We start from the raw sequence: 71,630 nt of genomic DNA, 5'->3' as shown, positions 1-71,630 counted from the left end.
TGACCCCCTTGATAGTGGCCACTCGGCATGTCGTTAGGGGAACCTGCCATTCCCACGACGATGGGAACCGAATCGCTGGGGGTCTGGATTCCGTTAGTGTGGCCCGTAAAAATCAAGGCCCATTTTAATCAAAGGATGGAGAGGAGGTCAGTGCCGGGCGTCCAATTACAACACCAGATGTTGAGATGGGGTCACCCTGACCAGCTCATTAGACTGGTTATGGTGCAAAGAAATTGAGAGGCTGCTTCTGTTTGGACTACTTGGAGAACGTTCTGCCAGACGTATGGACGCATGCCTCATTTACTCTGGATTATTTGAATTCTGTTCTGTGATGCGTATTTGATCAATTTTTCGTAGATCTCAATAAACAATATGTAAAATCTTCATAAACAATTCTAAAGAAATAGGTGTGCTTAAAGGGATAGTTCACCCAAAAATGAAAATTCTCTCATTATTTCCTCACCCTCGTGTCATTTCAAACCTATATGACTTTCTTTCTTCCGCAGAACACAAAAGAAGATATTTTGAAGAAAGCTGGTAACCGAACAGCGCCGGGCACCCATTCACTTCTATTGTATGGACACGAAACCAAGAAAAGTGAATGGGTGCCGGTTACCAACATTCTTCAAAATATCTTCTTTTGTGTACACTTCACCATAAAAATGACGTTTTCTTCATATATGAACAAAAGTGGAAATACAATTACAGACAAACCAAAAAACAGAAGCATCTTCTGGAGTACATTGTGTTCACACACATAATAACCAGCTAAATGTGGCATCTGTAGGTTATATAATAGTTTTTTGGCGTTTGATATAAATAAACATCTTTTATCATTTGATAATGTTTTATAATTGTTGTTAATAAATGAAAAACAGCCTATTTGAAGCTATGCTAAATTGCTATAATTACCCAAGGTACGCTTAGAAATCACAAAAACACAAAGTATTGGTCGGATCGCCCATCCCTAACAACTGGCAAAGCTTACCAAACAGATACATCAAAACACAAACACACACACTTGACGTATTAGCTGCTGACAGAATAATACATGTCTATAAAAGTGCCAGTTAGAGCGCACATCCCATCAAACATCTCCGCGTCTAATTTACGCAAATGTCATTTAACCTTTTCTTGGGCGCACGGGCACAAAGAAATTAATGTTACGCAACCATTTTTCTCATGGAATCTTGCCAAAATCCCTTGAAAAGAAACAATGCGCTTCATTCGGCATGGGCCTTTCCTCACCGCTGGCAGGAGGATCTTACACATCCTCATTCCTTCTGTCACTGTCTCCTGCAGGATCTTCTCCTGTCTGTTTGCACTTGGGCTGGACTGTTGGGCTTAACGCTGAATCATCCTAAATGCTGTGGGCGGAGGCGGGAAAAGAACCAAGTTTCGGTGAAAGATCATAGATATTTACAAAAAATAAAATCAGGACAAACGCTCTTCCCAAGTATAGCACTTATATAAGAATGCTAGATAGAGGGCTATGAGGGAAAAATGGAAGAATAGAAATGTTCAAAATCAATGTTGTGTGTTTGGTTGATATTAGACATCAATAAAGAAATACTTGGCCACTTGTCTGTATACCGTAAAGACATGTAACATCAGCATGATGCCAAGAGACTGTCTAGAAACAAAAAGGAAAACCGGAAATTTTGCTCATGACATGTTGTAGCAGTGCTGAACTCGCAAGTCGTATCGAGGCATTTTACAAATTCATGAATACATGTCCCTGAACCAATTTGTTTACTCTGTAAATTTTTACTACATAGTGTATGTCACAATTTGCTACAAGGAAAAAACAGAAAAGTGTTTCTGGAGAGAGCTCTAGACAATACTGAGCAGTGAGCACTTTGCGAGATGTATACACATCCTGTCCCAAATGGCCAAAAACATTCTTGAAAACTGATCATACTGAGAAACATAAAAAAACAAGTCTGTCTAGGTTTGCAAACACTGGATTGCATGCGTTATTGTGCCGTTTGGACTACAAACATCTAAATTGATTTCACTTGAATACGCCTGTCGAAGCGAAGCCTTAGGCTTTTCAATCATCCTCTAGAGAGGTCTTTAAAGAAAAAACCTCGGCGACTGAGGCATGCGTTCGTTTACCAACACTTGACTTAACATCTGTGCTCACGGCTCATGTAAATGATGCACCTGAGGATTTTAGCATCAAGCTTCTCCTGAACATCCCCTGGAGGAAATGATCCCCATTACTGACACAGCTAAAGGAACCTGTGTCTGCTTTCATGAAGTCAACTTTGATCTGCGCATCCCAGAGGAATCTTACAACTACACGATGTCAATCACTTTGAAAATCCCTTCAATCATTTCACACAATGTTTATGTTGAGTCGAGCTACTTTGTTCCCTTAAGGAATTCCTAATTTGGTTTATCCGGCTCTAAAAAGTTTCTCGTTATTTTCTGACAAGATTTTAACATCTTTATGTGCCGAGGGATGTAGACATACATGCACACACAAACATGTCTGCGGCTTGTTCAAACCTACAGTACTCAAATGCTCGCATTAACTTTTGACCTTGACAATGAAAAAAATGAACAGTGATTTGTAAATGTGAATGAGGTGCAATGCAACTATTCCCTAATAACAGTCCACACGTTTTATACGTCATATCCCATTCAAACTCTGTGCCTGCATACTGTCGCTGATGGTTTGTATTTAAAGACATAGTTCACCCAAAAATAAAAATTCTGTCATCATTTACTCACCTTCGAGTACCAAATCTGTATACATTTCTTTGTTCTGATGAACACAGAGAAAGATATTAGGAAGAATGCTTGTAACCAAACAGTTCTTGGACCCCATTGACTACCATAGTACATTTACATTTACGCATTTGGCAGACGCTTTTATCCAAAGCGACTTGCATTGCATGATACTATACATTCGTATTTGAGTATGTGCAATCCCTGGGATCGAACCCATGGCGTTGCTGTTGCTAGCACCATGCTCTAACCACTGAGCTACAGGAAAAACAGTAGGAAAAATTACTTTATAGTTTTTGCTCTGTTGTACACAAAAGAAGATGTTATGAAGAATGTAGAACAGAAAACCGTTCTGGGGCACTTTCGACTACCATTATTTTTCCTACTATAGTAGTCAATGGGGTCCAAGAACTGTTTGTTTGCAAGCATTCATCCAAATATCTCTCTCTGTGTTCAACCAAAGAAGTTCATACAGGTTTGGAACATCTAGAGAGTGAGTAATTCATGACAGAATTTTCATTTTTGGGTGAACTATCCCTTAAATGCAATAAAATTACAAAACAGCAATAACTTAAACATTAAATAACTTTGAGCCATTTACATTTATTTCTTTAACAGATGCTTTTATCCAAATCGACTAAAAACAAGGAAGCATTCAACAGCTCATAGACTGAATTTAGACCCTACTACGGGGAAAAAAAATCAGATTTCTCCATTACCACATAATTGGAGTTTCTATCATTCTAACAATTCTGTCTAACGAGTATGAAATATAAAAATGAAATGTAGCATCTCCAACATAGAGAATCACCTGACCCATCATTGAGAATCACCTGACCCTCTCCTGAACTATCACAGCCTTGACCCTTTAACCCATTGCAGCCACTCTGATGGCATGTTCACCTAATGTTCAGTTACCTAATGATTACCAAGGAAACCATGTGCACCGACTGACCCTTCCAACCATAAAAGTGTAAAACAGAGGGGAGTGAGGGAGAATCAAAGAGAAAGACAGATAAGACAGTGAGACCTACTTACCATGCAGCCCTAAATTTAGCCACCCCTGACCATTTTTGATATATGTTAGCTTTCCCATAGAGATTACATGTTGGATGTATGCGTGTGTTCGAAAGTGTGTGTGGGCATGTCCTAGTTTTAACTGGGTCTCTGCTACTGGGTATTAAAGTGAACTAATGCTCTATTTTTCCTTTATGTGATAAATCTTACGCACGATATTGCTGAGAAAAATGTAAAGATGAGTAACTGTATTTTCCCCACATTTTCCTCAAAAAAGTGTTTGTAATTACAGATGAACAGATAAATCGCTCACCAATATTGATCCTGAAACAAAGACGATTGCTCCATTCATTTTTCTCTACCACTGCATCAAAACAAAACTTATGGTGTGTCTGTGTGGGTGCATGTAGGCGTGTTTGCGTGTGTTTGTTTGCGATAAGAAGTAAACAGACAACAAATGAGCTGAATGAGCTTAGGACTTTCTACACTGTGTGGCAATAGATGCTAGACCGCGTGACCTCCAAACACACATACATGAGTGTGTGTGTGTGTGCGCTTGACAGCGCCGCTTGTGTATGTGTGTGTGCGCGGGTGTTAGATTACAGAAATAGAGCCGCCTGTGTGTCGATTGTGTTATCTGTTCTTGGTCTCTATGAGCATTGTGCTTTGAAGATGGTCTAATAGCACTGCTCCAGGCTCCAGCGGAACCACAGAGTCTTTCTTTCATTGATTTATCCAACACGGGTTTCCCCATCACAAAACTCTCTCTCTCTTCCATCTTTCTTTCACTCTTTCTGTTACATCAGATTGTCTCACAAGGCGACATGTACAATTACAGGCTGATTCACTGGATTAAGTGTTCATTTATAAATTTCCACACCTGTTGACTTTTCTATAGAGGATGAAATGGAGATTTCCATGACCTACATACACGCGTGTTTAGAATCAAACAAGGGGAAAGCGTGTATAATTGAAGTCTGAGTTTTTATCCAAAGGCCCTTGGAGGCCGGGAGGTCAGTGAAGGTACTACAGGGGGTTTAGAGAATAGATATGTAAAACAATGTTTTTATGTTAATGATATTTCTTATACTTAAAAACATTATTTTATAACACAGAAGCATGCATCTGTAAAGGTTAAAACCCATATACACCCAAAATGGCCACTATTGAATGACCTACAACTAGAAGACATGACAAAGTCTATTTTTGATCCTTGTTATACGCGTTTTCGATAAACTGACAGAAATACACAAATCTATACAACAACACGACTGACTGTCAGATTTATTGTGGAAAATTTCAACAAGAAACAAACAACAGCATTATGACATTTTGGTATCACACTTTACAATATTCAGGGGTGCCTGTTTGACTTTCTGGTCCCCCAAAGTCTGTCTGACCAACTCTGTCTCTCTTATTCTCCCATTAACACGCTCAGTTGAGTTTGGAGGAAAACATACGTCGCATGACAGACAACAGGGAAATTACTTTTACATTTATTACTTGTGTTCGATAAAAAACTTTTGGAAGTGCAAAATTAATTTAATTTTTAATTTGTTTTAAATTAATAGCAATCTGCTGCTCATGACGTAGCCTCATAAAAGATCAATTCACAGAACCAGTTAAACTTGTAACACTTCATAAAAGTAACAAAACATTACAAATTCCAGGGATCACATCATGTAACAAATTATTTCATTGTAATTATGATAATTATATCAAATAAGCCTCTCAAAGGTCTTTCATTAAGTGGCTCCTAAGAGTCTACTTAATTCAACACAAACACAATATAATTAATCCCAAAGAAATAAAGCAAATTTTAAATTATACACCTTACTTACACTTAATTTAAGACAAACGTGTTCAAGAAACCTGTATTCTATTCAGTGCCACTCGTGGTACAGAGTACAGACATTACACAATTCACTATTAAAGGAATAGTTCACCCAAAGAAAAAAATATTTACTCAGCCTAATGCCATAACAGAACCAGATTTATATGACTTTAATGAGTGAGGGTAAAAAAACAATAGGGCATTGTGATATTTCGTCTGGCGACAATGTATCAATACATGGACACCAAGTATTGATATTTTATTAGATACAATATCAATTGTCATAAAGTTAGTTTCATATTTAAAATGTATTTTATTTGATAAAAAAGATGGAAAAAGTAATCATGAACAAGACAGGTTCTCATGAAAGAGCTGGTACATAAAAAAGTGAAACCAAAACACTCTTTTGCCCTGCCTAGACTAATCCATAGTAAGTGAAAACAATGATGGGCAAAAATATACTCCAAACCTCTACCTTTTAGCATAAAGATCAACCAAGATAGAAGAGCTTTAACAAACAGTGAAAGCTTTGTAGAGGAGGGCTGGTGATGATGGGATCGGCAAATCATGTGAAATCAATATAAATATTGAAGAAATCAAAATATGTTGTAAGTTACATATTATTTATTGTTTTGTCAAATACCACCGAGATCGGCTACCATTACAGGTATATTTGAAGAGTTTGGTTCCATAATGAGATAACTAAATAAAAAATTTAAAATTTAAATTAATTAAATTAATTAGTTTTTTATGTTATCGTGTTTTTATTGTGTTTTATTTTGTTAGTTGGCTGTATTTTTTTTTTGTTATTATGGCTTACATCCAAACAAACCAACTGAAGTTTGATTGATATTAATTGGAATGCACAAAAAAAACATGATTTTTGAAAACATTTTAAAACAGTTCTCATTTTGGAACCAAACTCTTCATTTAAAACCTTTGGAAAACACTGCGTTTGCATTTATCATAAGTTATTTCAATACTTAGCATATCTCCAAAAACAAACTATGAAACAGCTCATTTAATGTACAGTGTATGAAATTTTGTGGAATCTAGTGGTGGTGTTGCGAATTGCAACCAATGGCTCACTCCACCCCTCCCTTTAGAAGCACTACGGTTGCTGCACAGAACTAAGATGTCGTCGCGTTTACGCCTCTTTGTCGAAGGAGATAATGTACAAAACATGCTCTGTGGAGCAGTTTGACGTTTAGGGTTCCATGCAAGGGAGACCCGCGGTGTATGTAGATAGAAATAGCTCATTCTAAGGTAATACCTCTGAAGACATAGTTATGTATATTATATTGCATTTCTGTTAATAGATCCTCCAAAAAATTACACACAGCACCTTTAAATCTTTTCTTAAAGGCAAGGGGGGTTAGACTGTATAATTACTGGGCTTCCAATTAACTAATTTATCAAAAGCTGATCTGACCCAACCCATTAACTTCTTCAAATGAGGCCTTTTAGGCAGGGCATTTCACAAGCACACATGTTACCATTACAAACTCATAGCTCTCGACTGAATGTTCACTACATTCTAAACACAATTTAGGTCCTTCAATCTCAAAATGTCCCACTGCCCATGCAATGACTTAAATCAAAGAGATAATAAAGCATACTGAGAAAATAAGATTATAACACAGCAGAATGTCTTGTTGAACTCTATATTTTTCTGATGTTTTGGTTTAACGTTCCTATGGTGAGTGTTGGGGATTGTGTGTGACTGTGGATTAATACAGCAGAATCTAGGCTACAGACCGCAGGTCCATCTGGTGTTGTATCCTTTACTTACCTGCTTAATCCCTCAACCCCTTGCACAAACAACAAACATAAATCAATGCGCATACCGAAGCATGCACTTTTGCGATCCAACAATTAACAGCTTCTCTTCTAAATAGCGGCTGTTAATTCAGTTTACTGACATATGCCACTTAGACCCTATTTACACTAATGCGTTTTCGTTTCAAAACGCATCTTTTTCTCTCCGTTCTGGCCTTTCGTCCACAATTAGAAGGCGTTTTTTGCGTTGTAGTGTGGATGAGGAAAACGGAGGGGTTTAAAAACGATGACGCGTTCTTCGTCATGTGACGCAGTTGTTTCGGCTGCTCTCCTGTTTGATAGCATTAAAGTCCTGTGGACCACCTGGGGTATTTTTTACATCCCAAAACCCACCAATAGAAAACATCACATACCAGAGTAGACACCATTTCAATTAAAACCTAATAATTCCTATTATAACCATATCATTTCATTTTAACCAGTTCGTGCATACTTCAGATTGCATTTTAGGAGATGGAATATTTAATTACTCGCAGTTATTGTTTGGCAGCGGAACACGAGGATAGCTTCACTTACGCAATAGTTTTGTTACCCGCAGCAACATCTTCATTGTCCGTTGATTTAAAAAAAACTCCACATGCTCTACATCGCGCATTCGTGAAATCACAATGAACATGCGTTTCATGCGTGCTCTAAACACGCACCATTAAAATCAAAGCGTACCCACGTGACTGCTCTGGAAACTGGAGGGCCATGCTCGCTCCCACTTGAGACAATGGCCGTATACTGTATACTGTATGACGCTTAGACGTAATTACACAATCGTAAAAAAAATATGTGATAGTTTGCTGTATTGATATTTTTGCACAGCCCTTGTTGTTTTGTGAAAACAAAAAAATACATATTCATTGAAAATACAATGTCAAATATTAAAATCATGGTGAAATTAATGCTTGAAATCAAACTTGATGCTCCTAAAAATTTGATTTTGAGACTATAGATTTTACAGAAAGAGTCAATTATGAAGCAATAAAAATAAGACAATAGAACCAGCCAAATGAGCTTTTCCTAAATAATAAAAACAAAGCAAAGGAGAACAAATATACACTGAAAAATAAGAAAGCGGACTGAAGAGTCTGCTTTTAGCAGAGGAAAGTTCTCTTTCTTTTCCTGGACAGCTGAGGGTCTTATTATGGGATTAAATCTAAACATTGGCATGGTGGAATGTTATGTTGGTTTGGGTTGAGATGTCTGTGTGCGTGTTCTGAGGTGGTACTGAAAGGGGGATGTATCTGGCAGATTTCCCAGGATGGCAGATCAGTTTCGTGATGGGATGTGTGTGTGTTGGGGGCACCCGCAGTGCAGGATCTATAAGGAACAGCTGCTATATGAAGCACAGAGGGGCTCTTAAAGAACAAGGTGACTCTGAGAGGTTTCTTAAAATACAACTTGCCACTAGTGAGTTTGCCACCTCAAGTGCCAACAGACCACTTCAAAAAAGTACATATTTAAACAACACATCACACAAACAAGAGTGCTGTTACGTTTAAGAAAATTCAAAGCGCATGCTCTAGAACACCTAGAGCAAATAAATAAACCATTACACTCACCATTGACTCACACAGTCAAACAATGTCACTATTTATCTTATGTTTCATTCATAAAGTACTTTGTTTTTCTGTAGAGTTATGGTAACAGCATCAGAAAGGGTTCGCTCGCTTAAGCCATCGGTGGTATATTCAGAAGTTATTCAGACAAAACTGTGCCACTCGTTACATAATTTCATACGCCCAAAATCTAAAGAAACCACTTAGCTTTTACTTCACCTCATAACTACAAATTGGCTGGGATTATGGCGTGCTGAGTTTGTCATTTCCATCATTTTCAAATCTAGGTTAAGTTAATTGCTGCTCATCAAAGCGCTTCCAAAGGAACCTAGAACAAATGTGTGCCATCTGACCAGCTCCTCCATCAAACTGTTGAAATATGCATATGAGGCTATTCTCATCATTAGCAATGATGAATCCATTTAACCCAAAGCCTCCAGGCCATCACCTTGAACATCTTTAAACAGTTCAGATGAAGGTTTTTTTCAACAAACACCCACTTCTCCATCCCTCAAAGTGCTGTTGACAAGATGCAATGTTGGGAGTAAAGGCCGGTACATATGTGCACGTTTTTAGCCATAATTTTGCCATCTGAGACAAATTTTGAAAATCTAAAATTAGCAGTCTTTGATTGCTCAATTTGAATGTTCACTGACCTCGGCAATGAATCTCAAATTTCTACAGCGTGACTATGGCAACAAAGGACGTCCAATAAAGAAGCTCAGCAACTGATGTTACAACAGCTTCTGCATGTAACAAAAATATGAACTAACAAAATTAACTTAAATTCACACAAACGAATGTGAAGTCAAAGTTATAATTTAGATTGTGATTCAAAATTTGAATTCCTTGTTCAAAGTTGCAACAAAGGGAAGGTAAACTAAACTTCTGTTCAGTTGCTAATGGACACATATGCAACAATGAGGCTGAACAAAGAAACACTCAAAGGAAACTATAGTGCAGACGCCGCAGAGTCACATACAAAGAAAAGAAAGAAAACTCAAATGACTCGTCAGAGCAATTACAGTGCTGAGAATGAGCATAGCCGAGCGAATTATCTTAAATCTCCATCTATTCCTGGAATGCTCTTTGGGGATGCTTATTCTTTTATCTCTTGATCGATGGATTTGGCTATATAGCTTTAGGCACAACACACACACACAGCATTGCACACAGCTCTTCATCATGCTGGAGGTGACATCCACACAAAAGATCCCTGGTGCTCACTTTGTCAGCCACCCGATTCATTAGCGTTCATTAGAATACTGATATCACCAGGGTCAGTGCTCATTGAAATCACAGCTGAGAGCCGAACGCCACACGACACACACACACCTGTAAAAGGATGTGTGCGTTTTAAATTCACATATAAACTGAACCAATTTATGAAAGAGCCAAAACATCCGTCATTCATCCATCACAATCTTCACTATCGAAATCAAAAGAGAAGAAGCAGAAAAAGAAGGAAGAGGGCGGTCGAAAGGATTGAAGGACGACAGCTGCTGAAACTTTGAAATCCAACCATGTGATGATGTCACTCACGCTGGCATGAGTCGAGGTCAATAGGACAAGGTCATTGGTCTTAGATAGCGCTGGGCACAGACGACGTTTCTTCAGCTGTCCGTGTGTGTGTAAAACAGAGAAATAGGGCGTGGAGCTAATGGCTTCTTCAACATAAGCGAGGCTCTAAAGGTCAAGGGGGAACCCGAAGACTCCAAAGTCAAGCCTGTAGGTGCGTCTGTGTGTTTATGAACTAGAGCTTTAAAAGTCACTTGTAAACTTTAATGGTCCTTTACTGCTGCTTTTCTGCCTCATTTAAATAATGTGTCTAATTAGGGATTTGTTTACACATTAAGCCAAAGCGCTTTTCTGAAGGAAATCGTTCATGTCTTTCAACCCTCAGAGACTGACGTAATAATACTGAATTTGTATTTCCTTTCTCTTAACATGTTTTAGAAAGCCACTGGTTTTAAAAATCACATTCTTCGGCATGCTGTTAAAATAAAATTGTAAATATTTGCCTGACAAGTGTGTGAATGTGATACGTTACACAGCGAGAGCAGCTGTTTGGCGGAGGATTTTTTTAATTGCTTTAAAACACAATTTAGCTACAGCAGGTCTCTGATGGTTAAATTACATAGAAGAAATAGGAAATGTAATACTTTAATACTTTCAGAATTTTAATCGGTCGCCCAAAAAATGAAAAATCATAAAATATTTGTTCTTGCGTGTCTCGTGACTAAATATAATATGACAAGCTGTCAAGAGACATGCGAGAACCATGTCGCTATCTCGATGGGTCATGTTTACATTTTGAGCTCTTATGATTTTAATTTCACAACATGCTCAAACACATATCGTTTTGCTTCAGATGATTTCCTAACTCACTGGAGTCACATTTTGGGACCTATATGGGTAGTTGACAATTATACCTATGTGTCCTATGGTGTGACATCAAAAATGTAGAAAACAAACTGTCAGTAATACTTAATTTTATATTAATATAAAATAGCATTAGAGATATTTATCTTCATTGTTCAGTTTTTTTCTACATTTTCGCTGTCACACCATAGGAAACATGTACAGTATATTTGTCAACTACCCACAAAGTGACAAAAACTATGTGTTCATCTTTAAAAAAGTAATACATTTCGGATTAGGAGAGTAAATTATGCGTGAATTCACATTTTGATTAACTAATCCTTTAAGATTTTTGCATGAACCAAACTCTGCGCTTTACATAATCCCCAAATGTAATAATTTCTCAACATCACGGCATAATATTGAAGCATAATCTATCATGTGTGAATAGATGGCATGCACCCTGAACCTGATGTCGAATGATCTTCCACCAATTCCCCCCTTTTCCCAGCACAACAAAACATCGTTGTAGAGGTCTTAATCCGTTCCCTCAGGGGGTTGCTAATTAATTATTTGTTAATGACTTTAGGGATTTCAGAATGACTCTTCAGTCAAGATGATAAGATGTTTGCCGAGTGTAGGGGGTTTGGCAGACAGATTAGTCAGGTTTGGAATCACTGAACCAGGTGTGTGTGTGTGGGAGACGGAGAGAACGTGTTGGTAATTGCAGAGCACCGGTTCAATGAAAAGTCTTTATGGCTCCCTTAAAGGGATACTTCACCCAAAAATGAAAATTCTGTCACCATTTACACACCCCCAGATTGTTCCAAACCTGTATAAATGTCCTTGTTTTGCTGAACACAAAGACAGATCTCTCCCCCCATTTACTGCCATAGTAGGGAAAATAAATGCTATGGGAGTCAATGGGGGGCGAGATCTGACATTCTTCTAAATATCTTCCTGTGTGTTCAGCAGAACAAAGATATTTATACAGGTTTGGAACAATCTGAGGGTGTGTAAATGATGACAGAACTTACATTTTTGGGTGAACTATCCCTTTAATAACTTTTACTGCATGTGTGCGCATGTTTCTTACTTTCATTCCTCGACATAGATCAGTGGCCTCCTAAAGAGCGAAGCTTCCCCTTTTCCTCTCTTGATCCCTTGTTTCTTTCCTGCTCTTCTAATAAAGGCTTGAAGTGTGCACAGACGCGAGAGTTTCTTGGAGACCCTGCTGGTTTATGGGCCACCCCTGCCAGACAATTTGACAGGTCAAAATGTTTCACGCTCAGGTCAAGAGGAGAAAAAGCCTCAGATCTGTGAACAACACGTGTTTTAAAGAAAACTAACTGGCTCATTACGTTCAGTGCAGGGCACTAAAAATCACATTAATCCTGTGAAATTCTCCTATAGCCAAAACTGAGACTGACAAGATGTCATGTACCTTCAAACCAACACAGTAAATGCGACAATCTACACTGTATTAACTTAAGCACACATGTGACTATCCAATCAGAACTGAGGCAATGAACCAAATCTCATACATGCGTTTCAACCCAGGTATCCCAGGATGCCACAAATGAGAAGAAGGGTAGGACACTGGAGGCTGTAATAGCCTAATTCAACCTTCAAGCTGCGGGAGCAGTTCGACCTTGAAACAAGACATGCATACATTTGTGTGAGTGGACAGATTCCCACTGAGCATTTCTAGACGGCGGAGCCCTGCAGACACTGCCTAGACTGATGCTGATGCATCAGTCACCACACCTCCTCCTGCTATTATGTGCAGTATAACATGCAGCAAGAGCAAGGCAGAAAAAAAACATATCCTAATTCAATGTTTGTGTCCTTTAAAATTGGTGTACAGACAGAGTGGTTGGATTAAATTGTTGTATATATTTTGCATTATAAATAAACTTCAATTTTTTTTGTATTTTTCAGAACTTGTGATTTTACAAAATCATTGCAGTCACTACATATTGGGTTTATTATATATAAAGCACACAGGCAGCTGAACTGGTTTTGGACACTTCTGCCTCTCTCACATTTCTCCGCTGTCTCCAGCATCATCTCTACCTCTGTGTCCCTCCCCTTTCTTTTCCTAACACTGCCTTGGTTTGCTATCTCTGTCTGTCTATCTGTCTGAGACAGTTCTGGCACTTTTAGCTGGTGCAAGTCTGTTTCAATAAGGGATTGCAAGAAGGGGCATGCGTGAATGTGGCATATAGGTATAGGCTACATACGCTATGTGACAATGGGTTGATCATAGGTCTATGGCACCCCCAAGAGGCAGACAGCGGCATTGTGTATCATATAGGGTAAACGGCGGGATGATGAAATCCTGGCTGCTTTTCAGCAACGAGCAGTACAGTGAGATCATCCCTTTTCAATATACGTCTGCTCTCGCGCAAACACGCGCACGCTCACTCCCTCCTGCCATTATGCAAGCGACAGACAAGGGGAGATCTCGAGCGAGACGGGGGTCTGCTGGGTTTACAAGGACACATGAAGCACGTACTGTCTGGAATGCTTCATATGCTCACACATTTATGCATTTACATTCAGCTCATGTTATATAAATAAATATTGATTTCCCAGACGCTCGTGCAGTCTGTCCATGTTACAGACAGCGGCTCGATACAACAAAGACAAGCGACTATTTTTAACACCTCCAGTTAGGCTACATGCATGTGTTATTTGAAATTTCACAATTTCCCATTTAATTAGTTAAAAATAGATAGCATTGGAAATATTCACTGTCACTGTTACATTTGAGACAATGGACTGAAACATTTAATGGGATAGTTCACCTAAAAATGAAAGTTCTGTCATCATTTACTCAACTTGTCATTTCAAACCTGTATGACTTTCTTCTGCAGAACATAAAATAAGATATTTTGAAGAATGTTGGTAACTGAACAACAGAGGTACCCATTGACTTGCAATTGGTTTGTGTCCATACAATAGAAATAAATGGGTTCCGCCGATGTTCGGTTACCAACATTCTTCAAAATATCTTCTCGTGCGTTCTGCAGAAGAAAGTCCAACAGGTTTGAAATGACAAGAGGGTGAGTAAATATTGACAGAATTTTTTTTTTTAGGTGAACTATCCCTTTAAGAATCTTTAAATTAGCTGTAAAAGGTGACAAATGTGTTATTTCAGGCATGCCAAAAATATCTGTCTCTTATAGATTGTACAATAACAAATATGCCTTGCCCTGATTCACAGATGATTTATAGCTGTTAAAAAACTAACATAAAACAGTAAAAACAACAGATGCCCAAGCAACCTATAAATCAAAAGATGCTCAAACGTTTATAAAAAAATAGAAAATGTTGTTTAAGTAATAAATAAATATTGGGGTAGAATACAGTGTACTATTGTCCATATTATGTGGTAACATTACATTTATTGGTTTTTATAAAAGTTTATATGCCTGAATAAACCTGGCTACATTAGGTCACACCGAATGTCATTATTAAAAGGTTTGATCAGATAAAAGGTGAAAATTCATGTCAGCACTCTTTACAGCATGGGTTGTATATGAAACATATGGTATTGTACACACTACATGTGTAGAACAAAGCCGGGCTGCAGTATCCCAGGTGCAGGCGAACAAAGAATCTCAGCTCATGGCTGAAAAGTGTATTACACAACCACAGAGCCGTACAATAAAGTGGCACTACAGGATTGGCTGAGATGAGATTATGTCTGACTCCAGGTAATAAATCCCCCCGAAGCACCTTTTTTTTACACATTTCTCTCTCTCTCTCTCTCTCTCTCTCTCTCTCTCTCTCTCTCTCTCTCTCNCTCTCTCTCTCTCTCTCTCTCTCTCTCTCTCTCTCTCTCTCTCTCTCTCTCTCTCTCTCTCTCTCTCTCTCTCTCTCTCTCTCTCTCTCTCATGCATTCAAGCACATACAGTACAAACTGTTGTGTATAGACAAAGCCTCAGTCTTTTTCCCTTTGTTATTATTCTCTCTCTCTTTCTCCTGCTTTCACTAGGCTCTTAACCTTAGCACTGAAACAACTAGCCCTACATTATGGAGTTCATAAAAAAGCATGTTAGGAGGACACACAGTGTAGGGTCTCAGCAACAAAGAAAATGTACAGTACAGGCCGACTGCTGGGCTTTTCAAAGGACCCAATACCAAAGTGCCAGGAATCATTAATCATGAGCAGCACCGGAGATATGAATTCATTCAGCTCATCAGGCTGGGGTCATCTCAGTCATTCAGCAGGGCGAGCCGGGACCGTTTTCTCTGCATTCCCACGACATCCATGCAGAATTCCCAAACCTTACCACACACGGAGCCCGAATCGAGCTCCCCGTACCTCACAAAGGTAAACGGCTCCCAGCATACGGGAGGGAGTCAGCTCCTGTCCGATTCAGTCAAAGCAAACGTCCGTCCCCGCACAATCGCTCAGTATGGGAGAAGACAAGAGACAAAATTACCAAGCACAACCAATTAAAAACACAATGTGTTGAAGAAAAGTGAAAAACAGAGAGGAGGAAAAGAATAGAAAGGCAAAAATCCTTTCCTTTGTCATGGCCATGTTTGAAGCCTTTGTGCCTATGAAAATGTTTCAGGTTTAAGTGAATAGCCAGTGACGGGTGAGCAGAGTAGAGGCACATGAATTACCCCAGGAGGGGCGGTGGATGACCGGGAGCGACGCAAGAACAATGGCTGAGTGCTGGTCCGGGCTGGAGCTGTATTTGTGCGGCAGATGGATTCTGCTTCACGTAATTTGTGTGTTGTACATGATAAGGGGCCCAGTACAGCTCGATTAATATCACTGCCCAATCACACGCTGGGGCTGATTCCTGAGATCCAAAACCTACCAACGATCTCAGTCAATAAATACTAATAAAATCTTGTTTGGCTTTTTACCTCAAATATTGAATTAGGTAAATTATGGTCATGTATTTTGAGTGCGTATCGGATATACCCATTTATCAAAATCATAAGTTACGTAAATATATAAGGCATTTATAGAAAGGAGACACACATGTAGAGCGGGAACTAACAGAAGCCCTAATAGGTTTGGGCAACCCAGCGCTGCCGTTTGGTAGCTCAGGTTTTGCTGTCATTTCCATATCATTACACAATCATTGTTGTTGGATTTCAGCCTCTTCAGTGGCCCGGCTCCATGGCTGCTGTTGCTTATTAGGGGCCCTGAGGTCGGTCCGCTCGCCTCTGCCCTACACACAGTACTCTGTTCTGGTGAGCGTGGTAGGTGGGTGAGGCGGGGGGCCAATCACCCACGGTAGTTCCCAGGAGCAGAGCACCATAGGCCCCCAAGATTCCCCCCGGGGTAGAGGCATCTGGATAGGGGGAAGAGGGGGGCACTATTGTCAAAAGCCATCAGATCTCAATATAAAGCACAGAAATCCTTTTCTGTGAAACAGAGTTTTTCCACTTTTCTTGCACTTTTGAAAATCCGTTTTCTTCCTTTTCATCGCCCCCTTTTCATTTTTTGTCAATGGTGGTTACTCTCTGCCTTTATCTAGAATTGCTTGCGATCATGGCAGGAATGCATGCCTCTGGATTTTAAAGGGATAGTGCACCCGAAAATGCAAGTTCAGTCTGTTCCAAATCTGTATGACTTCTTGTCTTCGGTGGAATACGAAGTAGATGTTGGATAGAAAGTTAATGCCCGGCAGCCTCAGTCCATATTCATGTGTATTGTATTGAAACAAAAGAGAAACATCAACATTGGATCCCACAGAAGAAACAATCAGACAGATCAGGAACGACAGAAGGGGGTTAATTACTTATTTCATTTTTGAGAAAACGATTGCTTTAAAGAAATACTCCACCCAAAATGAAAATTCTGTCATCATTTAATCACCCTCAAATTGTTTCAAACCTGTATAAATTTATTTGTTCTGTTGAACACAAAAGAAGATGTTGAGAAGAATTTAGGAAAGCACACACAGTTCTGAGGCACCTTTGACTACCAGTTTAATTTTTTCAACTCTGGTAGTCAAAGATGTCCCAGAAATGTCAGTTGCTATCATTTTTCCAAATATCTTTCTTCGTGTTTGACAAAACAAAGAAATTTAAACGGGTTTGGAACAACTTGGGGGGAGTATTTCATGACAGAATTTTCTTTTTTGGGTGGAGTATGCCGTTAAGAACAAGGCGGATATACAATGAATGACAACACAAACACATCCTCAGCCAGCTCACTCCATCACAACTACATGCAAATATTTTCATCGTTCACAAGCCCGCCACAGACAATCGCATACATAATAAATCCATCAGAATGAAACAAAGTGTGCGGTTGTATAATTTATAGCTGGGGTGAGCGAGTGCATGCTGACAGAACGAAATGAGACATAAAAGCTGTGTTTTTACCCGTTACAAACCATCCAATAACTCTCTATCTGCGATCTCATCAGAAAGTTTATATAATCTGCCAATATAATTGATTGTAATGCGACCCTCTACAGGCACTCAGTCATGATTCATTATTCTATAATCCTGATCCGCCTGCAATAATCCACACTGCACAGGGTATCAACATTATTTGATTATGTAACAGCAAATGGCGAATAATTTCACAGAAGTTTAAACACAAGAGCTTGCACATTCTGGTACAATTTGATGCAAAAGTTTCATGCCCTATAAAAATTGAAAAGGTTAACTGTAGTTCTCGCCAGTATATCATAGTCTCAAGAATAGTTGCTGATGTAAAATTAAAATACATGATAAAGCATCTGTTAAGAACAAAAGCTTTCAAAATCGTTCTATCCCAGGGGAAAGAAAGTCATACGAGTTTGGCATGGCATCAACTAAGCACGACCACATAACATTATTCAAGTGTGTTTATGTGTTAAAGAGAAACAACAAAGTGAGACAAAGAAAAGGATCAAGAAAAACACACAATAATCCATAAATCAGGCCACTAAAGACATCTCGAGACTGTGATGCTAATGTTTGAGGCAGTGGCAGCGAATAAAGAGAACAAGATCTGCACTCTGAGAGAGCGCTCTGTTCAAACACCCAATTAGCCAATCAGCAGCCATAGATCTACACGGCTGTAGATTCTAATTGGCAGTTTTCTCCTCCCATTGCTTAACACGTTTTGTTTTTGTGCAGTCAGCGGAAGGAAAGTGCGAAACTCACCAACCCTCGTGCAACAAAGCGGGCACTTATCTGCATATGACAGGGCCAATTTAAATAAAGAGTACATATGTAAGACTGGGGGAGGAGTGGGTACTTTGTTAAGGCAATCCTATTATTTCAGAGAGCCATCGGCCAATCAAAGCCTTGCTTACGATCGTAATAAACCGTGGCGCACCAGACATAAAGATTATGCCTAATCGGATGACATGCATTGTAGATTAACATGCTACAACAGAATAAAGCTATACTGATTAACTGTAAATCATCACATTTTGGGCGGTTTCAAGCTTGCCCTTCAAAGCCCTATTCAGATGGGAATGGGGTCTTTTCATCAGTATGCAAGTAAGGAAGAGACATACAAACGTACACCAAGACCACCCCAACTGTCATAGATGCTCTGGAATGTAGCGTTACCACAAAAACTACTGGGTCTCCCCCTAACTCATGCTGAAAAGGGGGAACAGCTTTCTTCCACCATTCCATCTAAATCCAAGAACCAGTTTAGCGTATAACCTGACCTGGAACTGTTTTTCAATGCTTTTGATTACAAAATCTTCCCCCTAAACTTACTGAGACAGCAAAGACGGTGAGTCTGGCACCATTATGCACACATTTTCCCCCTAGTCACAGGGAATGTTTGTTGTGTAAATTACGCACTAACCCAAAAGCACGTTTCAGTTGCTTAAATTTTCGGGGTGTATTTATGATGTGAAGCACTTCCAGTTCAAAAATAACATGGCCTCTGTGAGCATGAGGTCTTCATGAAGTCTGCAGATGCCACACACCATCACTCTAACTGTAACATTACAATATATTCAACTTAAGTCTTGGTTATACTTTCACCACTAGCATGTGTCCGCTCCACGTTTATACTATGGCCTGGTTTCACAGACACGGCTTAGCTTAAGCCAGGCCAGGACTATGCCTTAGTTGATTCAAGATATTTATGTTGCTTTTATAAAAATGCCTTAGAAGAATACATTACTGGTGAATACATCTCGAGACAAAACAATGGCTTGATATATTTTAAGATATTTCTGGGCAAGTTATATTCGGTTAAGACAGGTAACACATTCCTTTTAGGAATAGCCTTAAACCTGGGTCAACATGTCAGTCTTTAAACTTAATCTTTGAACTTAATCTTTACCAACAAGAGGAAATGGTAAGAATATTGCAAATAAACTGCTTGTGATGTGAAAAGCTTTCAGCGCTACTTAGGCAAAATTTATGTTTTATATTTTTATGTACTATGGGAAATGCTTGTACAACCTCCCGGGAGTTTGTCATGTTCAAGAGCTTTGTTGTCATAAAGAATATGCAGGACGGCAGAATTATAGTCATACAGATTCATAAGTTAATAGTTTATAGTCACAATCACAGCAGTCATAACAAAACACAGCAGTCATTGTCAAACGCACATCATACTTTCACCAATCTAGATAGGCAGCTTCCTAACAAATTCAGTCATGCTTCCTGCTGCTGACTAACTTTATGGAGATGCAGATTTCATTTTCCAACAGGACTTGGCACCTGCACACAGTGCCAAAGCTACCAGTACCTGGTTTAAGGACCATGGTATCCCTGTTCTTAATTGGCCAGCAAACTCGCCTGACCTTAACCCCAAAGAAAATCTATGGGGTATTGTGAAGAGGAAGATGCGATATGCCAGACCCAACAATGCAGAAGAGCTGAAGGCCACTGTCAGAGCAACCTGGGCTCTCATAACACCTGAGCAGTGCCACAGACTGATCCACTCCATGCCACGCCGCATTGCTGCAGTAATTCAGGCAAAAGGAGCCCCAACTAAGTATTGAGTGCTGTACATGCTCATACTTTTCATCTTCATACTTTTCAGTTGGCCAAGATTTCTAAAAATCCTTTCTTTGTATTGGTCTTAAGTAATATTCTAATTTTCTGAGATACTGAATTTGGGATTTTCATTAGTTGTCAGTTATAATCATCAAATTAAAAGAAATAAACATTTGAAATATATCAGTCTGTGTGTAATGAATGAATATAATATACAAGTTTCACTTTTTGAATGGAATTAGTGAAATAAATCAACTTTTTGATGATATTCTAATTATATGACCAGCACCTGTACATATAATTTTGCAGTAAAACGCAGTGTTTTACTTGCAGTAAAACTTATTGGTTATGTATTTTGTAAAACTGTTTTTAATCACATAATAAGAAACACCACATTAACTAACGTTACATGTTTGCACTTGCTAAATGTGTCCCATCGGGTTAGAAATAGCCTACTACATGCTCACTTGGGATCTTCACGCCCACTAGAACACTTGGGCCAAAAACAGGAAATACGTCATGAAAGTAGTCAAGTGGTCAAGTGCGAAGACCGCAAGTGGGGGGTATTTGGACGCAGCCATTGTCATTGTATATAAGCGTTGTGCTGATCTAAACCAGGGGCCTGTTTCAATAAGGAGGTTCAACCAACACCGAGTTAAAATGTGAACTCTGAGTTGATTTACTCAGAGAATCGCAACTCTGAGTTTTCGGTTTCAGAACAGGTGATTTCAATTAGTTCAATCCACTCTGAGTAAGTTCACTCTAGGTTACGCGCGTGCACCATTGATTTAAAAAGCCATCATCAATTGAGCGAAGATAGCACGATTCACCATGGCAACAGTACCAAAAAAAGCAACATGGCGGCAGAAAGCACATGAGAGTGAGGCACACTTTCCGCTCGATTTACTGATGTCCTGAAAATGACTTAAGTTTAAATTAATAAATTGATACCAATAAACAAATAAATTAATCATTAAATGAATGAAACAACAGAAATAATAAAAAAATCGTATGTTCTCACTCGCCATGAGTGCTCTAGTTACGCAAGTAAGACGTCATGGTGTATAGGACACCTGTAGGGCGTCAGACTCTCGTGCAAAGTTAGACTGATCGCCGGTTCGAATCCTGCTCTGAACAGATTTCACTTGGAATGGCTGCATGTCAAATTTACTTGTTTATTACCTTTATCGCTTCATTTCTGCATGTATGTCTGTATTTATTCATTTCTTTATTCATGCACTTTATTTATGTGTAAGGATGGATGAGATATATTTTGATACATGTAAAGAAAAACGGTACAGTTTTAATAAAAATGCACAGGGAAATGACAAAATTCCACTCGGTGCTCTCCTGAAATCAAAGTACATTCCAATGAATTAATGCAGCCTCTTCATGAATCCTCTATAAAAGCACATATGACATACAGTATAAGTCACTGAGATGGTCTGTGTAATCAAAATGTGTGCCATGAATGACTGTATTAATGAATGAATGGATGAGTTACACCACTTGCGCTTTAAAAGGGGGAGGAGATCGAAATAAACTCTGGGTTTACCAAAGAAAACCTGCTCCCGACCAGGTTAGGTTCACAGAGTAAGTTACTATGGTTACTGACTCTGAGTATAAGATACCTCTCCTTTAGAAACGGGCTTGAGTTACCCCGCTTTCTCAGGTTTGACATACCTCACATTCTGAAACGGAAAACCCAGAGTTTCCCTCATTTCAGGGTTAATATACTCAGAGTTTTCACTAAACCTCCTTTCTGAAACGGGCCCCAGGTTAGGTTTATGTGGTTTTGTCAACTCAAAACTTACTCTGTTTGTTCACCTCGCTTCGTGATCCAGGCCACTGGTTCTCAAGCCCCTGTTTGTGCGTTAAATCGCTTTGTTTCTGGTCCAAACGTATCTTAATAACACGGGCCTCCGTGAGAGGTGAAGTATTACCACTGAGATCAAAAACCTGGGTAATACAAACACGCTACATACGTACGGTTAGGTATTTCCTGTAACACACATATACCTAGGGGCAACTTAACAGTGCACTTAAAATATGGATAAAACGATGTTTCTCATTGCGAGCGTGTTTGTTCTTTGTGAGTATTCTTACCGTCACACGTGTTTCCGATGAGCAAAAATAGATCTGAATTTCAAGTAAAAGTAATGGCGAGCAGACGCCGTGTAGGTGGGAGAACATTCTTGTTGATTGAGGTAAGGGGAAGTGAAATATCCCGGTCAGCTGGCTCAGCTCCAGGCGTGTGAAGCAGCGGGAGGCCCCGCCGCAGCTCGGTTAACGGAGCGGATGAACGGTAGCGGGCGCTGGGCGCAGCGGATCCCGGTGACATTTCAAGCGGGAGGCTGTTTCAGCCAAACACGATGATTAATGACTAGCATTATCCCTACTGAGAGAAAACACACCCCACCCCAAAAAATATACATGTGCCTTTTCCTCCGAGAATAAAGGGATGAAAAGAACAAGTGTGGAAAGGTTCAATTCCTTCATCCTCTCGGCTCCGTGTGTACTGCGGGCAAACTCACACATATGGCACATCTGATGGCAATCATCTCGCGCACGCTCCCTCTTTATCTTCTAGAAGAGATATTTATTGCTTTTTGGAGTTGAGGTTGTATGACGGGGTAAAACAAACACCGGTTATGTTCGAAATAAATAACTATTGCATACGGTGTCTGCAATAAAAACAGTGGAATCAGAGATATAAAAACATTTCAACATTTTTCATACACAACACTTAGTAATAGTAACCATGGATTTTAACTACAGTAACCATTATCCATGATATTAAAGAACATTTTAACCAATTCGCCAAGAACCGGCCTACAGAATTCAATTTTATGTAAACATGGCCTTTTTAAAACTGAAAATGCATTGATGCTGTGCATATGAATAGTATATACTGCCTATAAATAGAATACATAATTTCTGTTCATTATATACTGTATATATCGGACCTACATGGAATAATATAATAAATAGGCATATATGCTGTTATGCGCATTGCCATGCACTCTCTTTTTCTCTCTCTTTCTCTCTCTACTCCTGTTTAGATAGTCCCTCACTTTCTGCTTCCCCTGTAGGTGTGAACTTTCTCACATCACCACATTCAAAGGCTATTTACTGTATGTTTAAATGTGCTGAGATAGAAGACCAGCTCATAGATGTTGATAGTATATTAACAGGTTTTTAAAACCACTTTGGTGGTTTTAAAGCAAGGCAGATTGATTTCTTTTGAGCCTGTTGTCTTTCTCTCTCTCACTGTGTGCGTGCGTGTGTGTGTGTGTGCGACCTAATGCCTTCTAAAGTGTGGCCGATCAATGAGGATAGAGACTAGAATTTCGCTTTCTCAGCATACTGAAGGTTAGAGCTCATCTGTTCACTTTGACCTCCACAGGCCAGAGGACATCTGTCGGACCTTACTAATCGCCACCTGCTACAGTGAAACAACACTTACACACACTCAAACACTTGGATTAATATAGCAGACATCCTCTTTATCAGACAACAAGACCCCTATCAGAGTAACAGAAGTAACAAGGAAAAACAATAACATTGAAATACAATTGAAAATAAATTATTTAATTAAATTAAGTGTTCAGAATTAAGTATTCCAAAAGCTGTGACATCCCCAATAGCTCTTTATGGCACATTTATGATTGTGATTGCTGATTTTTTAACAAATCAGTTTATCCAGACAAAATCAGTCAGATTTTCCTTTAAACTCAGTAGAGAAAGTATCAGGTCGCTATTCAGAAGAACAGACAGTCTGGTCGCTGTCCAAACACATCTGATGCATGTCACAGGTTTATTAAGGTTTGTATTCTGTGACACAATCAAGCATATCTTTTGGTAATGTCACTACAGCGAAACGTGATTCTCGAAACGTCACACATGACCGAGCACAGAGCATGCAGCCTCACAGTGACCTCTAACCCAGATCCACTACTGCATCATTTTTTAGATCTCAACCCTGACCTTAACGGATTGGGTTTGGACGCCATTGATCATTTGACCAAGCAGTCTTTTTTGTTCACTGATATTCCTCTCCGAAAGGTTGCAGAGAGGTCTCATAATAGCAGTGACCTTTCACCTTTAAAAATGGGCATGGACTTCTGGTTAATCCAGTCATTGGACTGTGCATCGGATGGCACAGTTAGTGGCGCCTATGTCAACACAGCTCATCGCTCGTCATTGATGTTTTGATCTGATCCAAGCAACATTTAATCGGCTAAAAAGAAGAGCGAGGCAGAAAGAGTTTTGTTCAATTATGTTCAACTGAATTCTATAATGCACTTTGTTTCAAAGCAGCTTTACATGAAACATTCTAACACATTATTTTACATTCCAAATGTTTGTAAATATGCAGTACAAATATCAGTGAAATGCGTTTGTTTCTCTTTTGTCAGTAAGCACCCATGTCTTATACTGTATCACAGAATGCAACACACCTACAGTGGTGGGAATTTATATAGTATATGGAAATAATCTGTATCATGTAGGTATGTTCTAGAGCAAAGGAGAGTGATTAAAGCCCTGTGCTCTGACACAGATCTGTTAACTGCCTCACATGCTTTATAAGCCACACTGGGATAAGTAAGGAAAACCGTATAAAAACGGAAAAGCCGACCAAAAAGAACAAACACCACCTTCTCAGAACAGTAAAATGGTCAGGAGACACTGCTTGTTGAAAACTGCCATTGTGTAATTCATACTAATTTGTTTTTATAGGAAAGGAAGTGTTATTCTGACTTAAAAGACACATTCTATATTTATAGTCCAGACACTTTATATGGGGCTGTGTTTAACCAAAAATCAAGTCATACAGATTTTACAGATTCATATAGACTTTATTTGCAGAAATAATGCTTAAAGTAATATAAAAAAGGCAAAGGTTTATAAATCAAACAACAAAATCCATATTACAATTATAGCCTTGAAAACAATATTTTTAATCAAAAAAGCCGATCTCCACCTGAAAAAAAAGAGGTTTGCAGCAACTGTCACTTTCACAGAAGGCAAATAAAGCTCATGAAAGAGTCATTTATGCTCCTCAACATGTTGTTGCCCCAGGTCATGTTAACAGACTGTGATTAAACATGTTTTTGATTAGCGTGTGAGGGCCTGACAGCCTTTGAAACACATGGACCGAAGCAGACCTGCACAATGGGTGGGTTTTTCATCGGAGCTCTTCCTCTGAGACCGCACTGATCTGCCATCAGCATGTGACCACCGGTGGAGACAGTAGACAATTGCGCTTCAACAAATCACAGATCTTAAACCAGCCATAAAATCTGTGAATATATTACTGGACCTCTAAATTCAAAAGCAGCTGTTACTGTACCGGTTCTGACCCAGAGAGAGTTTGATAGAGCAGTCGAGCGGTCCACTCTGATTTGTGGTCGGTGGGGAACGAGTGAGCCTCAGCTGGGGAGGGTTTCCTGTGTCATCTCGTGAAAAACCATTTTACAGTTTGAGCAGTTGGCTTTATGGACAGCAGGAGAGAGATCTCTACGCCCCTGATGTACTTTAACAGCGATGACTCTGTTCTCTCTCACACACACAGACACACATAAATCGAAACACACGTTAAAGAGTTTCCGAACTAAACTGGAAGAGGTCATGCAGAATGTAAAAAGATGTGCAAAAAAAAGAGAAAAGAGTTATTGGAAAGTATGCCATGCTATAAAACAAAATTCTGCGGAACACAAAAGAAGACATGAGAAATGTCTCTGTGGTTTTGTCCATATAATCGAAGTCAATGGGGTCAACGATGTTTGGTTACCAACGTTCTTCAAAATATCTTCAATTGTTATCAGCAGAAGGAAAACGTTTGGAATCACATAGGATTGAATAAATGATGAAATAATTTTCATTTTTCTGTGAACTATCCCTTTCATTTCAGTCAAAGAATGATGAAATATTGATGTTATATTGAATAAAATATATACTACAGACTATACTTTTTACTTACAAATCTGATGCCATTGAGATAAACTGAATCACATTTCAATGAACAATATATACAGTCTCTCTCTCTATATATACTGTATATATAGTATATACAGTATATACTATATGTTCTCTGCACATATCGAACAGCTCTTTCAAGACACATTTCAAACAGCAAAGCGATGTAGAGTGCCAATAACGTGACAACTAAATATGAAAATAACAAAGTAAACAAAACTGTAAACAAAGCTTAAATTAGCTCGAGCTACTTGAACACTTGAATATGAATTCAGGGTACTAAATCTTTTCTGCATCTATTTGCTTTAACAAAAAATAATTTATTAACTGATAAATCGCATCAATGTTCGCAATACAATCAGAGATAGTGGAAGACCTGACCTTAAGCAAAGCTATGTCAACAGCCTGTTTTAGACATATGTGTGTGAGTGTGTGTGTTAAGGGTTATGAGACAGATATGAGAGCTCAGAGAGCAACACTGATCTTTCATGCGGTTGTTTTTACGATGCACTCAAAGGGGCTTTTAAAATGAACGGTGAGAGAGAATAGATGCTGCACACATAGAGACCTGCAAAAACACATTTTATAGCTCTTTTACAGATGCTGGTGACATTACATACCATTTTATGCAATTAGGTCATAATAGATCAAACTAAATCCAATTTGGCCCAGAGCACTATACAAAGAGCTCAGAGCTAAAAGAGGAAGCATGTGGACTTGTATGTCTGCTGGTGGGTGTAAATCAAACCCGTGGGTATTGACGCCCTTTCTGTCAAGGGAGTTTTACAGCAGATGTGGGGGAATTTCAAAGGTACCATGTGATGGCATGCCCCTTATGCTAATGACAGAACGTGGGTCTGGGGTTTGTCACCAGATAATCCAGCAACTCTTAACCCCAAAATAAGAAAAGCAGTAAAGAGTATTACAGTACTAACAGCAGTACAGTTTGACACACTTCTCTTATCTCTTGCCCAGGCTAACAGAGGGCCCCAGGCTATTGACAGCACAGTGAATGAGCGAGGGAGATTCAAGACAGCCATACAGTGCTCACCAGCAGCAGAGATTGACACACTTCTCTTATCTCTCGCCCAGACAACCACCTAGAGGGAGAGAGAGAGAGCAACAGTCATAACCCTTTACACAGATGCACCACAGACAGACTGACACAGCAGAACGGCCAGTGTAGACTAAAGGCTGAAGGCTGGATGGTGATCCAGTCAATGGATCTCTGCAAAAGCTGTAAAAACACACAATTTATTTATATCAATAGAAGAGTCTATAAAAGTTTTATAGTGATGTTTTAACATTAAAAACCTAATGCTGCTGGCAAGAAACATTCACTGTGCCTTATACTAAACCGACACTCTAACAAGAAGATCAGGTTATAACTTAGGTTTTATACAGTGTTCTCTGTTGTACACACTACAGCACATTTCCACAAATGCAGAAGTCCAAATACATCCTTGTATGCATACAGAATAGCTGCACATAAGTATACATTAGTGGCCAAAAGTGATGTCCAACTTTGGACAATTGACAACTCTGTTTTTATTCAAATATAAAAATACATAAAAAATGTAAGCATGTTGCATTTGTGTGTAATTTTTATAATTTGTATAAACCGAAGATCAGCTTTGAGAAGAATTTATAAAAAACTTGACATAGCTCAGGATAATACCTATTAAATATTACCACAAGAGGGGGTCATAAATATTAATAATTAATATGTCAGTAAGTCAGTAATAATTAATATGTCAAACATTAACAAATGATTAATAATACAATAAGTCAACGTATGTTTTATATCCTGTGAGATTTTTGTTTTATGCATTTTTATATTAAAACAAAATCCATATTCCCTGATAAAACGTGGTTTGTCATTTTGCCAAATAAGCGGTTAGTGTGTTGTTATCATATTTTGGATGGTGTGATCGAACCTGAGGGGGTATTAAAAGAAAATACTGTACAAACATGCCCCCTGGCCTGAACATCACATGGTATGCTTTTACTTTAAGGCTCCTTCATTGTCTACTAGAATATGTGAAATATTCTAATGCTTGGCATAGCTAAAACAAACAGCAATTTCTTTGTCTTATATTAATGATTGTTTCATCTGATTTTATATACTTCTGAGTGATCCAAAGACCCCTTTGAAGTTTGTCGAGGCCCCCACGTTTGAGAAACACTGTCCTAAACGTTAGAAATAGGATTATTTACACTCTAGAATGAACTAACACTGAACAGGATAATGGGGTATGCCAATAGTCTAAAACCAAACTAACCAAGTGTACACTCAAATAGGAAACAACTAAAATCGAAAATGTGAAATGGATGTTTATAAACGGGCTTGTGATCGAGCCACACCGAACAAAGGCTTTAGTGAACATTCCCAAAGATCAATCACTTAAGACGTTTACCCCAAGCTCCATTCAGCAATCAGCAAAAGTCAAAATAAAACAAATCCCAATCATGTGAATCAGTCAGTTTCTTTAGCGCCTTAATCTCAACCATATGCTCAAACTTTTGCCCTCTCTTGCAGCTACCGGGCACCGTTAGAGCAGAGACACAATGACGCGTGAACGGAAAGGCGCCCGTGGCTCCTCGCTCCCAAACGGATACGCTGGAATTTTACACGGTGATTAATCACACAAACAGACACGCTATGCTGAACGTGCCCCATGATCACCTCCACAGCGGCCGCCGGGCCGAAAGAAGGCCGCACGGCCCACACAGTAGCCACTTTGTGCGGGGAACACAAGCGATTGTTAGTGCGGGCGACAGGGTCGAGTTGTGCACATGAAAGTGCACATTGTGCGGCTGTTTTGACAACCTTGTTGAGAGACGCCGAGGATTTCCCGTGCTGCTGACTTTACTGCGGCTGAACGATTATACAATCTGTCACAAAGCCTTTCTTCTGGTGGTTGGGGGAGGATTAGCCATCCCTCGCCATCTGCTGGAAGTTTATAGGCAGTGCAAAAGCACAAAACCTGACGAAATATGAGCATGAGATGCTGATTTAGCTTTATTTTGTGCTTTATTAAATTATAACAAGACACTTGATATGTCTTTTTACGAATCATAGTAAAGCGGATTGTAAACCCGTATGAACATATTCTTTGACCAGGTCAACCAGATCAAACAGAAAGGCCTGCTAAAAACAATAAATCCATTACAGAAATTCTAATAGATGTAATGGTATTTGTAAATAAAGTAAATAGGGGTTTATTTAATCATTCAGCTTCGAAGTGAATACTTCATTACTTTTGCGTCCCAAAAACCTTATTCACGAATTCCGCCAGTGGGCACTCGTGCTAAAAATTTGGACTGGAGCGCACCCCAGGTCTACATCCCTTTCCGTCATCTTCGATCTGAAAATGAGCGACGCCTGTTTGTTCCATCACAGCGAGGCACCAAATTGCTTGCAAAAACCTTTACACATTCGGTTCCTGTGGTGGAATGAACTGCCAGCCTCCACCCGTGCAGCATCCTTCAAAAGACAACTCAAAACACACGTTCCGCATTTATCTGACCAACCAATATCTGTCTATGTTTGTCTAACAAAAAAATGGCCTTTCATGTTGTTCACTCTCCCTTGCTTACTTCAGCTTTAATCCTCCTAGTAACGTGGCCTTTTAAACTACCGTTTAGCGTGTTAACAACATTTTATAGGCTCTCCTAACTTGCACTTTCCCCACGGTCCCTTACTTACAGCTCCGCAAAGGGCGAGCTCTCCCGACTTCATGGACATTGCGACGGCTTTTGCGGGGCAGTGCTTATTATATCAAGCAAAAATAACATAAAGAAGGTTGTGAAACGTTATCAGCTTTGCCCTTTAAGCGGTAATATTAATGAGCTATTTGGGGGGCAAGTCGTTTTGGAGTTATTGGCGTTTAATCGCTGAACGAGAATAAACTAAACATTTAAATTTTGAACAAAAGCGTCTGCCAAATGAATAAATGTAAATGTGGTTAAACATCACATTCTCGATCGGCTGCCTTATTTACTGAAGTCCTGATCTGACCTCAATTATTCAAAATCTGGGTGGTTTCAGCTCAAAAGACACATCTGTAGCAACTCTCCATTGGCATCTTGATGCGCCCGATGCGCACTGACACTGTCGCGTGCCAACAGAGAGCACCAATAATCCTAACAACAAATAAATAAACGGCGCGTTAATGCGCACAGACCACCACACACGACGAGGGAGACACTCACTGTAGTCCATGAGATTGGGTTGGCAGGGCGTCTCCTTTGAGGAACTGCCAGTCGCACTTGGACTTGACTGGTGTCGGACGAAGATGAGTTTTTGAACGGCTCGATTTGTCACGGTAATATTTGTAATGAAAAAGCGTGTAGTGTCTGTTTGTTTTCACTGTGTGGCGTGCCAGCGCACTGCAAGGGGAAGAGCAGGTGCGTATTGTCTATATGGGCATCATCTCAAAGATTAGACATATTGCAATCAGGCAAAACTTTAAATTACGGTTTTGGCAAAAGTTAAGTATTCATGCTTTTTAGATTTATTACCATTCGAATTACCACAGGGTGACTACAAATATGATGGTTAAACTATGGTTTCTATAGTGAGACGCACGATAAATTTGTGGTTACTGTTATTTTGCTACAAAAACGAGGAAAAAATAAACTTAATATGGTTGAGCCATGGAAATTTTGTTGAATTTACGTAATACGTTATGAAGTTAAAAACAGGTTTAAGATGCAGTTAAACTAATTAAATTAAATAGAGAAGGGTTCTGTCAATTTTATTAAATGCTGAAGCTGACAACAAGATCAGTCTTTTATAACGGAATTTGCTCATCTGAGAAATAAACATGGTTGTTTGTGAAAATGAGTGTCGGACTTCGTATAAACTCATGCCACTTGTATAACATATGTAGTCTGCCATGTTATTAATAGAATTAAATAACCCTGTGCTCTAAAACGAGCAAAAAGTATTTTCTGGGCTCTGGCACTTGCATTCCAGAACTAATGAAATAGGCCTATTAAAAATATTATGTGCTCTGAAAACGAGTAAAAACTTTTTAATACTCATTTTGAATGATTCCTCTATTGTAGTCGCTTTGTATAAAATACCCGCAAAAAGAATAAACGTAAATGCGTATTTACGAACTAAGGTGAAGTGCGCCCTCTAGTGTCGTCAAATGAAAATTATGTAGTGCTTGGGATTGCCTTAACATTGTCACGGTAATTCCGATGACACATTAGACTGGACTTGAAAACACTCAGTAAAACAAATGATAATTCAGAAAATAAAAACTGTTATCTTTAATTGTGTGCAGGTTGTTCAGCAAGACTCCTCCACTGATGTATTCAGACTAAGCAGACATGAGGCTGAAAATATCTCAGTGACGAAACCCCATTTCAAAAGACACAGTTGCATGATACAGGGAACCAGCACAACCTTGAGAGGTCTACTACAGCAAAGATCTTTTTAATGGTCCCAAATATACCGAACAACTAAAGAGTACACTCATGTAAAAGGAAAAATTAAGATATGACAAAAATCGATCACATCTAGAGTTCCACTCAATCTTTAATCAAGACGGGCTTACAAATTTTCCAAAAAAATCTGCAGTTTTGAAGGGCAAAAAAAGGGTAAAACTATCTCCCCCACTGAGGTTTTAAAAACCTGTTCAAGTGCGGCTGAAAACATCCTGAACATTAAAGGCAGGTCTCTTTTGTCATTAAAAAAACTGAGAGGAGAGAAGAACTGAATGAGAAAAGGGGGGAAACTGCTGGCTTTGAGAGAGGAAGAACTTCCGCTGAGCCACAAGAACAACGGTGACATCATAAACAATGACGACCCAGACCTCTTTGCTCCCTAGTGTCCCACCTGGCCCTAGAAACTCAAAAAAGGAAACAAATCAAGAAAGAAAGGACAACAGAAAAGGGCTAGAGGAAGGAGAGAAAGAAATGGAGATGGAGTCAGCAAAGGTGAGTGGAGGATGTGGATTGGCTGGCCCAATCGGGTCATGTGAGGTCCTTCCCTGAGAGGGGGGGCAGTGTGTCCTGGTCCAAGCCTGGGACGCTTTGTGGAGCAACAGTTTTGAGAGTCTGTGAGTGAGTGCGCGTGAGGTTTTTTTTACCCCCCAGTACTTTTAGCTTAGTCGAAATACATTTTTAAGAAATCCTTTATTATTCGTCCAAACCACGGTTTTATCTTCGCTCTCTCCATTCGTTTGACGAGTCTCTTGTTCTCTCTCAGATTGGCACTTGGACAAACTCCACGCATGGAGATGTTCACCTTTTCGCTCCGTGACCGTATCTTTTCTCTCTCTCTTGCTCTCCCTTCCTCACATGGCGCCCCATGGACTCCTGCGGGGGGGGGGGCTGCGTTCGTTCATTTATCCATTCATTTGTGTATTCATTCATTTTATTTCAGTTTTGAGTTCTAGGCTGAGCGCTGCAATAGTCTCTGGATAAAGCTCCCGTTGAGCATTACTTTGCTGACTGAAGAGGGAGTGCTTTAGGAGCTCAGCTTGGATTTCTTGGACAGAGGAGGACTTTCTTCTTTACTGTCTGCATCTTCCTCATCCTCGTCCTCTTCATCATCATCGGGATAGTCCACCAACCCCACCAGACCTCCCTGCAACAGGAGACCGATATCACTCATCAGAACAGCCATCAAGAACTCGAATTTTAGGCTTAAGTTTCAATCTATTATGCCAGTCTTGACTAACCTTAGTGGTGACAGCTGCCGTAGGGGGTGAGCTCCGGGCTCCTGTCCCGGGTGAGCTTGGCGAACCAGGTGAACCAGGGTGAAGGGATGCCGTTGGAGGAGAAAGACTGGCCTTGGGAGAGCTGGAGAAAGAAAGTTTAAAACTAGGGCTCTGCCGTCCTGAGAGGCTTGACTTCCCTGTCAACACCTCCTTCGACACCTCCTCCGACTCTTTCACTGAGGGCATGGGGCAAAGAAAAAAAACAAATGAACAATCCACACTTAAATCATTTCTAATTCAAAGTTTGTTAGAATCGAATACAGCATCATAGGAGCTGGTCATTTGTCACATACGTTTCTTTCTCTCCATGAACTTGCTGATGGGATCCATCAGGTCCTCATCGCTTTTCATCTTATCTGAGGGCGGCACCACAGCTTCACCGTCCTCCAAGTCCTCTTCGTCCGTGTTAAACCACATCTCCTCCTCATCTTCAAGTGTGCGTGCGTCCCGCCGGAAACGGTGATTTCTCAGAATCGACCGCATACTGAAGTCACACAAGCAAACATTCAGCAATTTAAAAGTAATTATTCACCCAACAGTTATTGATCATTCCTGAATACCAGCTATAAATCTGCGGTTACACTTTATTTTACAGTGCCCGTGTTACAATGTAATTATACATTTAAGTACTGAGTAATAAAAAGCAACTACATGTACTTACTATAGGGTTAGGATTAGGGTTTGGGTCAGGGTTAGTTACATGTAATTATGCATAATTTATAGTAAATACTAAAGTAAATACATGTAACATGCGTAACAAGGGCACCGTAAAATAAAGTGTAACCAAATCTGCCATATTGGTCTGCAATGACCTCTGACCTGTCAAGTTTAGGGTTGTCCTGCCTTTCTCTCTGCTGTTCGTATCGAAGCTTCAGTCCCTTAAAAGTCTGAACATAATCTACGTCTTCCAGCGCCTTCCAGTAGTTCTCTATGATATGAGCTGTCAATGATTTCACATCCTCCTTTGCAAACACAAAATGCAGCCATAAAACAAAAAGTAAACAGTCAGTCTGACGGGAGTTTTTAAGGGCATCAAAAGATGTATGCAGTCGTTTTGCCTGAATGACAAGTGATGACCAGGAACACACAGGGTGCAGGGAGTGTAAAAGCTAATTCAAATTTGGATGTATCCAGTGTTATGTTAATAATCTGTAGTTGTTCACCACTCCTAGATGTTGTACATTAACCGTAAACTCTGTTCTTGCATTTTGAAGCACAAACATGGCTGTTTTCGGTCATATCCGACGTGATGTCGGCGTAAGTGTACTCACCACTCTGACATACTCAAACATCTCTATGATGGCTGAGTTGATGAGGTTGTATCTGGATCCATTGTTTAGGAAAGCTTTGACCACTGGCTCAAACAGGAAGTTCCTCATAATGTATCTGTTATAAAACTCATCCTTCAGACCAATGATTTTCCTCATGAAACGCAAAGCGCCTGAAAAAAAGAGAAATTAGTGAGAAAGGCACAGACAGATTTAGCAGCCGCGTCGAATGTCTGTCAACAGAGTAGCTCTTGGGCCTTTGTTCAAAATACATTAAAGCTTATTAATAACGCTGCTGGTGCTGCTAAATGTAGAATCTCTTGGCATGTGTCATAATAATAGTGTAACAGTCTTTCATTGTAAGTCTTTCACGGCTGAATTTTTGGTGTTATTGATGATGCGGTTTAAGCGTTCAGTTTGACAAGTCCTGCACGTAATTACACTCTGCGCCTCTCATTTTTTCCACTTCTACCGATATATGACAGTTTGATTTTACAGTCCTTTAAACATTATGCATTTTTCAGAATTATAAGCATCTAACTGCTACCTACCCCCAAGATTATTCAATCAGAGTTTAGCTCAAAGCTTTTGTCTTTTGTAGCTAAGACCAAAAGTGGTCAAATAAGAGACGAGCAAGAAAAGCACAAAAATTGTCTATCAAATCTAACCCTAATTATCAATGTACATGAATTGTCATATCTTGTGTTTGTGATGTATTTTTCTAAAGTATGCCACTTATTTTGACGTTTTTGACACAAAAGTGTTCTTGTGACATTAGAAATATAGGTACACTATTAAACAATAACAACATCACAAATACCACAATAAAAAATACAACATATTTGAATATACAATCAAAATCCTACAACCATACATTATTTCCTTAAAAACATTTATAATTCACCGCGTGTGTGTGTGCATATACTCACATAAGGCTAGGAAAGCGTGTTGAGATGCAGTGAGCACCAAGACTCTGCGGAGGATGTCTTTGTTGATGATGTAGTTCTTTATGTGATACGTGTGATGCTCCACGCAGAACGTGAGGAGCTCAACAATCAGAGCCAACAGCTGACACGTCTGAAAATCATCTGATGGAACAAATAAACGCATTGAGAAACGGGTGAAGTGTCTTTAAATAGCTCTGCTATAGTCAATAGAGGAATGATTCTGACACAGCATTTATTTCCAAATCTAGCCGAAGGCCAGTCTACATAAATGCACACACACTGAAACTACTCTTGCATGGTTACCTTTGCTGGGTTTCTCCTCTGTGGTGTTGGCAAGAAGCGGAGCAGAAAGCACATGCATGCAATGCTTATAGAAGAAACTCAAAAACTCAGTCTTCTCCGTTTTCTGCAGGGAATCAAAATCTTTTTGTTCATGAGTTGTACAGCAACTAATGGAGACATTACACTATGGTACAAGGTTCAAGACTTAAAATATGCATTTAAACCAACTTTTCTCACATTAGCAGTTGCAAGCATGTTCTCCGGGTCCACTAGTGTCCTGAGCAGCCCCATCAACTGTACAGCTCCGCCCAACTCTGGATCCGTGTCACAGATCATATGCTCAATGATCAGATTTATCAATAGAATGTCCTTTGAATAATGACAAACAAGTTGTAAGATACAAAAACATGCATGACTAACAGCTATGTTCAGACCGCCTGTGCACTCAAAATGATTACACGGACGTGACTTACATCATCATTCTGTTGAGACTCCTGCATAACAAATTCTCGCACCATAGAAGGGTTGTACTCCACCAAGTAGGAGAAGATATCAGTGGCCGCTCCACGAACCAGTACATCATCCATGCCCTTTCACACAAAAACCACAGTCGCGTTAGTAAATGCAGATGAAAAAGAGCAAGCAGGTTTAAGATTTTCACGTTGCGAAATATGTTCCAATTTTGTAAAGATGTAAGATGTAAGTTTCGGCTTTGGAACTTGGCCATAAATCTTTTTAGAAATAGCAAAGATGCTTTACAAGAATAACTTCCAGCGCTGGCAGGATTCCCATGTTGGACAGTGTCTTGAAAAATGCATCTCTGTTCTGTGGTTGTAACGTTTGGGAGAACGCACAAAACTCCTTCAGGAAATTTACCTGAAAATATAACAGTATCAGTACAACACAAGTAATAGAAATTTTATCTTCAATGTTTGTTACATCCATTAATAGCATGGTTTACATACCAGTTCATGCCGTTTGTCGTCATCTGTGGCTTCATCAGTTAGCTGTGCAAAGAGCTCAGTCAAAAACTTCTCGTCATCCTGAAAACAAACACAAATCATATAATGGCAATTTCTAGTTATTCTGTCCCATGATCATATACTGAATAAACACATCATGGACATAGCGAAAAGAGACCAAAAATCATATAGTTCATATTTACTTAAGTGTGAAGATGAAAAATGTTTAATAGGTCTGCCAAACGTTTATGCCAAGTACAACCCTAAATGTTACAGTCATAGATTTTCTGCACCAAATACATATTATAAAATCCATATAGACTACACCAGATCACATTACAAAGAACCTCAAAACGTTTGGACATTTGCAACCACATTATTAATACATCTCTAACAGGATTAGATGATGACTGGTGATGGTAGACTCAATCTTGATATAACAGGGTGATTATCATGAAGCGAAAGGCTGCAACTGGAATTAATAAGTGGAATGAAATTGACATACAACTTGCATGTGAGTTGCACTTCGAAGTGAAGCACTTAGAAAATGCAATATCCTCTGCTATATATACACCACACATGCATGAAAGAAAACAGTATTTTCAGATCAGTTTCTGTTTCACACAAACTCCATGGAAACAGCATGCTGTGAGCTTGTCCAGTACAGCACCACAGCTAAAATGACTAGTCGACCATCAGGCCACTCCTAAATGAGAAGCATTCTAAAAACATTGTAAATGTAAACTACACACAGACACTCAAAGTCCTTCCTTTGGTTTTAGACCAAAACAAGCCTTGAGGGTTGAGAATAAACAAACTACGACGATATCAAAACAACTGTATAATAAAATGTAATACCATAAATAGTCAAATAAACTAATAGTTTGTGTTTAACAAAAAAGTGATTTCAAATGCAAGACTGAGACCCTACTTTATCCTTCTTAAATTCTTTAAAAAAGCACTAAATCGACTTTCAGGTTCAAATACAACGTGAACAGGAAAAAAATCTGTTCATTTGTGAGACCAGCTGAAAGGGTTGAAATTGTTTAGTGTGAAAAGAGATTAGGAAAAACATTTGTACTTTTTCGCACACCCTTGAACAGAGCTGCAGTTTTTAGTATTGATAAACACCAATAAAATAAATATATAACAGTTGATATTGAAATATTCGTTTTTCCACCTGCTCTGGTAACAAATTTTGATCAATGTCAATGCTCAAGTTAAACGTATTACCGCTACTGTATTTTACCCGTCATCTTTTCAGGTACATAAAAGATTCAATCAAAAGAGGAACCAGTCAGGTAAACAAACACATTGTTCGCTATACATTTTACATCGTCATGAGAAAGTAGGCATAACTGCATGGTGAAACAGCTTTCAGTACCTATTTATAGTCTGTTGTCAATTCAACATCTAGGCTTACCAGAACACACATAGCCAGTAATGTGATACGGTATTATAAAGGCACATTGCAGGGTTTTTTATGTACATTTATTTGTGATGCTAGAAAGAAAAAGCATACTGAACTGATGCTTGTTCAAGGTTTGAGATTGAAAAAAAATGATCATCCAAAACGCCTGCCAAAGCGTTTGTGACATCACATGATATGGCTCTAAAGAACATGATGGTGTTGTTTCCATGGAAACAGGTCACCTCCCTCTAACTCCACTCGCAGTATAAAACAATTTCACTGTAGGTGCTTCATAGCAGCTTGGGAAAGAGGCACGTATATAAAGCCACAAACAATATTTCTGTGTGTTAGCTGGTTAATTTTAAATAGTACATATTTATATTTTAAAGACATGACATTTTGCGTTATTCTTCGATATGTTTTAATCTGTCTTCACATAATGAAATTGTTTTTTTCCCACAAATTCACAGTGCTCAAGATGCAAATCCGTTTACTTTAAAGCGGTTAGTGTGAAAGCTACAAAGACTTGACCTTAAGAACAGCCAACCAAAGTTCACCCCACCAAGGACATCCCATTGAGACCAAAGAGAGGGTCTCATGCAATGAAAATGTTTAATATTTCAGCTTATTCACGGAAGGATATTCAGGTGTTGAGATGGCACCTGAACAACATTTCAGAGGTGGCAAGTAAACAAGAAGTACAATCTTTGTTACCAATCTTACGTATGTGACCATTTGGGAAAACCCACCTGCAGCATGCCAACAATCTCCACCTTGTTGAAGAAGATGAACGAGTGGAGGGTGGAGAGCATGTTCTCTTCAAACACAGAAGGGGTGGGAAGCACCATGTCCTGAATGTACTGCACCCGATACGTCTGGTGAATCTTCTGTCGCAACTCTGGGTCTGAAATGGGAATGACCTCTTTAAACCGCGCCGTGGTGGTCAGGAACTCTCGATGTCTTCGTGGCTGGGGCAGCGACGGATCAAACTCCAAACATCCGATCACGTCCATGATGCATTCTTCAGAAAACATGACTTCGAAAAGCGCTGTACGATTGAGGAGGAAAATGCCTTTGATGATGTCGTAGAGGTGATGCAGGCCTTCTCTGTTTTCCAGGTCCTCGCAAACACGGAAAATCTCCAGCAGCTTGCGTATGTAGCCCTCGTTCTCCAGAGCTAGGGCCAGTTTTTCCCGCCGTAGTGGAGAGGGTAAAGACGATGCCACCAGCTCAGCCACTTCCTCCAGTCGGGAAAGCTCGCAGTGTGGGAGTTCAAGGCCAGGAGAAGACATATCATCAAAGCGCTCTTCTTCAGACTCATCTATCAGTTCCTGGGTGATGTCTACAGAGGGATCCTTTCCCTGGACCTAGGAAGACAAACCCAAATATATAATAATGAATAGTCCATGACGAGAAAAGACCAAAATTGAGATTAATTTTTTACCACTATGTACGTAGATCATGATCTGCATGATCAGATATACAATCACCTGACATATTTTCTCCCAGATCTCGTCACAACCAGCCTTTTCTTGGAAGCTGAGAGCCAGGTCATAGTTTTCAGCCTCAGACCACACTATTAATGTATCCTTTAAAAGTAAAACAAGCACCATCAATAAATGCCCAAAGAACATGAACAGGAAAACAATGCAGTGTTATTCTACACACATCAAAACACATGTCTTTAATAAGCAACTTATAGTTGAGAAAATATATCACCATACGATATATAATAAATATATACGGTACATTTGTGAGTAGATCATTGTGAATTAGTCTGATAAAAAAACACTGATGTGATCTCACTAGATAATACACAACAGTTCAAACGCACCTGCTGTTTCTGATAGGCGGTGTTAGGGTTGATTTTTGACTCCAGCAGCAGTGACCCTATTTCAAAGAAAACACAAGTTATTCGTGATGTGGATGAAAAACAACACGTGGAAAAGCCCACTATCTTGTGTTTTGAAACCTACCGTCACTTTCGGCGCGCACCAGGAGAGACGTGCCTTTCAACCTCTCCACGTAGGCAGACGACACATGTCCCGTGCCCCGATCGTCCCACTGGCGATCCTCATTCAGAGTATACACCTTTACTCGTCTACGAGTGTCAGTCATCCTTGCAAGTAACTCTCGAGGGTTTTCCCTTGATTAAATAAATTTCAAAATCCTCGCCTTGCAAAATGCAACAGATTCTGCCTTTAGACTTTGAGATGCACAAATCTGCGAACTATTTAGCATTTACTTGCAACCTGTTGCAATGTGTTGTTGTGGATCTATTACAGTAAACCCAAGTATATCAAATGAAATATTCTGACCAGTCTGGCGATGGTCAGCTAGCTGCTGTCTGCAGCCGAGACTCTCCACAACATACCCAATATTTTGAAATATTTTGCCCGGGCTACGGAAACTTCTATTCCGTTTCTAAGTTGGACGAAAGGTGAGAAATTGTCTCAAAAACATGCAGACACAACACGAATGCAATTTGTGTTATTTTACTTACTTACTTTTAGCTAGTTATGCTAAGCTAACGCTGCGACTAATTCAGTCAAACTGGGTTAGCTCAGCTAGCACATTCGCTAGCAGGCTATCTCTTCGCGCGAGTCATTTTAACCCAGAAATGAGAAAACCGAACGCGAATAAACTCCAAAGACGTACCGATAGCACTATTTGATCATTATACTCGCTCGCATTCAATGAAAATTTATGAAGAGTCGTGTATAAAACGCCGCGTTCATAATAAGCTACGCTATATTTTCTCCAAGTATTCCGCCATATTCTGGCTAAGGGCCGCGCAGGGACCAGCCAGTCTCTTTACACAAAAATCCACATTTTCCGATTCAACTAATCAAATAGACTCGCTCGTTTTACTTTCCGGGACGTCAAATCGTTGGCGCGACCTTCGAGCACAAACAAATAGCAGCGTCTTGAAGAAAAGTAATTATTAGCCCCACTGTGAACATTCGGCCATCTTGGGTGCCCTCAGAAAGCCGCTACGGGGTTTCCTGTTGCAGGCGCAGGGCCGCCGCCACAGTTTAAAGACACAGTGCGCCAAATTCACCAGCGCAGACGAACGGTTTCGTAACACCGAATACGTACTGGTGAAAGATAAGAAAAGTGCTGGCATTTCATGTACTGTGTACCCGTGACAATTTGGTAAAGCACTGTAGATTATTAACTAGAAAATGGAGAGTTTAGCCAAGTCCCAATTAATGGACATTTCTTTTGGATTTACTATGTTATCCCTGTTTTCTGTAACCCTTTCTGGGTCTTTTTGACCCGCAAGTGATGTTTGCTAAAAAAATTTAAATTATATTTTTGTCCAAATGGCACAAGACTTTGTTCGGTGGTCAACACTTTCTAGATCTACAAAGAAAAATTACAGTATTAGCACCTATTGTGTTACTGCTCCTGTATGACATATCGCTTATTGCTCCCTGAACTCATAAGTCGCTTTGGATAAAAGAGTCTGCTAAACGACTAAATGTAAATGTATTTTTTTTAATGATAACACAGAACACAAAATGATAGAAATTAAGTGGCACACTTCCGACAATGCAAAAAAACATCCACAATGCAAAATGATCATGCTCACACGCGGACACACAGAGAGAGAGAGAGATAAAACTACGACCTTATTAAATCAATGTACACCGAGAGTAAATGCGGCATAAAAATCAGCACAAAACGTACTAGATATCTTTATCAGGAGCGTGGAGTGAGACAGGGATGCGGTTTAAGCCCAACATTGTTTAATATTTACATCAATGAACTGGCAACCATCCTAGAGCGATCTGAAGCCCCCGGCCTCACTCTACACGACTCGCAAATCAAATGTCTTCTGTATGCAGATGATCTGGTTCTGTTGTCTCCCACTCAACACGGCTTACAACAGAGCTTGGACCTGCTAGAACAATACTGTCAGACCTTGGCCCTGACAGTTAACCTCAGTAAAACTAAAATGATCACCTTTCAGAAAAGACCCAGATCCCAACTATCACAACACACATTTACATTAGGCACAAACCCCATAACACACACATCACACTATAGTTACCTGGGTTTAAAAATCACATCCACAGGAAACTTTAATCTTACAGTGAATGAACTGCAGAATGAACTTCTATGCCATCAAACGTCAATGTCCTATAGAAATCCCAATTAGAATTTGGCTGAAAGTATTAGAATCAGTAATTGAACCAATTGCCCTCCATGGCAGTGAAGTGTGGGGTCCACTGACAAATCCAAATCAAGATTTTACTAAATGGGAAAAACACCCAATTGAGTGCCTGCATACAGAATTCTGTAAAAATATCTTACAAGTGCACCGCCACACAGCAAACAATGCATGCAGGGCAGAATTAGGCAAATATCCACTGATCATAAAGATAGAAAAAAGGGCCATCAAATTCTGGAAACATCTGAAACACACTGACCCTCACTTCTAAAGCCCTGAAACACCACGAGATGAGCAAAGAAATGAATCCTCTCTGACAGCTGGTCCAGAGCTTCAGTCCTAACATCTACTGATGCTCTCAACCACAACAATACTGACAAAATCAGACTCAACCAAATTACAACACAAATGAAACAAAACTATATCACTCATTGGGAAACCCAAACAAAACAACAAAGTAAAATGCAATGTTATTTGGCCCTTAAAAGAGAATACAGTACGGCAGACTATCTGTACACAGTGACAGATAAAAAAACATGTTGACAAGATACAGACTCAGTGGACATAAACTCACTATAGAGACGGGCAGACACAGACAAACATGGCTGCCACAGGACCAGAGACTGTGTCCACACTGTGATCTCAACAACATTGAGACAGAACTCCACTTCCTAACAGAATGCACAAAATACACGGATATACGGACAGTGTTTTATGATAAAATCAAGTCCATACACCAGACGTTTGAAAGTCTGTCAAACGATGACAAACTGGCGTATCTGTTAGGAGAACACAAGGACTGCTGTGTGTTAGCTGCACAATATGTGTCTGCCTGTCACAACACAAGAGAAAACAATCAATCTGCCCTGACCTGATGTTTCCAATATATGTACATAACATTATATTATTATTTCCCTTTATTCTGCTACTTACATGTATATTTTGCTTTTGTAAATCATTCTTTAAACTGTACTCTATTTCTGTTTTTATATATTTAACCACTTCAAGTTGTACATACATCACACTTTATTTTATTTTATTACTATAATTATCTTTCTTTTCGTTTGTTACATATTTGCAGTATTTGTACGCAGCCCCGCTGCAAATGCTTTGGCAATACGAATGTACATTTTGTCATGCCAATAAAGCACCCTTAAATTGATCAAAAAAATTGAGAGAGAGAGAGAGATGCAAGGATGAGACAAAACAATTTAGCACAGACATACAGTTCAAATACTGAGAACAATGAGTTTGAGGCAGATGACCTTTTCTGCTATCACTATCAGAGTACTTTCTCTGGTTCTGCACATTTGTTTTGAAAACAAAGTCATGTGACTGCATCTTGTGTAACTGTGACTCACATGCAGCTCACAGTTCATTCTGTGACAACATCATGAGTATTGTATTGGTACTCAATGTGTAATATAACTGTTCATTTCTATTAAAAAAAATTGTAACTGATGTTTAGATTGTATTTGTAGAATCATATGAAAAATATGATTGAAATAAATGATAAACTCTAAAGACTCCAACTTTTCTCTTTGTAACATCTTGTTGAGGTTTCTTGGAATCCCAATACTACTGATAAGGAAATCTTATGCATCATTATATTCATAACAAAATATATATTTTAAGTCGGCAGCAGTTTTTACACACAAATTTACCATTGAAAAGTTTAAATTGTTGTCTGGTTTTCGAAGCAAAAGTGCACACAGTACACAAGTATACTCAGTCACAGAGACGCTGCAGGATCATGAGTTTTCTTTAAAAGGGAAAAATAGGCAGAAGGAAGCCTGACTCTAAATGGGTGGTGCATGCATATTAATTATCCCAAGATACAGTATGAGACATTACCAGTGCAATCCTCCTGGGGTTTGTGTTTTTTTACATCACTCCCCACTAGAGGGAGTTAGATCAAAATACACTGGACAATCACAGAATATCCTCTATTCATTTGAATAGCACAAGCTAGAAATAGTCAAAAATAAAGTCCTTAGGACATTCCAGTGCTGTAGACACAGTAAGGGTAGTCCTAACTGAAAGATTGTCCATGTGTTTTGCTGACCCTTGTATGCTAGACAAATAGATACTTGCAGGATCTAAAGTCAGCAACAAAAACAAAGTTGCTAAAAAGCAGGATTTTGTACATGCTTCACATCCTCTTTCTGTTTAGGTTTCCTGGGATAAGGACAAGGAACCAATATGACAGTTTTCCGCATTACTTACAAGCGCTGCTCACAAACAGCAGGGGGTTCAAAGTAATTGAACAGGTTAAGCAGGAAACACAGAGAAACTGGGGGAAAAGTCTTTATAATGGGACTGTGGTGTAAATATACATATTTCCCATACAGTGAGGGAAATAATTATGTGATCCCCTGCTGATTTTGTAAGTTTGCCTGCTTACAAAGAAATGAAGGGTCTATAATTTTTATGGTAGGTTTATTTTAACTGATAGAGACAAAATATTAAAAAAAATCAAGGGAAAAATGTTATAGAAAGGTTATACAGTAAATAGATTTGCATTTCAGTCAGTGAAATAAGTATTTGATCCCCGAGCAAAACATAACTTTGTACTTGGTGGAGAAACCCTTGTTGGCAAGCACAGAGGTAAAACATTTCTGATAGTTGGTCACCAGGTTTGCACATGTGTCAGGATACATTTAGTCCACTCCTCTGTCAAGGTTTCTTGGCTGTCGCTCAGCAAATTGGAGTTTTAGCCTCCTTCACAGATTTTCTATAGGACTAGGGTCTAGAGACTGGCTAGGACATTTAATGTGCTTCTCCTTAAAGGCGGGGTCTCTGATTTCCGAATTACGCTTGTTTAGACAAAGTCGGGCCGAGTACCAAAACAACCTTGTAACCAATCAGCAGTAAGGTGTACAGTGCACAGGACGGACATTAGTCGAGCCGAGTGCTGACGAAAGCGAAAGATGGGGTTAGGGGTTTGTCTGTTTTGGTGATTTGAACATCAACAACAGCTAAGAGAAATCGGACACCCCGCCTTTAAGCCACTCTTTGGTTGTCTTGGCAATATGTTTTGGGTCTTTGTCATGTTAAAGGCACATCCACGACCACGACCCATCTTCAGTGATCTAGTTAAGGGGAGGAGGTTCTCGTCCAAGATTTTAAGGTACATGGGCCCGTCCCTCAGCCCCTCAATGCGGTGAAGTCATCCTGTACCTGTAGCAGAGAAAAAGCCCTAAAGCAGAATGTTTCCAACACTGTGCTTCTCTGTTGGGATGGTGTTTTTTCTTGGGGTCATAGTCAGCATTTATCTCCCTCCAAAAACAGGAGTCAATTTTGGTCTCACATCACTTTCTCCAAACCTTTTCTGAATCATCTTGATGTTCGTTGTCAAACTTCAGATGAGCCAGACGGGCCTTCTTGTGCAGGAGGACCTTGCGGGTGCTTCAGGATTTCAATCTATTGTGGCATAGCGTGTTACCAATGTGTTACCAATGGTTTGCTTGCTAACTGTGGTCCCAACTGTCTTGATATCATTAACAAACTTCTTCCGTGTAGTTCTGGGCTGATCTTTAACATTTCTCATGATCATCTTTACCCCATTGGGGAAATATTGCAGGGAGCTCCAGACCAAGGGCAATTGATAGTTATTTAGTATTTCTTCTATTTCCAAATAATCACACCAACAGTTGTCTCCTCACCAAGCTTCTGTCTGTTGCCTATTCAAGGTTTGTGCAGGTCTACAATCTTGTCCCGAAAATCATTTGAAACCTATTTGGTCTGGTGGAGAGGTTGAATGGAAGATACAGATTCTGTTGGCAGGCATCTTTTATATACATAACAAGCTGATTTAGGAGTACTTTCTTAAAGTGACAGGACTAATCTGTGGTCCATATAGGCACATGACCAATCTTTCTGGCTGGTTGGTAGGGGATCAAATACTTATTTCACTGACTGAAATGCAAATCAATTACAAAATCAGCAGGGGATCAAATAATTATTTCCCTCACTGTAAATTATCATAAAAATCTCTATAAAGAGGTTAATGTTTTTTTTAGCATTAAATGGCTCATCGGATAAAAATCAGACTTTTTCTGTGTTTAAAGGGATAGTTCACCCTAAATGAAAATTCTGTCATCATTTACTCACCTTCGAGTTGTTCCAAGTCTGTATAAATGTCTTAGTTCTGATGATCACAGAGAAAGATATTTGGAAGAATGCTTAAAACCAAACAGATTTTGCCCCATTGTAGGAAAATTACTTTATCATTGACAAAACGTAGTACAGCAAACAGTTCTGGGGCACTTTTGACTACTATTGTATTTTTTCCTACTGTAGTCAATGGGGGGCGAGATCTGTTTGGTTATAAGCATTCTTCCAAATATTTTTCTCTCTGTTCATCAATATAAAGAAATTTATACAGATTTGGAACAACTCGAAGGTGAGTAAATGATGACAGAATTTTCTTTACTATCCCTTTAAGTGCTATAATCAGGTACCCGGTGCTTCTACCAACTCAGAAAGGTTGAAACAGAAGAACCCAGTAACTATGTTTTGGTGAGATTTTCTCTACAAGCATGTGAGAAATCGAGCCGATCAGATTTCGCTTCCCTTGTGACATAGGAAGGGGTTCTTATTATAATATTACCACCCATTTATCTACATGTTTACACACACGGCACGGCCATGGCATGCACTACACCAGTCCCTGTGTTCCATTTTGAAGGGCTCATCCCTATGCCCTTCAAAGGGTTTACCCTCCAGAGTGAGAGCTTCAAATGGTTGAAGGGTGTAGGGGACCAAACAACTGTTTCTTGAAGTTCCCTTCATCCCGTGCCCATAAGGAGGCGCCGTCGCCACGCAAAGAATCTGCACGAAAAATCATGGGGGCCTGAAGTGTCCAAAAGTTGTACCCTTCGAAATCCATCATTCCAAAGGGCCCTTTGAAGTGGCCAGTTACAAGCACTTCGTTTTGGAACAACCCTTCAACATGGCAGACATGATTGTTTTCACTCCGTGAAGTGCGATATATCCCATTTGGAAAGCACAGAGTGTTTCCCCAACACTGGTCCTCGGGTCACACCTCCCAGAACCAGCATTGGGAAACACAGCACACTTTCCCGGACGGAAGAGGGGTTGGGTGCGCAGTAACCCATTAGCATTTAAAGAAACATACACCAAAATGGTTGCTGTGAGCACATGTGGTTTTGACAAGGCATAAAGGGTGTCGTTTCCACAGCCATTGAGTGTTCCATAAAATTCCTGCGGTTCAGTGGTTAGAGCATGGCACTAGCAATGCCAAGGTCATGCGTTCGATCCCAGGGGATTGCACATAGTCAGAAGCAAATGTATTATACAAATGCAATGCAATTCGCTTTGGATAAAAGCGTCTGCCAAATGCATAAATGTAATGTAAATGAAACATACAATGAGTATAGAACACACAGAATCAGCAGCCAAGGGTAAAAATACATCGTTGACAGCAAGTGAAAAGTTTCTCTTATCACATTCACTCTCTACCCCTGATTTGACCAACAAATGTGTCATGTTCTGCACAAAAAACAGCATTTTTCCACAAAGGAGTTTAAATGTGTTTTTAGAAATTAGCATGAGAAAGGCAGCTGTTTTTAATAATTTAACAGTCAGGGTAAAAAATTAGGCTGTCCCCAAACACAATCATGTATCACTTAATTAAACAGACTTAAAGACTAATCCAAACTGGGAAATATAGCAAGAAACTTACAGCTACTTAATGCTTAGATTGTGTTCTGGTTACAGAAGAACAATTACATTTTAAATAGGCCAAATAAGTATACAGTGAAATGATCTATTCCTTATAAATCTGCAATGCTTTGTCATGGAAACTATATTTAACCTATATTCAGGTGAGGCTGTAATGAAAACCAACACATGAACGCTTCTGCAGGAGTAAGATCCAGTTAAGCAGATGCAGACACTTACAGACCTCAACACCTCTCCACAGTCACACTAGGTGTGAAAGCTTCAATCAAACATAATGCTTCGCATCAAGTTTTAGAGTACGCGGTTCCAGAAAGTTTTACCAATCACTCTAAATTCTTACCACCCTCAGTGAAAACCGCACCAGATACAAATAATAAAAAGGCACCCACCTTTGTTTTACAACAATATTTTCCATCACAGTTTTAAACAAAAGCAGTTTATATATTGTCAATGTACTGAAGATATTTATTTTCTAGTAATGATGGCCAGATAAACAGATAAAGGGCCAACAAAACTTGTGAACCACGGAGTACAAGAGCTGGGAAATGAGACGACCCAGAACAATTTGAAATGTGTAAACAGTATACTTTACTGGATTAAACTACAATTTAAAAAACAAAACACAAGAAAACACATCATAATCAATTGAGCGGGACTAAAAAAAAACAAATCCTGTACCCATTTTACCCATCTTAGCCTCATGTCTGATAAATATGCCAAGTCCCCACCTTCTGTTTGTTACAAAAATTTTAAATGGAAAATATTGTAACATTTAACTTTATGCATTTGACTAAATAGACATGCAACAACATGTGAACTAAGCAGCAGCACATTACCACTAGGCCTGGCTATTCAGTCCTGTGATGTTGCATAGTTCAGATGAAGTTGATGTCTTGCATCAAAAATATCTCAGTCCATTTGCATCTCCCACCCACTCCCTATTTTCCAGCCTGCTGGGCTTGACGCCTCAGCAGGATGTAGATCTTTTCTTTGATCCAGTCTTTGTTGTAGGGCTGGTAGGTCTGCGTGTCTGCCCTGTACCTGTTTAATGGGCAGAAAAATTGCTTTAAGTTTCTAGGTTGGTTTTAGGTTTATACACAATGATAGTAAAGAGTTCCAACTATAACATATTTCCTGAAATAACAAACTGTGATATTTACACAAGACAGCTGAGGTCAGCAAGATCATCAACGAAATCAAATAACTGGCTTATGTCATATGTGATAGAAGGGCTGTTAGGATTCATCCTCTTCAGATGTTCTTCATACATCTTGCACACTCCTATTGTCAATAGAAAAAAACAAGGTGAACATGAATTAGAGCATTAAAGAAAAGTCCACGACAGTCTACAGAAATAAAAAGGAAAAAACGTACCTTCCATGCATTCGTTGACAGACTCGTAGTCTGCATATGTCCTGCCTTCCGGTCTCTTGGTGGGCTGCACCAGCAGAATTGTGTGAGACTGTACAACAGAACGAAATAAGGTCAAGAAAATCGAAGACAAAATGAATTGACTATAACTACCCTTGACATATACGATATTTAAGACATTAGACATTCAAATAAACAAATTACACAGACAACAGTCACAATCTCTGACGCAAGACCCCCTCCAATAAGCAACTGTTGAACTTCGGCCCTTCCCCCAAAAAACAAAGCAGCTGGATTATACAGATACTACTACTGGTGAAAAAAAATGAATTTATTGTAATCGCATTCGAGATAAAATAGTTAACAATTTACCGAAAAATGACTAGATACAGTACATCTAAATGTAGCCACTGAAAATTCGCGAATATTCGACGACATTTTTACAAATCTGCTTAGGCTACTGTGCGCGTTTTACGTTACGCATTACAACATTCGTCGAGGCACGCAACGAAACCCAGGTTTATAACATCACATACGCCAATAACACACGTCATAATATAAATAAAGTATCTATATACTCACCATATCTGTTTCTGATATCTCGAAGACGTAACTAATACCTTGCTAAATGCTAACAGAGATACTCACTCACGGGTCCCTTGCTCTACAGAAAGAGCATTAATGTACCACAAACTTCCTCTTCCGGTGATGCCAGATGGCTTTTCAAAATAAAAGTCTGCTTCAGAATTGACGAGAATGCCAATTTATTTTAAATACAATGTTTGATTAACCACGATAATCATCAGTAAATAAAGGACAAGATTCACATCATTTGGTTTCAGACAAGAATAATGTTTTCTTTTTAATTTTTGTTTTTGCATGAAATCAAGTGCAAGATAACTTCACATATAAGATATGCATTTTAGAAAATCATACTAAAAGCACCATTTGAATTCAACATTTAGAATGATCAGTGGTCCTGGTCTGTGCTCTTTCATTATTAACCTAGCAAGAATATAAATAATAAAGCTAAAACACAGAAAAATAAACAATAATTCAAAGTATACATGCCACTAAAAGGGTTTATTTACTTTCAGCTTTATTTCTAAATATAAGCAAAAGTGTATTTTAATGTATTCTGTAAAAGTATTATTGATCTTGCTTTTACATTTGAGGTGATAAGTGAATATTTGTTTCTCAAACAACAGCAAAAAGCTTAAATATACCCTCAGTAAATATGGTGTTCACTCACATTAGACAAACTGCAGTCTATCAATCCCTTAAAAACAGATGTTTTATTCTGCGTAAAGCCGGTTGGCTCATGGGGTCTGAGGCTGACATTTTAATATCACAAGCCAAGCCAAATACTATAATATCTCACTAGCCTCTCAGTTATTATATACTTTGCCCTATATGAGTAAATCATCCATCAAAAATATTTATTACTGAGTGCACCTTAAATTGTGTATGTGTAGTAATCAGCTTTGTATATGCATGTGAATTAAATTTGCTTGACTGTTTCTGTGTTTTAATGACACATCTTTTTTAAAACTTATGTGCACGTGATCTCATTTTATAAACTTTGATCGGTTTGATCCCTTTCCTGGATGTTGGCTCCCTTGGGGCAAGAACTCTGACAGCACCCTTGCATGTCCTCTCACATTCCTCCTTGGAGACAAAGTTATTGCCATTCCCATGGCAACCGCCATACCAGAAATGTGAGCAGGAGTCAGAAGAACGATCAAAGAAGAAACGAGATGTCCATTCATAACAAGGCCCATCATCTCGTGCCAAACCGCACACACTAGTGGAGTGGACACGGTCTGAACTATAATCCTGCTAACAAAGAGAACAACAGGGGTCAGAAGGTCAGGGGTTGGAGAGATTCTTCTCGCGATGGTTGAGCAATGGTCAACTGAATGAAATTATAAAGTAATGGATGGAACATAAAATAATAATGAGAGTGAAAATATTGAAATCACCCTATTGAACTCAGGACATCCTGCTCTTTTAAAACCTTGGGCAGCAGTAACACCATCCAGACAACAGCCATATCTATCATCACACATGCAAACACACACCATCAATTAAAACACAAGAGGCCAATGGGTAAAACATAGTATTTTGACTGCTTGTTGCTATACATAATCTATTTTCAATGAGTCCTATTATTGATTGCAATTTTTCTATCTACTGTGTGTGGTTGTGTGGATGATTGAACTACATATGTACCTGGTCCTATTACAGTCTTTTTTAGCACAGCCTTCTCCTAGAGGCCCAGAGGCAGCGGTGTGGCCATTAGGGCAGCAGCCGAAATATGACTGGGCACAATATGGGCCAATCACTGCAGGGTACGGATCACTTGGTCTGTAAACTATCCATAAAGAAAATGGATAAACATAAACAAGCACATGAGTGACAAGTGGGGGAATTCACAACTAGCAGTATAATATTCAAATAATCTGATGAAATTCTGACAACTTGTATTCATTTTAAGAAAGAAGCTTTATAACCTAAGGGAGCATCATGGGTATGAGGCACAAGTCCGCGCAAGGTATTCTCGTAGCCATTTGGGTTCTGGACACTGGGCACCACTGCACAAGGGCAAAACAAATGAGTCAGAATGAGTTTTGCATGCCATATGCATTCAATCAAAGTTCACATGCTGTGGAGCTGTCTGATTTGAATTGAATCAGTATTTTTGTCTTGAATACAGTAAAAATATTAGCACAATAGGTCATTCATGGTTAAACTCACTCTGTGCACTGGGGCAGGTCTGTGTGTTGCAGTTCTCCACAGTGTGAGGTTTCCTAAGAGAAGCGCATCTTTCTTCTGCGTATTGATTGTGGTCCAGATCCATGCACACAACTCTGCGTTCCCGAGTACCAGTTCCACAGCTACGAGTGCACTAAAACAGAGGTGACAATATGCTTAAAAACCGATCAGCTTCATCCAACTGTGTCTTCCCCTTTCATTCCTCACCAGGCTGAAGTCATTGGTGTAGTATCTGAAAACTTGTTGGCACGCTGGTCTCTGACAGGATGTGATGTCATGTGGGCGTGTAAGGCTACTGCAGTGGTGCTCAGGGATGCGCCGCCCTCTGTCCCTGATGCAGAAGACCTCTCGAGTCTGCTGTCCCTTGCCGCATGTCACCGAACACTTTAGAAAAAGACAGAAGTTACACTCTTAAAAACAGGTGCTTCAAAAGGTTCTTTGATGCAATAGAAGAACCTTTTGGTTCCATAAAGAACCCTTAAGATCTGAAGAACCTTTCTGTTTCACAAAAGGTTCTACATTTACATTTAGAAAACTCTTTTATCCAAAGCGACTTACATTGCATTGTACTATACATTTGTTTCTGACTATGTGCAATCCCCTGGGATCGAACCCATGACCTTGGCATTGCTAGTGCCATGCTCTAACCACTGAACCACAGGAAAGCTCTATGAGGTGAAAAAAGTTTCTTCAGATTATAAAAAGGTTGGAAAGAGATGGGTATTTAAGAACCTTTGACTGAACGGTTCTTTGTGGAACCAAAAAAGGGTTGTTCTATGTCATCGCTGTGAATTTTTAAGAGTGTAGGGACAGCAGCATCCTAAATCCAGTGTTAACACAATGCTTTACCAATTCAGCTCTTACTGAGATCTCCATTATGTCTCCTGAGTTACGAAAGATCATCTGCTGCAATAACCTTTCTTCTGGGTGCAGGCTTAAAAATAAAAGTGCTTAAAAGATTCTTCACAGCGATGCCATAGATAGAAGAACCATGTTTGGTTCCTCAAAGAACCATTCAGTCAAAGGTTCTTTAAAGGACCATCTCTTTCTTACCTTTTCATAATCTGAAGATCCTTTTTCCGCCAGAAAGAACCTTTTGTGAAACAGAAAGGTTCTTCGGATGTTAAAGGTTCTTTATGGAAGCATTTAGACAAAAAAGGTTCTTCAATGGCATCGTGAAGCACCTATAGAGTGTGTGGGTGTGATTGCATTAAAAAAGTTTGAATGCTATCATACGTCACCAAATGGGCCGACACTGTACTCGACACAGGGACGCTGGTTGCAGGCCTGCTGGGAAGTCAGTCTCCTGTGGCCTTGTGCCATGCAGTGGGAGTCATCGACCACAACTGATGTTCTTTCATTAATACATTGGACTGTACGGGTTTGTATGCCCTGACCACAGTGAACCGAGCACTCTGAATAGGGTTCATATGTGTACCTATAATACACACAAACACAAATGTATCTTAACCTCTTATTCATGTACTTTTTTGCTCTTTGTTTATGCACAAACAGGTTCCCAGTAACACATGGTTTTACCTGTAGGTGCCTATTATGTGGTTTACTTCCTCAGTGTCATGTCTGGAAGTGACAGGAAAAGAGCGATCCTCCAAATCCACAATCTTTCCACGGCTCACCGCCTTTCAGTAAAGACATGAGTGTTAGAATGGAGTGTTTGTGTGTGTGGTTTTGTGTTATAGACAATTAACACATACTCTGCAGACACCCTCCACACAGACGTCTCTGCGGCCTGTGTAACATGGTGTGCCATCCACCACGGCTGCTTGGTGCCGGTAGTAGAAGTTCTCACCGCTGGGCACACACACGAGCTCACATGGGTTCGAACCTGGAGAAAAACACAATCAGATAGAGTGACAATGTGAAAAGCCTTCCCATGTTAGTCCACTGAGCCACCTTAGAGATGCTGTTGACCATATCAAGAAATTAAAGTATCTGGAATGTTCTTGCTTAACCATGACATCTAATTATAGGTTTATATTATATGCTTCACAAATTACAGCTCCAATTAAAGTCATTCTGAGATTACTGTGGAATCCTCGCATAAAGATGGCAATTATTTTAGCTATACCTACCTGACGCGTATACATTTGCCAGACACATTTATCCAAAGCAACACGTGTTATCAGTTCATGCATTCCCTGGGAATTAAACCCAAACCTTGGTGTTGTTAGCACCGTGATACCAACCAACTTTCCACTCTTTAAACTCTCTTATTTATCTTGGGGACTGTGTAACCAAAAAACGTATTTAGTAAATGTTAAGTGTCATTTTTTACCTCCATGATATGGCCGCCAGGTGTAACTTTTCCCCTGGAATTCCGTTTGGTCAAACAGAGAACACTGTTGTTCACGGAAATCTCTAGACCCATCAGCGCATTCCTTAATGAAAAACACAATTTACAGCACTGCAATAAACTTTGATTGAAAAAGTTTGTGTGTGTCTGTTTCTTAGAGCGGTAAATTGTTTACCTGTGTGTTACAGAGTTTATAGGACTTGGATGGCCCCACACAATTGTGCCCACCATCCGTCCTTAATATCAGAAGACAAGAGTTATGATGAAGATAACAAGATAAAAAGATAACGTGTTTAAAATGCATTAAACACAAACACACATTCACCCACCTCATGGTGTTACAGATCCTGGTTCTCACAGCTACTCCTGTGCCACAGGTGCGGCTGCAGGCTCCATACGGCCCATACTCTCTCCAGTAATCATTGGTTGGATGCCCAATCTACACACACATATTTATGCATGAACAATTATGTTCATGTATCTGAATGACAGAAGAAGCTTTTAAAAAATCTGAAGTGTGAGCAAACATAAATGGAGCATGCACTGCAGCACTATAAAAATGTTGAACACCAACCTCTTTAACCTATTCTGAGTTGTTTTTACCCAACTACGGGTTGGATCAACCCAGCATTTTTTGGCCGAAAGACTAATTTCATGAAACCAACCAAATTTTAGAATTATTATCATTTTATTTACAATAAGAGAAATCAGAATTTGTAAGCATTGTTTGGGTGTTACTCACACTGAAAGCTCCAGAAATTAAGCAGAACATCCAGAGAAGAGAGAGGATCATCATCTTCTACACACAGTTAAAGCAAGTAATTTTTTTGCATTTATTAGCGACACGTATTAATAAAAATGCTGATAACAAAGTGTGACTTCTCTTACCTTCCCAGTGTTGAAAATTCTAAGTTCACTTAGCCACAGTGAGAGAGTAATAGTAGTGATCTCGATCCAATTTGGATTAAATACTTGGGACACTTTGGACTTGCCTACACAAACTCACCAATGGACACCACTCTTCTCAGGTTACAATCAGCCTCTCATGGGAGTCTTATGAGTAAAAAAAATATATTTCATGAGTAAAAAATATATATTTTTCATATGTTAAAAAGTTACATTTACTTTTTAGGTATAAAATCCTTTAAATGACTATCAGGAAGGGAATATTCTGTGGACCAGGTTCTACAAAACATTTGTTTATTCAGACCATTTTGACATAAAGTTGATTTCATTCCATTGTTCTTGAAGACAAATAATTACGAAAGACTTTTGTAATGTTGTAATGGGAATACAAAATCACATTTACAATCCTGTGAATAATATCATATAAAATTCTGAGCTGTACAGCAGATTCTGCACACCAAACACTTTAAAGTTCAATATTGTCTAGTTCCCATTTTCTTCAGCGCAGTTGGTTTCTAAAAGCCAAAATTGTATTAAAACATACAAAAAAACATTAAATGTGTGCGGACCTTCCCTAGTCACAAAGAGTTTTTTTATGTTTTAGCCACAGAGTTCCTCTTACGAATGCCACTAAACACTTTAAAATCATAGGGTTGAAACATTATGTGACAACCAAGGCTCCAAGGTGCTATTTTGGGTGTTTTCCCTTTTTAGCAACTTAAATGAGACAGAGGCTGTCATTTTGAAGGAAAATTCAACACAAACAGACTCATTATGCCACCTTTACCACACATGGATACACCAAAACAACATTCATGAGTCTCAAAGCTACAATACCACACAGAAACCAAAAATCCACAAAACGATCAAATATTCATATATCTCAACTGCAATTTTTGAGTATAGCCTAATGTATGGAGGAGACCGGGAAAAGAACCATATACTCAGCTTTGATTTTATGCCATTCTCACGCCTTAATATGCAACTACAGTTATATGCAACTCAACTATTTAAATCTTGGTACTTCAATTCATGTACATTCTTCTACATCACCCTTTAAAAGTGTTGTTGCTATCTCTCAGAATATAAATGAATGTTCTCCTTGTTGCAGTTTCATCAGAGCTGTCGGCTAAGTTTATTAGCCTGCCTCCCTTTGGAATCCAAGGCATGTTTTGTCCCCTGGAGGTCCTCAATGGTCTCGAAAGCATCCTGCAGCTCTTGGGCAAGGCCATTGTATTTGTCCATCAGTAATCTGTTTTCCAGGTGGAGCTCTGTGAGGTGGCGACTCAGCTCCAGGTTGTTATGGCCACAACGTCCACGTAGCTCCTCCATGTCTCTCAGCAGGACCTCCATGCTCTTTATCAAGGACTCCAACTTCTCTGTCTTCACCTTCTCTGACATTCTCTTTCTGTCTTATCCTTTTCTGTATTGCTCTTGTGATTTGCTTCAGATTCTAATATTCGTAAGAAAAGAGAGAAAAGTAAAGACATACAAACAGATTATTATTGTCTCTCTCATTTCCCTAATGCCACTAGTAAACTCCTATAAGAGTCAAATCCAGTTTACTTAATCCGCTGCTTCTCTAACCTCTTTCCTTATCTTCCTTTTTCTCACTATGCATGTTTTGTTCAGATCCAGATTTAACAATGAAAATCAATGAATGTATGTTGTATTTTACTTTTTTGTATTATTATTATATTATATTATACGTGGCCATTGACATTTTAATAAAAGACTACTTCGCGACCAAGCACAGTACAGAATTTGTTTATTGTACAAAATAAAAAATGCCATTGAAATGAAACATTGAATTAATAAAATAAACAATATGCAAAATTATTGAAAATGCATAAACAACAGCAGAAGAGTGTAGGCCTAATACCAACTACACAAATGAGTTTGAGAGAATGCACAGCATTTTACCTCAATGAGAAAAGATGGCATTTTCTTCACCTTTATTAAAGTTTACACCAAGTTGCATTTTATTATTTGCGTTTAGCAATATTTCATCCTGTCAAACAAGGCATGCAACCATTTTTGACATTGTAATCCATGACTTTTTACACTTCTTTAGAACGGGTGCAGACACACAAACACACATTAACTATAGAGATAAAAGAGAAGTTGTATCTGTTCCTTCATCAGTTTCCTCAAGATGGGGGATCCATGATGCTATCCTCAGGCAGGCGAAGATAAAAGTCAAATCACTGTCTCTACTCAACTTAAGCCACTGTCATCATTTGGCTACTAGGACAGCACAAATACTTCAGCCCCAGCCCAGACAGTGACTAGAAGTTATCTAGAAGACTGTAAAAGCATACTGTCATCTCAGTATGTAAGGTTCAATGCTATAACATATATTTTAATGGATGATACTGAGCAAAAAAATATTATAAAGTGTGCTACTGTAAAGTGTATCATTTCTTTTACATTAGCCTATATTAAAATGCTTTAATCTGATGGCTCAGTCAGATAGGTGCACATAATAAACTAATCCAGCCATTCTAAAGCAAAAATCTCCCCATTCAACGCTGTCGATGAGGGATGTGACCGACCAAGCGCGAGCGCCACTTGAGCTGTATCATAGCAACACGTTTTGTAAACAAAAGTCGCACTTTCGTTGCGCATTCTTATTCACTTCTCTTGGTGCTGTTTTTGTCTTTCTACTGTACTTAACTTATTTTACAATGCATCAAACCGAACCGTTTGCAGTCGATGAGGCTGAACCTGGACCATCTGTTGAGTCTGACAACCAGGAGGAGAGAATCAAAGCGCGCCGCCTGCGCATAGCCGAGAGAAATGAGGCCAAGAAAGGGTATGCGTTCATCTCATTAGCCTTTAGCATTAGCTCGCAAGAGATATCCCACTGAGTAGATCACCTCAGCACGGTTTTAAATGTGCAATGTGTTATTGCAGACGTAAGCTTGGACAGGTTTTGCAGAGAAAAGAGACCATTAAAGAGGAAAAACGGGAAAGTCAGAAGGAGGTGGAGTTAAGTGAAAGGGTGAGCTGACTGCACCTAAATAAAATCAATATATATATATAAATCTTAAAATCAATATATAAACAGATAAGTAACGTAAATAATGGAATGATAATCATATACTAACAACATCCAGGATTAATCGTGTATTTCTTAAGAGCTGAGTCTATCTTTTGAAGTTATGCTTTATAGCACGCAAATGCACTGAACAATGCATATAGTGCATATATATGCATATAGTGGGTGAACTACATTTGTTTGTTAAATTACTGTATTTAACAGCACATGGAAAAATTAAAAAGTGATGGCCTGGAGCTGGTGACCAACATTCTTGTAGCTACAGACGCCAGAGAATCAAACAGGAGAACAGACGAAGAGGAGGCAAATCGACTGAGGTATTCACATAGGCTACTGTATGCTTTCCCCATTAGCATTGTAAGCTCCCAAGCCATATTATTCATATACACAATGCCCTTAATATAACACAAAAAAACAGTCAATAAAATAATGAAATTAATACGTGGCAAAGGCAGCTTGAAATTGTACCCTTCAAACATATAGACAACCTTTGTACTCGCACTAAAAGTGCTTCTCTCATTTACCTTTGATCCTGTGAAGGAGAGAAAAGCTGGAAAACGAGGCCAGGTCCAGCCAGGAGAAGTACGAGGAGATCACTCACAAATGGACGGAGGCTAAAATGAAACAGACACCGCTAGATCTGAGAGATGCTTTGAACAGCCAACAGCAGCTCTGCAACCAGATCACAGATGATAAGAATAAACTGATCAATGATCTACAGCAGGTGCGGACACACTTAAGACTCAATACAAACAATACAAACTCCATAGCAAGTGTAAATTAGACAAGTGTGTTTGTATAGGAGCTGAAAGCGAGCGATGATCGCTATGTCAAAGACCTGAGGAAGGAGGCTAAGGACACAGACCTTCTGATCGAGAGGATGGAGGAACAGATCTCAAGTTTGAAAAAATCATACAGGGAGAAGTTGCACCAAATTGAGGTGTAGTACTGCCCCATGCATACTGGAGGCCTGTCAGATACAAATCATCATCTTAGTCTTGATAGTATTTTTTATGTTTGGTATCATCACAAAAGCAATAACACCATACATAAAGATCATGCTTGTGAAAATATACAGTTTTGTGCATATAATATCTTTGGGAAAACGCATACGTTTATGTGTATATTATAGAACTCATTTGGCGATGAGAGGAGAACTCTGCTAGCCAAAAACAGAAAGAAATGGGAACAACAGATGAAGGAACGTTGTGATAAAGAGGTAAAGAGCAAACAAAAAGCCATTATAATAGCTAGATTGTCGTCTTGTTTCTGACTGTATATGTCTTCAGCTGAAGAATATGATGCAGAGTTTAAGCCTCATGGAGGAACATGAGGACTTGCTACACAAGCTAAGAACACAAACAGCTGAGGAATATAACACAGACAAAATCAAACTGGATACAGAAGTACAGGTGCATACACCACAAAAAAATAACCTTGTGCCTTAAAGTGATAGTTCGCCCAAAAATGAAAAACTTCTGGTTGAACTATCACTTTAACAATTGCTTCCACGTTCCTGTTTACATACCTACTAGAGATACTAACAGTCCAGGTAAAGGTTAAAAGGTTTCGCTTTCTCTGTTTGTGTAGAATTCAAGAATGAAGGTACAGGAGATGAAGTTCAGTTGTCACCTGAATCAGGAGAAACTTGACGATAAATTCACAACACTAAAGAAACGAGAAGAGGAGAACACGATCTTAAAATCTCAATTAAAAAGGAAACTCATTAGGTAACTTTCATTATCTTACTACATTTCATTCAAGTCTAGCGAATCAAAATAAACTACATTTCTAGATTATCTTTAGAACTGATGGTAAAATGTTCCTTTTCCAGAACGCAAGATGCTGTCAACAATCTAAAGTCTAAATGCTCAGAGCAGGAAAAAGAAACAAAATTGGAGAACCAGTCACTGAGCAAAGACTACACACACCTGAATCAGCAATACAAAGACATGCAGAAGAAAGCAAGGTGAGCACACTTACATCATGACATGAGCGAGTATTGCAGAATAAATCACAAATATACTTTGTGACAAAAACATACATGAAGACTTAAAGACAAGGTAATAAAAAAACATCTGGGGATTTACTAGAAACATCAGAAAACTCTTCTCTAAGTGCTCACGATGATGTAAATATGTGTGTGTGTGTGCATGTGGCCAGACACTTCGCAGCACTAGATATGGAACGCTATGAAAAGGTTTGGCTCATGAATGAAGCAGAGGTGAAGAACCTGGCACACAGGGCACTGGAGGTCGACCGCCTGATTCATGAGCAACAGTTGGGTCTTGCTTGGGATTCACCTCCGCTTGACTTCATGGAGCGATTCGGCCCGATCAGGAGCGAACAGCGGGCCTTCAGGACTGCTGGACAGGCAGCTGCAGATGCCCTGAAAGAAGAACAGGAAGAGGAAAGCGGTGTAATGGAGGGATCTGAGAACACTGCTGGCGGAGTCAACAGGAGAATAGTAAAAAACATTCTGGAGCTGTTGTGTGATGAGACGGTGAGAGTGTGCGCGTTTGTGCAGCTGTTTAAAACCATATTTAATTTGAGCATTCTTTACTACAAAGTCATACTCTTGTTTACACCTCCAATACGTCTCTCTCTTTCAGGGATTTCTTGTAGATAGTAAACTGCAAACGCTGTTGTCCTGTCTGGAGAAAAGTGAGCAATCCCTTGTGAAGCTGGATGCTGTTTTCTCAGTAAGTTTAACTACACAAGAGACCCCCTTTATCCAGAACTTATCCTTATATAAGAATCTCCTCTTGCATGAACACAGGCAGTGGGGATTGAGAGTGAGGAAGATGTGTATAGAATGACAGAATTCTTTATGAAGTACAAACAGCTGGGTAGAGAACAGAGGGATCAGGAGGTAAGTGAACAGTTTTACCATCACATGAGTTGGCATCAATGTTGCTCTGAAACTAAATATGACTTGCACTTTTGTTTCTCAGGCAGAGGAGGGAGACAGCGATCGGAGCGAATCAGAAGCTGAGCCCATTGACCTCATCGATCCAAATGAAATATTATTGGCCCTAAAAGATTTTACTGCCCAAAACTGCAGACCCCGGTCAGTGTGCTTTTGTGGGTTTTTTTATCACACATGCATTTGATACATGTTTCCTGCATATACAGTTCATTCAGAGGATATCATTTCTCTATATGTGTTCTAGAAATCCAACCTGTGTTGTTCTTAAAGCCATGCTTTACTAATTTAGCTAAAGGAAATTGAAAGGAAAAAACTTTACTCTGTGTTTGTGTTGGAATGTGTGTGTCCAGTGGTGTTTGGGATTCACAACACAGCAGTGTTTTGGAGCTGAATATGAGAGATGACTCTAAAGATGCAGCATATTGGGAAAGCTTGGCTAATGTCATTCCAGAGTCCAAACTCAAGCTGTGGGCCGCTCTAGATACAGCTCTCAATGAATACCAGTAAGAGCACATTTTGTGATCAATCATTTACAAATTTCACCCAAATTCAAGCCTTACATTACATCACACAGTTCTTGATTTTATAAGTATAACAATTATGTTTTCTCTTTAGTGCTGTATTAGCGGAAAGGGCTGAGCTTCTAGTGGAAACACAGAGTGTAAAACAACAGAATACAGAGCTTAGGAATTTACTCCACCAATACACAACCTCCAAGGTAAGTCTATGTGCCTGTTGCATGTCATTAAGGTACAGTTTGCCTGTTAATGTCAAATTTTATATTTGTCTTCTGATAGGCCAATTCTGAGCTGGACATCCACCCAACCAGATGAAGCAGTTTTCGAATTATTGTGCATTGTCTCCTTTGTCATTTTACAGAGAATACTTGGGGGGGAAAGTGTATTTAAAAAAAATGTATTAATGAAAAGTATGTATGTATTTCAACAATGTATTTGAAATTGTTCATGTATTTAGTCATTTGAATTAAAATAAATAAAAACAAAAAATATATTACTAATATATTACGTTTATTTATAATAAGTGGTAATTATATTATATTTTATTTATATTAGGTAAAATCAGTCAATGGACTGGAACGTTTGCTGCATTGCAGTTCCATTTTCTAACACTAGAGGGAGATATTTTAAAAATAATTTCAAGGCGCTGATTGTTCTTCCACCATTGGAGACTACTGTTTACAGTAAGCGACAGGCAAACATTAAAATGTTTATTAGTTTTGCGTTATATATTAGTATTTAGTAGAGTTGGACAAATTACAAGTTTATCGAATTAACAATTGATGCATACACTTAAATATATGAGTTGTATGGGTGAAAAAGTATACATAAGATTTCTATGAGGCCGGTATTTTTATGTGTGCTTTCGATTATACCCCTCTATAGGACTGTATGTGTTGTTTTATGACTGCATAAAATATAGCCTGTTCTAAAAACATAAATCACACCCCTCCCATCACTCCTCTCTGTCCCTCACACGCACACTTGCATATAGTTCTGCACCCCCTCACCCGTTTTATGTCTCGATCTTTCGAGGTTATGCTTCTGTCTACACGGCAAACGGACATTATGCAGCTGAACTGAGAAGACTTTCTTTACAAGTTATCTCCAAACATCCGTAAGTTTTAAAGGAACTGACTATATTATCATGCTAAACTCTATAATGCTATATTAACTCCCGAACATGTTTTTAGAGCTTTATATATAGCTTTGTATGCTGTTCCTTTTATTGTTTGCATTGCTTTTATATGCGCATCGAAAATAATTTAATCTATATGAATAAACATATGCAAATTAGCCTACATCATTTTAGACATGCTGTCTATAATTACTCTTTTTTTTCATAATACATTTCACACATTAAAAACTAACGTTTTGTCCCGTTCTCACTTTCATAAACTCTGGATTGTGCTCCAGAACCAAAATGCGGGAGTTACCGAGAGTGCGTTATGCCGACTGTAACAGTTCAGAGGCGAGTGAAGAGACGGTGATCGCGGTAAATATCGGCGGGGTCAAGCACGTTCTGTACGGAGACATGCTGAACCGATATTCCGAGACGCGCTTGGGGCAGCTGGCAGACAGAGCCACGGACTGCGCGCAAGATCTCTCTGCGCTCTGTGATGACTACGACTCATCAAAGCGAGAGTTTTACTTTGACAGAGATCCGGAGGCGTTCAGGTGCATCATGGAGCTTTATTACTGCGGAGAGATTCATATGAAAAGAGGAATCTGCCCTATGTGTTTCATGAGAGAGATGGACTTCTGGGGAATCGATGCGGAGTATCTGGACGAGTGTTGTACAAGTAGTTTACACGAGGTGGAAACTGAGCTTGCAGAAATTGCGGAGAAAGTAAAGACCATACTGGACGATCTGGAGGGAGATGCTACGGCGAATAGAGTCCAGAGGTGCCAAGTGTTCCTGTGGAAGCTCATGGAGAAACCAGAGTCATCATTGGCCGCGCGCGTAATCGCCATCGTGTCTTTTGTCTTCGTCTTGCTTTCCTCTGTGGTCATGTGCGTGGGCACCATCCCGGAGCTGCAGGTGCAGAATGCCGATGGACACTTAGTGGAACACCCGACCCTCGAGTGCATCGAGACGGCATGCATTATTTGGTTCACCGTGGAATACGTCCTGCGTTTCATCTCCTCTTCTAACAAGGTGCACTTCATGTTTTCCTTCATGAATATAGTGGACTTTCTGGCCATCATGCCTTTCTACGTGGTGTTGATTCTTACGCACCTGGGCACTGCTATGATGGAGCTGGCCAATGTGCAGCAAGCAGTGCAAGCGTTGCGCATCATGCGCATTGCGCGCATCTTCAAACTGGCGCGCCACTCCTCGGGTATCCAAACTCTAACTTACGCGCTTAAGAGCAGTTTGAAAGAGCTGGGCCTGCTGCTCATGTACATGGGCGTGGGGATTTTTCTGTTTTCCGCGCTGGGGTACACGATGGAGCAAAGCCACCCGGAGACCATGTTCACCAGCATCCCCCAGTCCTTTTGGTGGGCCATCATTACTATGACCACTGTGGGTTATGGAGACATCTACCCAAAAACCACGCTGGGCAGGTGTAACGCCGCTGTCAGCTTTTTATGTGGCGTGATAGCGATTGCGTTGCCAATCCACCCGATAATTAACAACTTTGTCATTTTCTACAGCAAACAGCGCGTGCTCGAAACCGCTGCCAAACACGAGATTGAACTAATGGCATTACGCGCAAAGGAGGAAGTGCAAGGGTCCCCGGATGATGGTAAAATGGCAGCACAGAGGACACGGGCATCGGGTGGCAACAGCTCAGGGTGGGACAGTGCTGCTGTGAATGCGTCACATAGTGACACGTATATACCGTTACTTGGCGATACAGCTAAGGGGTCCAAACGGCAGCCAGTGCACAAATGCAAGGACAGCTGAGTGATTTGCTCTTAATATTGTCATGTTTGTAAAACATAACTAATCAATATGGACAGTTCACTGGGAAACAATTTAAGCTTGACCAGTAATGTGTAAACGTAATTATCATTATATAACCAATGTTTAGTTTATTGATCTTTTGGGGGAATAAGTCCACAGAGCATTAACCAAAACTTCGACAGAGCTTTTACAATTTTGACCCAAGAAGGATTTATGTTTCTGTATAATCACATTTAAGTAGTGTGTTTTTGTAGCTCACTTGGTAGAGCATTGCATAGATTGCATAGAGTCAACAAACAATATATATTAACTGTTTACAGTACCTGTTAAATGAATGTACATAATACAATATGCCATTTCAAATTTAAAATCTTGTAACTACTATTGCCATGAACAACCACTTCAACTGTAATGATTAAAACGACCCCCTCCGATCACATCCAGTTCAGATAGACTTGAATGATCTGTACTTTTTTTCTCTAAAATCTAGATGTTTTAATCCAGTCTTCTTATTAAACAACGGCGTATGTGTGAATGATGTGTCACTAGATGATTTAAACATCCCTGCGGTGCTTTGAGTGTCCTTCAGGGTGTGGGCCACTCTTCACCATTTGTTGGGTCTTGAAAGACATGGATGTGTGTGTGTGTGTTTGCGTGGGTGTTATTCTTTCTTTGGCCTAGTGAATTATAGTGTTCTGAATGTGCTGGTGCCCACATGGAAAGGTAGGGACGAGATTATCTGTGTAGGTCTGTGGATTGCTGGACACTGAGATATGGTTTAGATGGCACGTGGGTGGACAAAGGAAATGGCACAGCTAATAATCACTGGCCCCCAGCCGCTCAGCCCAAATGGCACCACACGCAAACAGCTGATGCCTAAAATGTTCTCTCCAAACACACACATAACCATCTACAATATAAATAAATGCAGCGAAATGCACCTCTGTAATGCTCGCACACACCCTGCTGGCACTTATCATTTCGAGACTCCCATTTGGTGTCCCATTAAGCCGATGAAATGCCCAGCTCGCACAAGTCGGAGACGGAGGCACATGTTCCATACAGCTGACCGACTGTGGCCAAAATCCCTCTCAATGCCCTGTGGATCAGTTTTGGGTTACACATTCAGCATTGTAACCAGAGCACATCACTTGCTTGCCCTCCACACAAGGGGTATGTCTAAGCCCACTGTTTGTCATCTTCTAAAAATATGGGGGACCATGTTTCCCCTCAACCATTACACAAAACTGCTTCAGCTTGTATGAAAGGTCATTATGCATGACTTTTAGAAAGGTTGTGAAAGTGTAATCGAGCATTTGTTCAAAAAGACACAAACAGGTGTTAGGTAATCATTATTCGTAGTTAAAGTGAGGTCTCTCACAATGTGAACAAACTGAAATTGATTGAAAATATAATTACACACCAGTAGGTCAATGAACTGGGAGACAAAAGCAGCTGCCGTCACTTAAACCGACTGGGTCAGAGTGATTTCCTCCACCTTCCTGCACAGCATAACCAAAGAAAAAAAACTTTCAAGGAGAGAAAGGTCTTTTGCACAAGTAAAGATTGTGATTTTTAAAAGTACTGTAAAAGCCCCCCTCGCCCTTATGCTGCAGGAATAAAGCGGTTTCTTCACAAAAGAAAATTACTCAAGTGCTCTTAGAGTAGCTGAGTGATGTTACGACTGCGGTGAAATCTGGAGGAAAATAATCATAGTTATTAAAACTGACCTTTACAGAAGATGCAGTGAAAGAATAAGAAAACTCTGTTTTTCTTTGAAAAACCAAAGTAATAAGAAAAAAATACCCTGATGCGTGCATAACTTGCCAAAATGTAATTTAAATGATAAATTACATATTTTATCTTTTTAATCCTTTATTTAATGTTTGCTGAGAGAAAATGACTAAATAAAAATGTTAATGTCTCAAAAAATGGTAAATGTATAGAAAAATAACATGAAAGAAAACACATTTAACATTAAGTTAGACCTTTTGAGATTGACAAGTCAACATTTTGAGAAGATTAAGCACTTTATTGCCCATTTATACTTTCATTTTTGTTTGTTTTATATTTTTAGGTACAATAAAATTGTGTTCACAAGTCATTTCAACTTACTATTTTAACCAGTTGTGAATTGCTATAACTTATTTTGAGCTGAAATGATGTAAAAACAAATCGTCGCTGTCCTTCCGAAACCTCAGACTTTCAAACTCTGCACCTTTTAAATGATTAAATACTGTGTCGTCAAAGTTGACAAGCACTTTTTAATACTTTTTGTTGTTTTAAACCCAGTGACAAACATAAAGGTGGCTAATAATAATGATTTCTGGCAAAAATTTAAATCACTTAATATGGAGAATCTTCAGAAGGACAGCAAATAGTAAGCCGAATTGACTAAAACTTTAAGGCAGCAAAAAATGTAAATTAGTAAGTTATTACCCAATGTAATTGTATATAATAATTGTACTTAACATTTATAGCAGTAAAAAATTAGGCTATATTAAATTGGGCAAAAACATTTCTGGAGCTCCGACCCCTATTTAGTATCTGTGGACAGTCAACTTTGATTAGATTATAATGATCAGATGCCTCATATTATTTAAAGGCATTCCCTACCCATACCATTCATTTGACATTGAAATAAGAATTCAAATCATACCCAGACCAGAGTGGTTTACCTCTGACTGACCTAGGGTAAAAAAGTCAAGCGCTGCCTATAGTGGGAAGATGGCTCGGTGCCACAACAGTAAAAACATGCAGTGTCCGATTAAGCTTGTCTGACACCTTTTATGCTAAATGTGGATACAAAGAATGCAAAGGAGGAAACAAGAGAACGCTCAACGTTCTGTTGACAGAAGAAATCAGGTGATAAATAAATGATGTTACTAAGGTGGAATGGGTAGCTGTCAGTAGCTCCTGAGTGCTTGACTACATGAGAAATGCAACTCAGGGAGTCATTCTTCACAAACTCATGTCATCTCAGCTGCTTTTGGGAATCTTAATCCAGTGGGACTCACTTTACATTAAAGGAAGTGACAGTCATAGTTCACTCACAACAAGGTCATCCTTAAAACAGCAGAGATTCTAATGCCCGCTCTTAAATCTTATGACGGCACACTCTAAACACAACATTTCAAAACTTCTAAGGGAGCCAACGCCGTGCCCTTCAGTCAGACGAGTGTGCTAGTCTCACAAAACGTACTTTTATTGCAGGTATATTTTACATTTCTAGCAGACACCTCATTAAGGATATTGGCTATGAGTGAAAGAGCGAGTACAGTGCAGAATAAAGCCAGTACTTTGTATAATTAATTACCAGAAGAAAACAAAATTATGAGAACATTACTCTCATGATATATTGGAAATATTCAGAGCACAAAGCAGTTTTTGGCAAAGAGTTTAAAGACCACAATACTCAGCTAGAATGAATGTGAACCTTTTAAGCTGCATTTCACCTTTTCACAAATGGATATATTTAAGAGAATGTGACTTGAAAATGCATTTAAATGATTTAACAGTTAAATATAGACTCTGTAGTATATTAAATTGATAAACGTTTAATTCAATGTTAAAACTTCTATACTGTTTATTTCTATATTTTTGCATATCTTGTCAATTGCTTTTAGTATTATTGCTTTTAAAGGCAAGTGTGGGACAACCTTGACTTTAAATCAGTAGCTTAAAAACGAAAAAGGTATTCATTTGAATTTTAAAGGACCAGTCAGTGAAATTCAGTGGCATCTAGTGGTGAGATTGCAAATTGCAATGGCTCACTCTATTGCTCCCCCGGTCCCCCTCACTTTCGAAGCACTACGTTGGCTCTCACAGGACTAAGATGTCGTCACACTTTCGCTTCTTTGCCGAAGGAGATAACATACTTACAAAATGCACTCTGTAGAGCAGTTTGTCCGTTTAGGGCTACTGTAGAAACAACATGGTGAATTCCATGCAAGGGGACCCGCAGTGTATGTATGTAGATAGAAATAGCTCATTCTAATGTAATAAAAACATTATGCTTCATTATGTAAGGTCTTTACACCTCTGAAGACATAGTTATGTACTGTATATTATACTGCACTTCTGTCAATAGATCCTCAAAAAATTACACACTGGTCCTTTAAGGCATCAAACTTTCAACATCAAACAGAAAAACAGAATTAAAATTCCAAAAACTTTTTTTTTAATTTGATTGGGTTTTTTTGTAAACATTCTGTAAAAACTCTAATAAAGATATGTTATACAAAAAAATCCAAAAACTGCTGTCAGTTTGAAGTACATAGTACTTCTTATAAATCTATTCCCTTGAGTAACCAAAATGGCTATTTATGTTTCTGTGTCAAATCTACGCAAAACAGAGACTCAAACAACTTGACTAGCTTGATCTAAATATAGTTCAAAGGGAATTGTCTTGAACACATATGTCTCTGGTATAAAATAGTTTAAAGACGTTTGAAAAAAGACATAAAACCTTTCCAGTCAACTTTGAGGGTATTCAAGGTCAGAGAGTATTTTGTGAGGTGTGTGTTGTTTTAAATGAGATTTGTGGTCCTGAAGGTGCAGCACTGTTAAGTGTGTGAAGTGGTCAGTTTCTCAAGGGGAACATAAAAAGCATTACGTTGCATTAAACAATGAATCACCTTGAGATCTTCTTTACAGTGCAGAAGGTGAAACTAAATCAGACAGGTCACCAGAATGTTGATGTGCTCTCCATCAAGCTTCTTAACTAACTTAACCAGTAACATTTCTTTGGTCTAGTTCACATTGACCAGCACATCAGTCCAGTTTGGACGGGCCATTCTTAACATGACTTTTTGCATCTTCTCCTTAAACCATGTCAGATCAATTTATTTTTCTCTTCATTTGCAATGGCTTTGAGTCCATTTAAAATTTATGGGAGCTGGTTTGACAGTGCCATTTTCCTGCTTAAATAGATAAATTTTGAGTGCTTTTACAAGGATGCATTGAAAAGAAAAAGCTATATTCATTAAGTTTTTCCGAAGCCCTTGGGATGATTATATACATTTATGAATATAAAATTATAGGTTCGATTCCTGGAATACAAATGCATCTCTTATATTGACTCGTGTATACAATCACAATAAATGAGAGCATGATTTGTCTGGTGAATACAGTATCATTACTATGAGTATCAGTACAATATATTTCTTGAATTTTTACCAGAGAGTGTTTTCATTATAAGTATTTCAACATGGAGTTTTTGTATAAAATCACCACTAATACTAAAAGCATTGAATACGTTGATGTTTTTTGTATTTGTCACTAAATTTAAGAACAGGTCTTTTTTTAATACATCGGTTATTTATTAAACCGAATTAAACCGATTATTACTGAATTAGTTTAAAACCATGCTTTTCTATAGGAATTAGACCCATGTAGGCCTATGCGATTTGTTTAAAAGTGTGTAACTGTATCTACCACTGCAATGGTAAAAATAAGGAAATATAGATGTGGTGACAGGAGCGAGCTCTGGTCATTAGCATTTATTGTGTTTCACCCATCCTTTCAATAAACCACCCTTCGTAAAAAGGTTTAATTTTCATGAGTAACCTCCTCTGCACTGTTTACAGTAGTCATAAATCTCTCCAAAGCACAAAGGAACATTTCAGTCAGATACAACGGGATTTCTAAGGACACACAGAAAGCCAAACAGACAGAAGCCACTCATCTTAGTGACGTCATGGTATTATTGGCAACAAAATATTTTTTTCTACATTCAATATATTATTTTGTACTTACGTATACATATGCGCTTGTAAATAACTCAATCAATTACGTCAGTAATATGCCGTCATTACACTGCCCTCTGCTGGCGAAAATCGGCAACGTTCTCGCCACGTCTGCCAATGCTGTAACTCCTGAACAAAATCTTAAAACCGGGGGAAACATTACAAGTATTCGCATTTCTCGCTGGTGGATCGTAACCAGATTATAAGTACTGCTTCAAAATGCCAAAACAAGAAACGGGAGCAAGAGACGAAAAAAAACAGAGAGTAGGCAATTTATTGAAAACTTCACTTAAAGTTTCATCAGCTGATCAAAAGTTTGAAGATTTTGTTCAGGAGTGTATGTGGTGTTTATTACGCCCGTCACTTTGTAATTCACTTAAGCCTTGATCCCAAGCTCCGTCTCAGCAATTTCAGTGATGTTTCTACCCTTCATGCGTTCAGGTGATTGACAAGTGACCTCATCAAAATGATAAAGTCTATTCTTACGAAGCCAATGCCATAGATATGCCAAACTAGAGTCGCAGTGCCAGGGATTACCAGAAAACACCACATACAAACGTCCATCCAACACACCTGGAGTCACGCTTTTCATGTAGTTGTTACGCAAGTCAAGAAAAACTAGCTGAATCTGCTTATGAAGGAGTCCTGCAGGCAGGTTTTCCAAACGGTTGCTACCCAAGAACAACTGGCGAAGGTTTGGATTACCACTGAAGGCTGAGGCATCTAAAGACTTGAGTTTGTTGTTTTCCAGGTAAAGAGCTTCGAGTTTGGATAGCGAGTTTAGAGCTCCAGGGGACAGAACCTCCAGCTGGTTGCTTTTTAAGTCTAAGCTTTCAAGATGGCAAAGTCTTTCGAGGAACGCCACAGGTATCTGGGTGAACCTGTTAGAAGATAAATCCAACCTCTGGAGAGAGCTGTTTACAGGAATGCAGTCAGCGTTCACCTCAGAGAGCAGGTTATTTGAGAGGGTGAGCTCCACAAGAGGAGAGTGATGAAACACCCGTGCCGGTAATGTTGTCAGATTGTTACCTATAGGTGGAGAAGATTAGACTTCAAAACTACACTCAAATATTTGTAGTTTAAGCAGTACCTGTAAGGTGTCACGACTGAGAAACACTCGGACCCAATAGCGGGGTAACAATGCTTTATTGCACAAAAGACACACACTAGTGCACAGAGAAAGTTCAATAGGCTAGGCACTGAAGAAGTCCCTCCGTCCACGCTGACTGCAGGGCCAACCGGGAGAACCGGTATACGGCAGCGTCAGCTAGGGTGATAGTGGATGAGATCCGTAAACCTCCCGCAGAGAGGTTTACGGAGAGGTAGGGAGGCAGCAGCTGACTCAGACGACA

The 71,630-nt window shown here is 39.3% G+C and overlaps 5 protein-coding genes across 6 annotated transcripts; 2 read left to right on the top strand and 3 right to left on the bottom strand.

Moving 5' to 3' along the window:
• Positions 1-31,506: 31,506 nt before the first annotated feature.
• Positions 31,507-40,876, bottom strand: smek1 (SMEK homolog 1, suppressor of mek1 (Dictyostelium)). 2 transcript variants are annotated; one of them, XM_057353381.1, is made up of 15 exons: positions 39,840-40,876; positions 39,698-39,753; positions 39,354-39,452; positions 38,613-39,230; positions 36,456-36,533; positions 36,250-36,366; positions 35,964-36,080; positions 35,728-35,859; positions 35,512-35,614; positions 35,191-35,349; positions 34,265-34,434; positions 33,813-33,952; positions 33,287-33,477; positions 32,955-33,169; positions 31,507-32,860 (listed from the first exon to the last, which is right to left on the bottom strand). In XM_057353381.1, the coding sequence occupies exons 1-15, from the start codon at positions 39,979-39,981 to the stop codon at positions 32,741-32,743; spliced, it is 2,457 nt and encodes an 818-aa protein (XP_057209364.1). In that variant the 5' UTR covers positions 39,982-40,876; the 3' UTR covers positions 31,507-32,740. The 2 variants fall into 2 exon arrangements, with proteins under 2 accessions (XP_057209364.1, XP_057209363.1); XM_057353380.1 differs by having other exon boundaries at positions 31,508-32,860; positions 33,813-33,955.
• Positions 40,877-48,317: 7,441 nt separating this feature from the next.
• Positions 48,318-49,817, bottom strand: erh (ERH mRNA splicing and mitosis factor). Its single transcript, XM_057352037.1, has 4 exons — positions 49,700-49,817; positions 49,121-49,208; positions 48,907-49,027; positions 48,318-48,787 (listed from the first exon to the last, which is right to left on the bottom strand). The coding sequence occupies exons 1-4, from the start codon at positions 49,700-49,702 to the stop codon at positions 48,685-48,687; spliced, it is 315 nt and encodes a 104-aa protein (XP_057208020.1). The 5' UTR covers positions 49,703-49,817; the 3' UTR covers positions 48,318-48,684.
• A 494-nt stretch (positions 49,818-50,311) lies between these two features.
• Positions 50,312-55,122, bottom strand: paplnb (papilin b, proteoglycan-like sulfated glycoprotein). The gene is made up of 14 exons (XM_057353700.1): positions 55,095-55,122; positions 54,949-55,005; positions 54,536-54,645; positions 54,382-54,442; positions 54,189-54,291; positions 53,608-53,738; positions 53,432-53,532; positions 53,129-53,330; positions 52,100-52,276; positions 51,875-52,025; positions 51,631-51,711; positions 51,350-51,491; positions 51,100-51,172; positions 50,312-50,953 (listed from the first exon to the last, which is right to left on the bottom strand). The coding sequence occupies exons 2-14, from the start codon at positions 55,000-55,002 to the stop codon at positions 50,663-50,665; spliced, it is 1,677 nt and encodes a 558-aa protein (XP_057209683.1). The 5' UTR covers positions 55,003-55,005; positions 55,095-55,122; the 3' UTR covers positions 50,312-50,662.
• Positions 55,123-57,628: 2,506 nt separating this feature from the next.
• On the top strand, positions 57,629-62,013 carry drc1 (dynein regulatory complex subunit 1 homolog (Chlamydomonas)). Its single transcript, XM_057353901.1, has 16 exons — positions 57,629-57,927; positions 58,029-58,116; positions 58,378-58,490; positions 58,714-58,897; positions 58,976-59,113; positions 59,306-59,392; positions 59,463-59,585; positions 59,764-59,903; positions 60,008-60,142; positions 60,337-60,676; positions 60,786-60,875; positions 60,953-61,045; positions 61,128-61,243; positions 61,453-61,605; positions 61,718-61,820; positions 61,900-62,013. The coding sequence occupies exons 1-16, from the start codon at positions 57,650-57,652 to the stop codon at positions 61,933-61,935; spliced, it is 2,217 nt and encodes a 738-aa protein (XP_057209884.1). The 5' UTR covers positions 57,629-57,649; the 3' UTR covers positions 61,936-62,013.
• Positions 62,014-62,179: 166 nt separating this feature from the next.
• Positions 62,180-65,059, top strand: kcnf1a (potassium voltage-gated channel, subfamily F, member 1a). The gene is made up of 3 exons (XM_057353902.1): positions 62,180-62,303; positions 62,656-62,737; positions 63,037-65,059. The coding sequence occupies exons 1-3, from the start codon at positions 62,189-62,191 to the stop codon at positions 64,529-64,531; spliced, it is 1,692 nt and encodes a 563-aa protein (XP_057209885.1). The 5' UTR covers positions 62,180-62,188; the 3' UTR covers positions 64,532-65,059.
• The last annotated feature ends 6,571 nt before the right edge of the window (positions 65,060-71,630 follow it).

The sequence above is a fragment of the Triplophysa rosa genome, linkage group LG15, assembly GCF_024868665.1.
Source record: "Triplophysa rosa linkage group LG15, Trosa_1v2, whole genome shotgun sequence".
Classification (NCBI taxonomy): Eukaryota; Metazoa; Chordata; class Actinopteri; order Cypriniformes; family Nemacheilidae; genus Triplophysa; species Triplophysa rosa.
This window is presented reverse-complemented; position numbering and strand designations above follow the sequence as displayed.

Bases quoted from the DNA above. Each gene is read 5' to 3' on its own strand.
- kcnf1a (XM_057353902.1), top strand. From the start codon at position 62,189: ATGGACTGGAACGTTTGCTGCATTGCAGTTCCATTTTCTAACACTAGA. The intron at 62,304-62,655 runs GTAAGCGACAGG...CGATCTTTCGAG, and splicing joins ATTGGAGACTACTGTTTACA to GTTATGCTTCTGTCTACACG. The intron at 62,738-63,036 runs GTAAGTTTTAAA...ATTGTGCTCCAG, and splicing joins CAAGTTATCTCCAAACATCC to AACCAAAATGCGGGAGTTAC.
- paplnb (XM_057353700.1), bottom strand. From the start codon at position 55,002: ATGATGATCCTCTCTCTTCTCTGGATGTTCTGCTTAATTTCTGGAGCT. The intron at 53,533-53,607 runs GTATGTGTTAAT...CTTTACTGAAAG, and splicing joins GTGTGGAGGGTGTCTGCAGA to GCGGTGAGCCGTGGAAAGAT. The intron at 51,492-51,630 runs GTTATAAAGCTT...CTTTATGGATAG, and splicing joins TACCCATGATGCTCCCTTAG to TTTACAGACCAAGTGATCCG.
- erh (XM_057352037.1), bottom strand. The intron at 49,028-49,120 runs GTACGTTTTTTC...TATTGACAATAG, and splicing joins TGTCAACGAATGCATGGAAG to GAGTGTGCAAGATGTATGAA. The intron at 48,788-48,906 runs GTAAATATCACA...CCCATTAAACAG, and splicing joins GCTGACCTCAGCTGTCTTGT to GTACAGGGCAGACACGCAGA.
- smek1 (XM_057353380.1), bottom strand. From the start codon at position 39,981: ATGACTGACACTCGTAGACGAGTAAAGGTGTATACTCTGAATGAGGAT. The intron at 35,350-35,511 runs GTAACCATGCAA...TTGTTCCATCAG, and splicing joins AGAGGAGAAACCCAGCAAAG to ATGATTTTCAGACGTGTCAG. The intron at 33,956-34,264 runs GTGAGTACACTT...GTGTTTGCAAAG, and splicing joins TGTTTGAGTATGTCAGAGTG to GAGGATGTGAAATCATTGAC.
- drc1 (XM_057353901.1), top strand. From the start codon at position 57,650: ATGAGGGATGTGACCGACCAAGCGCGAGCGCCACTTGAGCTGTATCAT. The intron at 59,393-59,462 runs GTAAAGAGCAAA...ATATGTCTTCAG, and splicing joins AGGAACGTTGTGATAAAGAG to CTGAAGAATATGATGCAGAG. The intron at 61,046-61,127 runs GTAAGTGAACAG...TTTGTTTCTCAG, and splicing joins GAGAACAGAGGGATCAGGAG to GCAGAGGAGGGAGACAGCGA.